The sequence below is a fragment of the Varroa destructor genome, unplaced genomic scaffold (genome assembly GCF_002443255.2).
Source record: "Varroa destructor unplaced genomic scaffold, Vdes_3.0 BEIS01000003.1, whole genome shotgun sequence".
NCBI lineage: Eukaryota > Metazoa > Arthropoda > Arachnida > Mesostigmata > Varroidae > Varroa > Varroa destructor.
This window is the reverse complement of record NW_019211456.1, coordinates 48246360-48318448: the sequence shown is the minus strand read 5'-3', so window position 1 is coordinate 48318448 and position 72089 is coordinate 48246360. Positions and strand designations below refer to the sequence as shown.

At 40.7% G+C, this 72089-nt stretch overlaps 1 protein-coding gene across 9 annotated transcripts; it reads left to right on the top strand.

Moving 5' to 3' along the window:
• The first annotated feature begins 14770 nt into the window (after positions 1–14770).
• Positions 14771–50975, top strand: LOC111246890 (uncharacterized). 9 transcript variants are annotated; one of them, XR_015323377.1, is made up of 15 exons: positions 19874–20354; positions 21601–21649; positions 22840–32523; positions 34401–34607; positions 35292–35435; positions 36005–36370; positions 38811–39073; positions 43236–43451; positions 43648–43789; positions 45105–45212; positions 46381–46566; positions 46940–47113; positions 47746–48015; positions 48438–48965; positions 50121–50975. XR_015323377.1 is itself a non-coding variant. In XM_086983092.1 (14 exons), exons 4-14 carry the CDS (start codon positions 34458–34460, stop codon positions 48912–48914), a joined length of 2496 nt encoding a protein of 831 aa, XP_086839218.1. In that variant the 5' UTR covers positions 19875–20354; positions 21601–21649; positions 22840–32523; positions 34401–34457; the 3' UTR covers positions 48915–50975. The 9 variants fall into 9 exon arrangements, 8 of the variants coding, with proteins under 8 accessions (XP_022652977.1, XP_086839224.1, XP_086839218.1 ...); XM_086983092.1 differs by having other exon boundaries at positions 19875–20354; positions 48438–50975; XM_086983098.1 differs by lacking the exon at positions 36005–36370 and having other exon boundaries at positions 19716–20354; positions 48438–50975.
• Positions 50976–72089: the final 21114 nt, after the last annotated feature.

Genomic DNA, 72089 nt, shown 5'->3' with positions numbered 1-72089 from the left:
TCAGTCGAGGCTTCGCGATATAGACTAAATCAGTTTTTATTATTTATCAGTTTTTATTTAATTTTTTTTTATCGTGTGATCAGTCGTCTCAGAAATAGCTTGATTTCGTTATGTACATGAAAACACTATCGGATATTTCCGTTGCATCAACTAGTTTGTCTATTTTCAAATGGTTTAGAAAGTGTTTGGTTCTTTGAGGAGGTCTTTTACCATTTACATATTGTTTCTATTTAGCTTTCGCAATCATTTGATCAACTCGTTTTGTGACAGGTCGATCACTACGAGAAGCATCGAAATCTCCAGAACGAAAACAAAGTTATCTTGGAGCCGTTTCTTTCCAATATGCATTCAGACCATAACAGGACAATTTTCTATGGGCCTAGCGCACATTTAAACCTGTATATTAATACGATCGTAAGATACAGCCGATTTCTGCAGACATTCGATTCAGACCGCTGTATCTTATGCCTGCAATTGTAGCAAAGCTACAACTAACAAATTTTAGCTTAAAATAACACCGGCATGAACATCCGATTCATACAACCTGAGATACGTGATCTTAACGCTATCTAGCTCGGAAAACTTTTTTGATGGGTTAGTATATACATATATATATATATATATACATAGCGCAACATATAACCCAGAAGTACGCAACGTACTAGGATAATGACTTGACTGACGTTTAATTTTTATCTTGTTATTGTTTCCAGACATATTTCGGCTGCCTATAAAAATAGCAACTTTAAAAGGAACTACCTTTAACTCTGTCAATCGATAAGTAGTATAAGGACATGCACAGATAGAACGGTCATAGATTCATCACAGCTGCTTCTTTGTTCGAACGAATAGTAAAGAACGTGCAAATAGTGGATAGTTTTGTCCTAATGCAACGTGCGAAATGAAGCAATGCCAAATAGCTTAATTACGGAACGTAAAAACGTGCAGGATTATACGTTTTTCGTTGTCTGTTATAATCCTGCCCTTCAATCAATATGAATTTCAAGAACAATATATATATGTATATGCATAGAATTATCTCGTTACCATATCTGTTGGTAAGTTTTGGGTGTGCATCTGTAACTTAGTTTTAAATTTTATTTAATATGGCTACTGCGTATCATATTGGTTAAATAGGTTCTAATAAGTTTGGCTAGCATTCTCGAATTGTAGCTTTTTTCCGTCCGCTCTCGCACATCTTTTTCTTTCATAATGTCATATTTTGATATGGGCGCCACCGCAATATAACCTATTATTAGGAATTTTACCGCATAATGACGCGTGCCTATTTCCGCTGTGTGCGTACACAAAAAAAACGCAATAAGAGTATCAGAAGAGAAAGCGAGAAGGGCAAAAGGCCTACGCCACTAATATTCATGTTGGCATCCCCTCTTGCCGTTCTCATATTTTCGTGATGGCGTTGTCCTTCAGGCGGGGTACTGGTTTACCCTACCCGTACGGTCTTCGTGTTTCGCCAACCGCTCGTCAGAAGCATTGCCGAAGTTGTCGTCCTTTAGCATTTTAATCGGTGCTACAGTGCGATGTATAAGTGTCTTTGTGTGTGTATGTGTGTATATGCTATAAGCTCGCGCTAGATAACACTAATTCGACTGTGCCGCGCGCAAAGTACATAGCCATTTTGGCCAAAATGAAGCAGTAACGGCGGCATATACTTTTAAACGAAGCTATGTTCTCTCTATCGCCGACATTCTAAACTATTCCCACATTTTCTCCGCAATTATCCCTCACTCCTGTACAATGTTCTTCGACTTTCCTACCCTGACATCAAGTTAAGTCTGGACAACCGTGGCGGCTCAGAAGGGGGAAGTTCTTCCCTTACTACTCGGGTTTCGAGTAAAGCTCCAGAACTCAAGTCCATGTTTCATGCAGTATTCCTGGCTCGTTCCTCCTTCATTGGGGTGATCGAGATGAAAGCCTGTCGGTAACGATAGCGCTGCTTCACTCACTCTGTAGTCTGGTTTAGTGAAAAGATCTGGGAGTTTAGATCCAGCAATAAAGCTATGGGCTAGCGTTAGGGTGGAAGCAATTGAGGGGGAATACTGCGAGTTCGTGACAAAGGCAGAAGTCCGAGAATCATGATCATGATGGTAACGAGAAAAGCAGCAGGGGAAAGGAAAGAAGAGTTAATCCCAGAAAATAAATCGTCGCCACTTGGTGACGCCCCTTCCTAAGGGGCCTTTCGAGCAACCGCGTTCCAAGACCATTCGAACCCCGTCTTGCTCCTTGGCTCGCGTCCATTCGCCCAGAAGATCGGCCGCCAAGCAAGCAACTCTGCTGGTCTGTTCGTCAACCTGCCTGTCTGCCCTTCTATTCGGGATTGTGCCGTTATCGCTCACTTTTCATTTCTTCACAGTGTTGCAGCTCGTGCAGGGCTGCTTATGAGACCCAAGTCGAGATACTTCACATCGGCGAGATCCAAAACAAGGACACTCTCAAATATTGCTGTACCTTGCCCTCTTCATTAGACAAACACGCATTCAGCCATAGTTGTAAATGACGGTTCATAGCCATACGACAACAGTAGACATCGAAGAGCTATGCTATCTGGCCATTGGCATGAAGTAATGAGAAGGAGACAATTCGCATATAGTGTGTTGGCCATGCACTGGTTGGGAGGATAGACAAAGACCTTTCCATGGTGCGAGCAGCTCGAAATGTTGAGTTTTAGTTATAGCAATCAAGCGTATAGTGGGTTTTGATTAAATCTATTAGGAGTATTTACTCAGAGCAATTACGGTTCTCTAAAAACATGTTTCAGTCCGACACAAACTAAACCTTTCTTCTAGTTTGGTTTATTAGGACTCTTGCGCCATTAGACATCAATTCCATTCGAAAAGCCGAGCACTTCCATTTCTTTTGAGATCGTATGCATATGGCTCAACCTGTACATGCACATACAAAATGAACCGCACAAGAAGCTAACAAATGCCCAATGAGATTCATTTTTGCACACTACTTTCGGGGTTCTTTTAGCGCTTCTTTTAGGCAATAAATACACCAATCGATCCATGTTTAAATTTAGAAGTACCGAGAAACTCGTGACACCCCGTTTCCAGAACCACGCCGATCTCGTTTCGCAAAGTGTATGTTGCTTTTTGTTAATTTGAGTGAATGTACGGTACAACGAATTTATTGGCCGCATACAGCTAAGCAATGTCCATTGCTTCGGCACGCTTTCCTGAGTGGTTCGCTTTTTTTTTTTAACAGGGAAAATTTTTCTGCGTTCGAAAATACTTCAGAGTAAACTGTTTTGTGTAATCGTTTTAGCAGATTTTTTCGAAGGTCGCAAGATGTACACTGGCAATTGCTTATATGACAAGACGTAAAGGGACGTATCCGGCGCCCGGATCATCTGGCCATCAGTTCCTGTCATTCGCTCCCCCCACTCCGTTGAATGCGAATAGGAGGTTGACAGCAGCAAGCTCCATTGCATATGTCTGCTGTTTCTGTAATCGAATAAGAAAAGGACGCTTGTTTTTCTTTCTAGTGCTCGCAATAAAATTAGATCCGATTAGCAAATGGCGTTTACCGTAGAGCGCTGTGCAGAACTCGTCTAGGTCGATGTTGAATTTCTATATTTCACATTCTGCCAATTATTTCTTATTGTTAACTTTGAAGTGTTTACAGGCTTAGTTGTGCGGCCGTACAGTTTACGTTCTACTAACTGTAACGCGAAGAACATCGACAACGTACGTGGCTAGCACTAAAGTTTTACCTTTGTTTTTTTTTTTCAAATAGTGTAGTTAAAGATGACAGTTGACAGAAACAATAAGCTTTCTCTGTCCTTAATTCACAATTGATGCTTTTGTTGGAAACTCAGACATAATGCCTATCTCTAAACACACATCTCTCTCGGTTCGGCTATAATTAGAGTTTCTGCTCAAAGACGGGTCAGTACGGCTCCTAGGGATGACGTCATCCGTTTAACTTCCTTTCTCGCTGGTCTTCCCCTTCGCTCCGGCTTGCCTTCTCGGGAAACTCCACCGCGACCTTGCCTCAACCTGAAGGCGGCAGAATTAGTCATTGCTACTGCTGCCAGCGACCGTGGAGCTCCGAAATGCCATTTGAGAGATTCGTACCATTGGCATTTGAAAAACGGCACTATACCTTCTGCATTGTACTACGCTTATCTTTCTTCCGCTCTCATGTAGTTAATCATTAATTTCAGTAAATGCAACCTTGTCTCATACGCTTGCAGCTGCACTTCCGCCGTGCTAACCGTTACTGACACAGGCCCTATTGTTCTAAATTGTACTTTTCCATTGGGCCTAGACTTCCGTTCGAAAAACAAACAGGCACGATTGGATGCTCCTTCGATGCGACCGACCTACGATCAGCGTTCACACGTGATCGGCTTGAGTGGATGTTGTTCTAATGGGCCCGGTTTTTGTTGCGATGCACTATAACAGGTGGTGACCCATGTGTGCCGCAAATAGAAGATCGATTGCTGCAGCTGGGTAGTTACGTTTTTGGCTGTTGCCTCTTTGTTACGTGGCGTGTTGCACTATCTAGACCCGATAGCATGACATTATGACTATTTCAGGAGGCTCCCGAGACAGTTTATCCGTTTCGTCCGTCAAGATGGCGTTATAGCATAGTTTATGTATATTCCGGCTATATAAAAGGTGTGTAACTGGTAGATATTTTTGCACCACATACACTAAGTGGGCTATCGGAAAAACCAGACGTAGTAAGTTAGATACTTTATAACGTACGTATAATGACATAATACACTGAAGTTCTGAAGAACAAAGTTACTTCGCGAGCACTGCAGAATGCACACATCGCTCCTATCCCAGAGATCGTGCAATGCTTGCAAACCCCTTTGTTCTTTGACGTTGAGTTATTGTTCATTATGAAGACTTAAGCAAAGATGGTTATAGATAAGATGTTTCAGATATGACTTTGACAGTCATATTGAGCAAGCAGTCACAGTTGCGATCCGTAAACTTTTTAGATAATTTGTGTATTTATTAGGCCCTCATCAGTGACTAAAGCGGGAGTTTAGCTGTATGAGCAAAAATTTATTGACCCTAATGGTTAAGTGCGGGATATGTTTGGATAGAAGAATCATCTTCTCCAATCTATATCGCGGTAAGAGGTATTGCTAGGTTCATTCAGTACTGTTCGGGTCTTAAAGCCAGTGGCTATTTGATATTCCATTTAAAGTTTCCGTTTGCTACAATCGGCAATAATCCTAAGAAGAACTCAATTTTGATTTAAAGAAAGACACTGAAGTGGGCGGTATGGATGGAGAGGCGCTAAATGCGCTGTGAACTCGTTCAAAAGGCTCATAAGCTTAAGCCTCCAGAACACGATCAACAACAATCGATTAGTAGATGGGAAGCATTAAATAAATTTGTTTATAAATAAAAATAACGAAAGCAACGTTGTGTAATTATGTAATCGATGATAGTAGGCTAAGAATGTTTGGAGTTCTTTGTCCACTATTATTAGCGTTAGGTATTCCTTTAGACTAGCAGGACAAAGTGCTCTCAGAGAGTAATTGTATCGAATTGATCTTAAATTGTATCATACTTATTTCCTTAAAACGAGGTAGCCTTTCTAAATTGAGGCATGGGCCTATGTAAGCGATACACATATAATTGATACCAATAGAACACGTTGGCGAAGAAACGCCTGCCACAGGATCGTCAAACAGACTGCAACAATTAAGGTGACCTATTCAGATAGTTGACCAATCGCGAAATGAGTATAATGAAATACAAATTGTAATTAATTAACGCTGAGTTAATTTTTCGAAGGCCTCGGCTTGGGAAGCTAGACGTTTACATCGCTTGAGTCCTGTTGGCATGTAGCGGAACTCATAGGGAACGTCGAAAAAATAACACAGCTCCGTACAAAACAGATGCCCAAAGCGGACCCACAGGCAATCATATAAACCGTGAAGAGGTTGCCATGATTAATAGATGATATGTGACCAGGACGAGTGCACACACATTTGATACTTTAATACGATGTAAAGGAAACATTTTCCAGACCGTCGACCGCGTGGTGTCTTTGACAAACAGTAACTTCGAGGCTTAAGAACTCGTAGACTGCGCAAAATAGTTGAAGTACATACAGCAATAGTATTATGATGAACTACCATATTTCCGGTTAGCGATACTCGAGATCTAGCATTTGACGAGTTAGCATTAATGATAATATTCCATATAGTGTATGAAGGCTTGTAAACGACCGTTTTCTGTTGAAAGTTATCAATGGTTGGAGATCGAATCGCTCATGAAGAACAACTCATATTACGGACATGTCAGGCACTCCACTCGTAACACTGTCAGATCGTCCAGTCTTTTATGCGCGAGCCTCTATGCCCAGGGGTTTTATACAGATATCGCAGCCGTTGATGCCTCGTGCTCTATGCTAGTTAGTTGTTGCATGTAATGGAGGAAAGGGCAAGCTAAACATATGACGTTTTTAGGTTTCAGTAGCGTATGGAACGGACTGTACTAAATGTTGAAATAATCCCAAGTGATTCTACTTGCAATCGAATTACTAAAAGCTCAAAAACATTTTGCTATATCATCATTCAACAAATCCTTATCTCTGTTAATGGATAAAAACCGTTAGCCTTATCATCTGGATGAGGTTAAGAAATGGTAACGGTAAGAGGAACGGGCAGAGCGTGCAGTTGTGACGCGAGCGCGTCCTGCCGCCTCAAGTTAAGTTTCAGGCTCACTGTGGGTGCTGAATAAGTTCTGCTTTCGAATTGTCTCTCATCTGCATAATCCAGGCAAATTTAGTTACTTTTTTATTATTAAGGTACTCGAACGGCATCGTCCGAATGAAAAAGGTAGGTGAATCTCAATTGGCTTATTATCCTAATACGCCAAACAAGTCCATTGCTTAAAATCATATTTCTATAGTTTCACAAAATAAATCTTCCGTCCCATCTAATCAGCTTAATTGCAGAGTAATTAAAAAAGACTTATTGACGTTATTGATGTTTCGTAACTAAATTTTTGTAATTAAAAAAAAAAGATTGTTATAGGTAGGAAAAAATGTGAGGATGTCAAAGATACATCGTGTTGTCTTTTTGCGTCAATATATGGTTAGAGACGATTACATTTCTCCAAAAAGAAAAGTTAGGAATTCGAAGCTTATTAATATTATCAAACTAACTGGAACTATCTATTTCTCTCAGTTGTCAAATACGACCGTTTTCACTCCAGTTTGTTGTATTTTTTCTAGTTTTGTCGCTCCTCTCCTTACCGCACCCTAGAAAATGTTCCACCAGTAGACCCCGCAGGTGGCCGTAGGTTTGTATATGTGGGCAAGTGTATTAAGCGTATAATGGTTGGGCCCTCTTGCTTCTGAGCCCACGTGTATCATTCTAATCACCGACAATCAAGTGTAACTTCCGCAGTCAAATAGCCTGAAATGCGAAGTCATCAGCTCATGCTGGCTTCGAGGTCGCCTAGCCTTAGGCAATACGAGTCGTTAACCCTTAGAAGCCCTTACAGCTACGCGCCCTAGAGACCAAGTAACGTCGAGTCATTTGGAATGTCACGGCCCCTGTGCTGACAACCAGTCTTGCACCTCGTCGGAAGGCGGCACAGGGAACAGGGGTTACTGCGGGGTATGACTGTTCGGGCTCAGCTTGTTCCCATCCGCTCGTTGGAGGAAGCATCGGTCTTTACTTCAGTGGTCGCTTTTGGTCTTTCGTGTCGTCACACTATCTGCCCACCCTTTGAGAGCAACTACCAGTCCCTTAGTGTACCTCGGCGTTTCGGGACCTGAACAGGAGCCATTACATCGTGGGTTGCGAAGGCTGCGTGGCCATATGGTGTTGGCAACTGGCTCGCTAGCTGATGTGGAATGGGGCGTCTTTGTCATATGTCTCCTTGTGAAAGGCCAATATGCATACTTTGGCTGGCGGCCGGTGTTCTACGGTACGAAGTACGCTGATTATGGGCGAAACTACCCTCCGCGTCGACTTGACCGGCCCATCTCTATGCTGCTGCTACTGCTATTGCTACTGCCTGAATGCTTTCGAAGTATTGTAGTGTTCCGGGAATATCTACACTTTCCTAAAGGCAACTCTGAGGATGATACTAGTATGGATGGAACGAAAAAAGCGGGAGACGGAAAACAACAAGCAGCCCTGTACCTCGGATGAAGAGGCCATTGCGGCAGCAGCAGCATCAGAAACCAATGCAGCTTCATCGAGGTCTTTTCAGGGGCTGTCGATTTTTCCCAATGGCTGCTAGGTTATGTTGAATAGTGCAATTTCGATTAGGGAAGCGTCATGGTCTTGCCTCTATTGATCCTGCTGCTTTCACTGCTGTGGCCAGTCATCGTCATCGCAGTGGCGGTTGTTGTCATTGTTTTTGTCGTTGCTATAGGGGTAATCCTGGAAGGAAGGACGAATAAGAAACTTTTAGCATAGTTTTCCAATGATCCTCGTGAGAGGGTATGATATGAGCAGTTACACCCCGCACCTCCGCACAGACTCGTTCCTGTCACAGTTATCAGCCATTCAGCATTATGCAACTGTGGGGTGCCAGTACGTAGCAGCCTGCAACAAATACCAGTAGAAAGATAACCAAAAAACATTCGCGTATTGAATACTACAGCCAGAAATGTGGAACCGTTGATTTTTCAGGACGTTTCTGAGCAGATTAAATAGAGCAATCTTATTTTCATAGCTGATAGCATTCCTGCTCATTTCATAAATCATGTTATGAAAAATGTCCGGCGGATGAAACTGTATTTGAGTGTGTAAGGCGCGCTAAGTGTGGATCATTATAAGTTTCCGGCTTTCGTTACCGAAATAAATTTGATCATGAGTTTTTAGCGCTCGATTCTCGTTGATGAAGCGGTCAAATTTACTTGATTCTTCACAACTTAAGTTAAAAAAGACAACACAACTTAAGAAAGGGCACATAGACAAACGTCGTTCGCAAACAAATTATAAATTACCAATGATATAGTTCTGCAATAGTGCAATAACTATCTGCCTGAATATTTCAGATGGCATTCTTTTTCTTTTTTTGATTTTGCTTCTATAATTCCCCAATGCGCTCTAATCCGCTACCTCCTTGCACTAGCTTGTTGTCATTGCCCCACGAAGTACCGACATCACTTATCAAACTTCACATCGTTGCTTACCCGGTGTCCGCCAGAACAAACAGACATCGTAAATTGTAGTAAGCATCATCGTGGTTTTATTGTTCACTAGAAGTTTTTTTTGGGTATGTAAAGAACACGTGTCGCTTCTATCTGTAATTCATTTTTTTGTCGAAACGTTTGAACTACATATACATTCCGTACGTCTGCATAGATGCGTTCGAGTGCTTTATCCGCTGTATTTTTCTAAACGAGACAAGATTAAGCTGGTTCTAGTGAAGTCAATCGCGGCCCCTTGCTTCCACTAACTATCTGGTCGAACGCCGCTCAAGAGCTTGCAGGTGTTCCCAAGCAAGGACGCACTGAAGAGCATTTGTTTTTCGTCAAGGTGCGTGCCTTCGTCTGGAGTAAAGAGGACTGCCGATGAAGTAGACGAGTGTCCCTAGTACAGCCCGAGTAGAATCCACTGAAGGATCAATAGCGGCAACATGCCAACATCAAGAAATTGCAACAAAAACTCGCATGAACGTGTTTAGGAGATGCGAGGAAGTAGAAATAGATGGTTGCATCGCAATTCTAGGTACTATGTGTCAACATGTGTTTTTCGAACATAGCATAAATTTACATTTAAGAAAACTTTCTTAGTAAACTTAACTACTGTCATAAGAGATCGCACCTGTTTCTTTGACATTTTATCCTCCGCCCGTGAGGCTGCGTCATAATAATAGATTGTTTGAAGGTTATTGATTGTTTCTCTAGTTAGATAACTTCAAAGTCACATATGTCAGGTATGATGAGGATGAGTCGCTACAACTTCACGTTGGTAGCATTTGAAAGCACTGAAAGCTCTTAGAATGATTCTCTTCAAATTTAAGAAATGCAGCGTTTTTAAAGTAAATCAAATGTTTTGCAAAATTTGACGATTTTCGTTATGGTAAAAAAAAAAACCACAAATGCTCCCCAGGTCTATGAACAAAAAAAAAAAAACAAACGGTGTACAATTTACGGTCGGAATGAGCTATCGGAGAAATCGTTTTATCGCTTTCATTTTGAAAATTTTCGTATGAAAAATACTCTTCGTACTCGTGTGCCAATTACGGAAAGAATTGCTAAAGCTCCATCAGAGATCGACGCGCGAATAGCCGCGATATTGTCAAGAAACTAAACGTTCAACGCTAAACCAACTTTAAAAGCTAGCCTAAAAAAGAAACTCGAGTTTGGCTGCCACAGGGCTTAAGGCAAAAGAACTAACCCAATCGTATCTTCATCCGCAAAACGCTACAGACACTTGACGAAATCGCGTCATTTCTAAAGCAGCTGGACACAGGTAGTGAAAGATGGGTCATATACGACAATAATGTACAGCTAAAGAGATAAAAATTGTGCTTTACAAGCTGTGACAAAGCCCAGACCGCTGCCAACAAAGAGAATGCTGTGTATTTCTTAGGGTAAATAAGGAATCGAGCATTGACGCCTGACAAAACTATTTATTCCGATCTCTACCGTCAGACACTTACAAAAATTATAGCATTAACTTGTGTAATATTATCTTTGACATGACAAATAGTTACTTTAATTTTGGCTTGAAACAGTAACAAATCAACAAAGTAACATCTGTCGACGACATCTCATTGAATCGACAATCAGCAGATCGAGCTATTGAACACAACTCAAGCTAGCATATCTGTGTGCTCACTACGCTTTTTCTTCTCTGCACCATAATGCAAATGTTTTTCATCAGCGCAGCTTGTTTTCCTTTAACACTCAGCATGCTGTAACGGCTCGTCTCGATTCACGCAGAATCACAAGATTCTACCCATTGCAAAATGCTCCTATCCTCCACCTGCGCCCCCACAGAAGGCGCCAAGCTTCAATCCAGCCAGCTTTAGACTCAAGCTAGCTGTTGCTTTCGCTTTGTACTACTCTCCTGCGCATTTTTCTGCTGCCGGCATTGCAGCTTTGATCATGGTGGTGTCCTACCTCGACAGTAAAACAGGGCCCCTATATAACTCTATCGCAACACGCTGTTGGCAGAGTCCAGCCGATTGCCAGGAACTTACTCGGAGCACGCGGTCGTTTCAAGATTGGTGCAGCTCAGGATTGCTGCTTCCTTCTACTGCTTCTGTTTTACTGACAGGAGTTGGATCGATTCCGACCCTAAGGTCGCACCCAGATCATGGCCATTCGTGCGTTGCCTCACCTCACGCATTGCTTAGTCTTTAGTGCCAGCCCAGTTCGCTCTAAGGGACTAAAGCTAGTGACTCATCGCTCAGAATCACCATACATTTGACGAGGGAAAGATCAGGGGGATAACCGCACAGAACGCCAGATAAACTAGATGGAGCAAATAAAGAGAAAAAAAAAAAGCCTCTGAGAACGGTAGATTTCATTAGCGATACACGAGGAGCCACCAAAAGGTGGAGGGGGAGCGCTGCACAGGATGGACCGAGAAATAAAATAGGGGTACCATGGAGTGTAACGGAATGACAGAACTACATCAGTCAGCTTTGAACAAAGGTTTTCGTAGAAGCCACCTTACGAAGTCAGTCGAAGTTAGGATACGTTTGGCCAGCGACCGTGGACTCGCATAGGAGATTATCTATTCTATATATATATATGTATATATCTAGTGACAGCAGCTGCACTGCCCGACACCGAACAGAAAAAAAAAAAACGTTATCGAACGATTGTTTTGTCAACTATGTCTTTGTTCCATGGCGGCATTCGACGGCCCTGATGAAAGTCTAAATAAATTGATAGTAACAGTTGTTAGGCAAGGTTTTACTACTATGCCTTGAGCACTGCAAGAACAAAAGGTATAAAGGGGCAAATAGCGGATCTGTAAATTTTAGTTCGGATGGACAAGAAATGCGTTTTATTTGAAATTTTATAGTCTTTAATTGATCTACACAAGCTATTTAATGATGATAGGGATATTTATGCTCTTCTCAAAAAAAAAAAAAAAAATAGTAAAAGATAAGATACCTTACGTGTGACAAAATTGTTTTCCATGTTCTATATTAATCAGCTAGCACTTAGCAACATAACGACGTACCGCCACATGAGTCCCTTAAAGCCATCACGATATAGGAATTCTACTTAAACTGGCCATTTAGCTCAACCTCAGAAATGATTCATAGCAATTGCTATTTGTATGAACAAATCACATACATAGAAATTAGAAGAGGCAAAATGTATTGTTTCAATATTACATAGCATAAGTCATCTTCTATTATTTCCATTTACTATGGAAGAACAATTTAGAAATTTTATAAGATTCATCATTTAAACTTGTATTTATGCCGTGTTAAAACTCTCTGCTAGCTTTCGAAGTGAATTTCGAAAAACACTGATTATCAGCTAAACGTTTATAGTAGATAATTACATACCTTCGCGTCCCCTGGTCAACCTAATTAGACTAACGAGTTTGCAAGGAAGCCGTCTGCCCCCATACAATATCTTGTTTTCAAGCCCTTGTGCATACACTGCCCCCTCTTTCTCTCGCCTCCTTACCCCCCCCCCCCCAGCATGTCCGCCTAGCTAATGCGGATCTATGTATTATATAGCTGGCAATTAAAGGCTCCTTAATTTGTGGGGCTATCCGATACGGTCTCTGAGATCATTTGAGGTCCTCTCGTCCTCGTGCACCGATGAGGCCTGTGCCGTTTGTGGCGGCGACGGCGGCGGTCAGATCTTTGGCGACTCGGCCATCGATAATGGCTACTCATCTTCGACCAACTATTATAGACGAGATGAGTACAACGAAATACAAGCCATGCCATAGTCTCTTACCACTGTTCAAAGGGAGGTTGGAACGAGTCAACAGAAGAGCAGGCAAGTGCCGAACGAACGGTTGAACCACGCTGAACGTCGGACGGCCGACACAACAACGGCGAGCACAACGCCGGATACCAGTGTACGAGCAGAAAAAGGATCCATTTATCCTTCGCAGGAACTTCAGCTTCCATCAACATTAACTGGCCGTTCCGCTGACTATGAATGGGTGGCCGTATTGAAGACCACCATCAAAGCAGCGGTCAGGATCACCTCGGCGAAGACGGTCTCGACCATCGATGGTAAATTTGGCTATACAAGCCCTTGTGCTATTGGCAGGACCGTGCTTCTGGAAAGGGGTTCAGATTGAAAATGGCAACGGGTGGGGGCAGTTATAATAGGAACGCTGGTGCGGGAAATCTAAAGCTAACGCGAGGAGCCGAAAGGAGCGGCGATAGCCGATAACCATCATCGTCGCCTTTCTTAGGTTCTGCGGGCGAGGATCTAATTTGAACTCACGTGTGCCCGGTTACTAGTTTCAATGTGCGCCCACCAAGTGGCTGCTGGTTGAACGGCTTTCTTGTTCATAGAGAAGCAGCTCAGTTCTTGCTCGTTCAGACAAAGCTCCTGCTCGCAGCGTGCTCACCGCTTACTGTTGTGGACGATGCCTCCGAAATCATAAAGATATGATATTCTTGAATATTTGCCTCTCCGGACTTAAGGCAAGCCGCCTGCGCTCTTGTGCGATGATGTTAATGGGTGACTCCAACAACGCTCTTTTGTTGAATGTCTCTTCGGTACCGAAGACTTTTGTTCGCTTCGTTGAAACGAATGGCATGCTTTATCCGCTGTGTTTAATTATCTGTCAACATGTGCCGGCTGTTAAAACTGCAAATACGCGTTAATATATAGCAACTAAAAATTTCGTTGCATCAACGGGGGCACTACGAGAGGTCGGTTATTTTTAGAAAGCGGACCTTTTGAATACACTTTTAGTAAGTCTACGTATATTCGTAGAAGAACGTACGTGAGCCAATAAGGCACACATTTTATAAGGACAGCAAAAATATTTAAATAATGCTGAAAGTTTCTATCTTTACTGCGTTAAATTTTGTTTAGAAGTTTTTTTATTTCGCGGTTTACAACTGCTATCGGTTGAGTCCAGTTAGAAAAAAGCTGATACGCCCTTTCCTAGTTGTATGCTTTTTTTGGTGAGCCCTCTGTCCCTTTCCATTGAAGTCATGAAGCGCTTACACGTATGTCTGCTTCAGTGTATATTTGTTGGTTGAGGTCTTCCTTCAGCCCGAACTGTGTGGTACAGTCTCGGACAGCCTGGTCTGTGGTGTGGATAGGAGCTCTCTTTGGCTATCCCCGCGACCACCCGTGCGACTCCCCAGAGTTGTGTTCAGAGTTGCCTCGCTTTCTCTCTCTCTCTTTGTATTTCTTTCGCCAGTCCTGAGAGGGGTTACTCCTCCATTCGCCACCTTCGTTTCTCTCTCTCCTCGTTTCCTAATGCACGCGAGTACCGTTGGCACGCGCATGCGCCCATCGTGTTGTGCATGATGTGCCTGTTTCTCATGTGGAGAAGTTAGACTAACCTTTGCCACTGGCCTATGTGCGTTGTCTACGCTGGCAAGGCTAGAACTCGAAAGAGTGGACGTTAGCTAGGAGCTTTCCCGCGGCCCCATTGCTTCCCGGTTATTCCCTCTGCTCCTTGAACCTCTGTTTTTCCCTGAGCATAGCTTGGGGGTTGGATGAGGTTTGGACGACTCTCCTCCACTTGTCGACGAGAGAGAGGACCCTCTCGCTCGCAACACCCCCATCTTCGTCGCCGGTGCTTGCTTCTAGCGGCGGCTGTGCTGGTCCTGCCTAGCGCTGCTGCTTATGGTAGCGGCAGCGGACGCGGGACATCAACACTGCGAGTGGTGAGGGAGATTCCAACACTGAGAAAGCTAGTAGCAGGATTCGGTTAATGCCCCTTCTGGGTGAACGCAGTAGTGGAAGCGGCAGCTATCTAGCCTAACTTGGCCTTTGACGGCAGCTACCACTGTGATGGCTGTGTGACGACCGTGTGCTGGCGGCTAAAACTGCAAATATTCACTATCTGCCTGTAACCGTTTTTTTCTGTGCGCGTATATCTACCTATCTGTGATTGGATAGATCGTGCGTTATCTTCGTGTTGTGGTACAATCGTACAATCGCAGCGTCAACGTATCGTTGCTGCATCGGTGCCGTCTTTGCGGTTCAATTATCTATATTGTTGTATCTGGTAGTCAACGAGTATCGCTGCTCACCAAGGCCGTGAAGCTTAGTTGAGCACGTCAAGCAGACAACAGTAACGATAATCAATGAAAAACAGTTGCAGATATCATGACGACGGCGCTGATGATTATATGTTATGATGATGCTGCTATTGTTACCGGAAGCGGAGCAACTTAAGTGAGACTTCCTGGTGAGAAACTAAAAGGGTATCAACCTTCGTAGGATAGCGGTAGTCGTAACTGGCTCGCACAACGTTAAAGATAACGAACAGAAGAAGCCAACAAGCGTGTTTGGTCACAAAAGTGTCAAGTGAGGACCGCACTGAGTATGAAATTAGAGCGTAATCCCATCGGCGTCGTTGCATTCATCGTGATACACAGTCGCGTTTCAGAAATTGTGACAGCGAAGTAACGAGCTTCAACCCTCGCTCTCGCATTTGCACGATAATAAAGGTGAGAACAAAAAGCAGATCCGTAGCATTGACTAGGTAGAGTTAACCGGCGCTTAGTTAGTCGTAAACATCACCGTACTCGTAGCGTGCTCCGGGGAAGACGGCGAATCAGCGTAACGTGTGCATTGTATAACAGCTAGTGAGGAATGGAAGAAGGACGCTATCAGGACATAACTGCACTAAATCACACGTTTGTTCTGTTCCCTTTCAATCAACGAGGAGACCTTACACGAATAGGACTGTCAGACAAAATCCGTTGGGTTGTGGGAAATCAAATGGTGTTTGCATTAGATAAGAAATGGCGACGAAAAAAGTCTGCTGCGAATTCTTAGCAAGAACTATCTTCGAAAACAGTGTAAAAATAATGTATTTCTTTTTTTGTATTTAGCCCTTTTTATGCAATATAAAAACAGAGGAGAAATGAACACGAGGACTAAACGGCACAAATCTAATGTTTGGATAAGTAATAATCCGAAAACGAAGTGCTACCACTCTGTGTCTGAATATACACTCTTATATAAGTGTATCATTGTGAGAGTACGGACAGATACGAGCTAATTCGGAAGTCACCACGGATATAACACTGGAGAGGTAACAGTAACGGTTATCTTTTCTCACGACTTCCGGCACACTACTCATTTGTCCCCTGCGTTTCGGGGCAACACGAACGATGGAACTGGCAGGGGCAAGTATCCATTTGAACGCTCTGCAGGGTTTACTATATATGTTTACACATGTCTGCCTTTCTATCTGTTCGAATTTTTTTGCCCCAAGTTCATATCGCAAAAGAACACAGAACATTATGTTATTTCTTCAATTCGCACAAAACGCATGAGTGCAAAACGCCTGTGCCTATGCGTATGGCTAGAAAAATAGACCCAATATCTATGTCCCGATCAGTATTTCAGCTGGGCTAGACTGCGAACATTTTTCTTGCGTTGCAAGCTCATCGACCTAGCCTTCATTCCCTCAATACGTCTTTCGAAGCAATTCTAAAGTGAAACAGCTTCAGTTCTACTAATGACGCCTGCTGAATGTTATCGTGAAGAAGATGAAAACTAAGTAGGCTTGGGCTGACTAGTTTGTGTCATGCAAGAGAAAACTAATATGATAAAAGTCTGTAGGCAAGACACAACGTATGGTCCAACTCGGGCGCGAGCAACTTCATATCTCAAACACACACACACATACACACACAAAAAAGAGATGCAAAATGAAAAACAAGTTATAGCGCCAAGAAGAACTTGTAGCTGGCCTTTCAAATATGGAGAAATTCCAACCCTGTCTGATATTCTGACTTATGCGGCGGTAGACCCTTTAACTTTGAACCTACCTCGCCCCTACTTGGCCCAACTAACCAGCGAATATGCAATGTAATTTACGAGCTTCATTTTTCGCCTCGGATTCTCGCCACTGCCTATGAGCCGAAAGCCGAGGTTCAACTTCGTGCCAGATAAGGACCCGTTGTAGAGTGCTGTTGACGTCAGTAATAGAAACCTCTGAAAGCAAACGCAGTTGTCGGAGGTAAGTCAAGGAGAAGATAAGTGATGATGTATAGAAACAAATAACTATTATGTGGTTCAACGACATTGAATTTCAGCCAGATAGAAAAACGATATAGGAAAAAGAAAGGGTCGTAGAGAGAACAGCTTGGTCTTTTTCGACCAACAACCCAAGCTGTCAGTATATGGGGTAATATTGTGTGCGTATGATGCTCCTTAGAAGGGACTAGGGCTGATCTTCGTACAGATGAGTGTGTATACATTAACTAAGCAGTACGCATCATCAGTGAAGGTGCGCAACCGCTTTGGAAGCCGAAGGCGGAATCTTCCAACAGGTTACTGCTATTATAAATATTAGCATACATTTAGCTATCAGAAGAGGCGCTGCTTGGCTACCGCGGCTCACCTATCGCAAATATTTGTTTACGTGAAGATTTTAAGCCAGCGATTAATTGGGTTATTAGCGGTTTATTTTTGTACTCCTTTTTCGAAGTTGTGCGGACGGTTCCGTTTCCCGCTGCCACTGGATAATTAACGGCTAAGTATAGTTCATTAAGTCACTGGTGCAGTAAGCCGCTGGATGAAACTTTTAATCAGAGTGAATAATCCTTAGAAAAAATGTCAGGCAGTCCTAGTTAACGCAATATGTACCGCGTGTACTTTTGCGACGCCCTACGAGGCACGGTATATTCTCTAATCATAACAAAAGAAAACAGATCTTCAGTCTTAATCTATGTAAATCTTGTTTTTTTTTCTATCTGTCAGTAGGGCATTGTAAATATTCGGTATCTGCGAGCACACGCAAAAATTCTGGGACTTGTTATAACCAACTCCTGCAAAATAGGATTGCAACGAGTCGGCTACAGGGCGCACAAATTCCTATGAATAATATATGTGGATTGGTTATCGCTGTGAGACAGTTGAGGCTATTGGAATCAGAGTTGCCGTGCTTTACGATGCCACCGTTTCTGAGCGTAGTGAACGGCCGCAGAAAGCGTGACAGCATCGCGTCGAGTCCATCTCACGGTAACAGGCTGACGTGTCTTAGCGACTGGGCGATGGGTACAAAACAGACACCGCTGCGGTTGCTGCTGCTAAATTACCCTTCGAGCCGGCATAGACAAAGTTAGAGGTGACAGAGCTCTGCGCATGTATAAATGCCGTATGACGTGTTCATCGAAAATCTATATTGCTTATTGTCGTGTAATGTGTTTGGTGCTGATTTAACGATATGACGATATTTTTCTATGGAAGTGTTATCTGAAAGCCCATTATTATCGAATTAGCTTCCTGAATCCTGGCTAATGCCGTGCCATGGGCTCGACCGATCAGTCGGTTCAGGCGACTCGACCGTGTCGTCTTGACCCACTTATAGCTAATAGTATTGAACTGGTATATCAGATCTTGTTCGTACACCGAGATATACCAACAATGAAACTAAATTCTAAGCATACTAGCCCATGAACGAATCATTTGTTGCGACCAAATGACTGACAGACACCGTTTGCATAATGGTGCTCATCGCGCACCGTCACTCTTCTACGTATGATCCATAAATCTGATTTGCCATCGGTGATGGTACTTTTTTTGGTACTACTATTATTATTATTGCTCTATTCGATGTTGATAGTTCGTGACAAAACTGGCACATTAACCTATAGTGTTTTACGAAGCTGAAGCTTACACGGTGCTTGATTTGATACTGCCGTACCATACCGTTCCTTTTTGGACATCTGGTACCGCGTGACCGATGATATTTTTTCTTACGGTTACGATTTTCTAGCCTGGGCGTCAAAGATGGACCCATCTTCCTTGTCAAATCTGAGAATTTAGTCAATGACCAACAGCTGGCTTAAACCTTAGGAAACGCAGGAGTTTCTTATTGCTTGAATGTGATCACGTCGAAAAATCAGAGTGGATATGGTTGAACTAGTGAATTGGACGTCCTATATTTAACGAATAAGGCTACGCAACAAAATTCAGTACTGTGAAATGGTCAGTTTATGTCAGAAATGATAAGTTTGAAATCTAATTTTGTGTGTCCTAGTCATGAAGGATATCGATTTGGTCTGTAGCCAGTTAGCTATAAGTTCATTCCGAGCGTTTATTTCTAATCAGAAAAATACTGCTCAATGGAAGTGAACGTTTGAATTAAGTAGTTACAGCTATCGTCTGCCTCGGCGCTGAACGAGAAAAATAATAAAGGATCGTACTCAAAACACTATAAATATGAGATTTACCCACGCCAGCCGGTAAACCTCTTGAAGAAATCCTCAACACAAGTCGCTTGTTAAGTAAAAAGTAATTTTACTAAAGTATTTACTTTGAAATAACGAATCATTTGATTGTGTGCGTGTGTCATACGATAATGCTCTGAGCTAGAACGAATATAGCAAGTGCTTGATGACTCCGAGTCGGTTTCCGTCGTTCAAGCTGGCCTATGCATATGTTCACCGTGTTGTTCTGTCATCTCCGTTTGGGTGTGCCAGTGGCATTACAGCGTACCGTATACGCTAAAGGGTCTTTGCCTTCACAGAAGAACTAAGCCAGATCCAGCTTGATGCCGAGCTCGGTCTTGAGGGGATCATTTTGTGGATTATCTACTTACTGTGACAGTCACATCTGCTCTCCGGCAGTCTTTGAAATTGCGTCACCCGATTCTGGATCGTATTGTTGGCTAGCCGTGGCTAGGAACGGGTGACGTTTTAGCCACTCACAACACTGAATCGTTAATTACTAGATTGGAAAACATCGGATCCTTTGTTACTTTTAGCGCGCCTTAGTCATCAATAAGCATGACGTTAGTCGGTCAGGTCCAAGGGTTAGCAAGTGTCACAGTTGTGCAATTCAATTGGTAGACATTCAGACGTATGCGGAGAAGTCATTTGTGTGGTTACCTTTATCGAAGATGACGTCCCTCACGTTACGTTTAAGCGGCAAGCAAGGCCATCGGTGGATGGTTGAACAGTCGTCTAATTTACGTACTCTGCTCGGCGGATCAGTCCGTGTCTGGGCCACGGAATGCAGTCAGGCTCATAAGAAACGTTATGGAGCGAGTTGTATTCGGTCGCGATATTTGGGGTTTCCTTCTTAGACGACTGGCTTGCGAAGAATCGCCGATATCAGTCGAGACAGGCAAGTGGCTCTGCGTATTTGATGCAGAAATTGTCTACAAAGCTCTATATATGAAAGTTAACGACGCAAGATGCACAGTCCTGAAACACGTCGCTTTCGAAACACGAAGTCTATCAGCAGTAAGTACCGTGCTATTTAACCTGTCTTATCGCTAGCGAATGATTCAGTTTGTGTCCATTTAGCATGATTCCCTGATACAGTGTCCTAGTAAGGCTTCGGGCGGCCCTTATCGCAGTGAGAACTTTTGCTCTCAGCAGTGAATAAATTCAGGAAACAATTGCTAATTGCTATATCTGTCGAATCGACGGTGCTCTGCGTGGCAACGCCCATAAACGTGCTATCAAATGTGGCTGACCGGAATTCCTTTTGCTGAGACACTGGTTATAACACCCTGGATGAACTGTTATACATGGCTCTGAAACTATGTTTCCCGTGGAAGAAAAGACAAACACGCGCGGTATGTTCCTGCACAAGGAAATAAGTTGCGCCGTTTACCGTGAGCATCCTATGGGAAAATGTGTACTTAGGCTTAGATTGAATTCGTTTGGTAGTAACAGAAAACATACTGGTGAGCATGATCTCTAATGTCGCATATCGTCGCGTGCACTGGCCTTTGAAATCACGATCGGTCAAATAGTTCGGTGAGCAGGTGTTGATGTCAATTATGATAATAAAAAGGCCATTATGGCCTTTATCATCACCTCAACAAACGCATTATTCGAAGTTTTTCGATAGTCAGATTCACGCGCATCAAGGCGCGACGATTGGATGTAACAGCGAAAACTTCCATGTACGATCTGCTGCGTATGTTTGTGTAAAACTTGTTTTTTATTTTTATTTGGAACTTGTTGGAAGCATTCAACGAAGGCTTACGAGAAAGCTGATGTGAGTGTGTAGGTAATCTGTTATTAACATCTGTAAGCGTAAAGTAATTATTGATAAAAATAACCACTATTCCAAACGAAATACGCTTTGAAGGCACGTTATATACATATACATTGCACGCTTAATGCGCCTTTTACATTAAAAAATAAAGATAACTTCAAGTTGCACAAGTGCCTTTGCCATCTTCAGAGTTCATTTTGAGACAATTTTGTTAGACAGGACTTTGAGCTGAACATTTCCATAAGAAATGTATATGAGTAATACATATTGCGACATCACTTCATATAGCGACGGCTGGATGTGACTTACATATATAGAAATCAGGATCAACATGTACTAATCACTCCAACCTTTGTTTCTATAATTTTCGAATATCCTCGTACCTTCGTTCATGAAGTACTTCTGCCATAAGACCGATTGCGACCACGCGTAATCAAAGTAGCGAAGTATGAATGATAATTTTTTCACACTGTTTTGTAGCTTACGCCGTCCCCAGAGTCCTTACGATTAGCAGGAGCAACTCATTGAGGTATGTATTTTTCCATGACAACTTCTAAGGTGAAATATCCAGACCTTTAAGTACAATTGCCAACTTCTCTATTTACCAATTCCAAGATACAATAATAATGCAATTATTATTATATCTTGGCATTATCAAACCACACTGGCAAATATAACCTCAACAGTAAACATGTCCGAGAATACATAATCGCTAAATAGAAATTGTTGTAATCTCAGAAGACCAAGTAGGAAAACGAAAACATGCCACTGGCTATGCTTGCCAGGTGAAGATTTAACTAACGATCACAAATTCAACGACCTATATAAGCCGTCCCCTATTAAAAAAGTGTTGCAAGCGGATTCGAAATTTGTGCGAAATGTCTTTTCAATACGAACTGCAAAAACTGTTAGACATCTTTTTCTGAACAAGATAGCACCACGACCGCCACGACCCGAAGTAGGGTTCAGGTTCGAAATTATTAACCCAGTTTCTAATGATCCCTCAGTTGATTGTATCGGAATCCTCTCGAGATGTGGTTAGGCTAGGTTAGGTTAAGTTAGGTTAGAACTCCAAACTGGCGTGCATATAAGATCATTGCTAAACCTCGCGTTGTTGTAACAACGCTTTGTTTTTACCAATCAGCATAGAGGACTAGTAGATGCTGCGTAAGGGCGCAAGTATTTTTGGTTGGTATTTCTTAAAAATCTGTTAATTATTGTGAGGCAGTTATTTTCCCATACACCCATACTTTGTTTTCAACGATAGTTCTTACTTAAACGACCTACTTTTCTTTGCACACACAACTTACACACACATATTTATGTGGTGAAAGATCAGGGCAAAAATTAGTTAGCATGTATTTGTTTAAAGGCCTATTTCTGGTAGATCAGTATTCGTTATTTCAGTCATGACAAACGAGTGCAAACGTTTTGTACAAGAATGTATGAATATTAGAATAAACTTCATCTGGCTCGAACAACTTATACTTTACCGTGTACAGGCAACAACTATAATAATAATATAATTAATTATAATAATAATATGAATTTTTGGAAGCGCTAAAAAAGTGCAGTACTGTTTTTTTCACCGATTTTTATTGCAATGTCATATTTGGCCAAACAAAAGAACGGTTTCTCCTTCTTACTTCCGTTTACAACAAAAAATAGTATCTTTTTTTATCTGATTTGACTTGTTTTTTCGATATCATTTATCTACAGAACTGTTTCCCTACGCATAGACGTAACCACCTTGAAGTACGCGAACGGATTCGAGTACCCGGAGATGGTTTTGTCCTTGAACGGCCAAAACTTTTGCAGAGTACCTCATAAATAGAGTACGGCGAGCGACAGTTGCAAACACGATTAGGATATTCTTTGTAGAACACAATAGCCCTGTTCGAAATAGAAATGCCTCTAGTTAAGAAGATCCTATGAAATCCAAGTTATCTGGGGACATTTACTACCAACGTAACTCGAAAAATACAATTAACTCAAGCCCGCGTACTTGGAGTGCACCATGGGGCTGCATTGCTTGTCGTTGAAAAGGTTTCTGTAGCGTTGAAGTAACACACGGCTGTTTGTAGACGACCCAAAACACAGATCTTAGGTCTCTGTTGTCGCTGCCCATTTGGAGCCCAGTAGCACATGAAAAAGAATAATATTAAAGATCCATTCCGATTGTGATGATACAGAGGAAAAGCCAGGAAAGAGGAGGGCCGAACGATTTACCATATTCTTTATGCGAATGCACTTTGTCACTGGTTTGGTACTAGGTGCAACATATGGTGTACGAAGTATGGTACACTATGCTACAAATACACCACGGCGTCATACAGAGCAGTATTTTTGCTGGCCAATCTTTCTGATCGGACGCACCGATCGTAGGATCTTGAAATAGTGAAGTGCACTTTTATAGACACAAATAAACGAGAGGGTGCTGTTATTACAGAATCGCTAGTTTTAACTGTGTTTGGCTGCAACTGTAGCTGAACGTCAACGTTATGCAATGAGTTGACTTGCTAAAACTATGTAAAGGCCGTTTGAAGGATAGCAAATTACCAAAGAGATTACCCTACGAGCAGAGAAGCCCTATCTTGCACGATGCAGAGAATCAAAATTGTATAACAGATTCTTATTAGTGCTATAGAGGACGGATACGTAAAATCTATATACGCAATAGAGCTATTCTTCACTCGATGACGCTCGGATCTGAAGAATCAGATTAGATAAAACTGTTTAGTTCAACCCCCCCCCCCCCCCTGTATTGCTCGTGGTACTTGATCTGGATTAAATAGGCCTTTTTCTATCAGTAAATTCCAGCTTTTGTCTAAGTATGTTACCCTATACGATTGAATATATGAAAATCGAAGACCACAGTTATCAACTAGGGACCCCATGTGCAGCAATACAATTCCGCCTTGCAAACGACTGTTTGTGTATATATATATAGGGGAAATGTTGGGAAGTCATGCTATTCTTGAGCTACGTTCTCGTTTCTTATCGCTTCAGCCCATCAACACAACGCCTCCTGGCGGTTGTCGGTTCAAGTGGGGCCTCAGGTGAAATGAAGAAATGTCGTATGCGGTGTAATTGATCCTAGAAAATGGGGCTGCAGTAAAACAACCTAATTCGTTGACCTCTGGAGTGTATCTGGGTAGCATAATAAATTTGTCTAACTGTTGTATCAACATACTGACGGCGACTAAAGGGGTTCTAGATGAAAAAGTTGATATGGCTATATTGATCCCATTTCGGTCATGGTGAGATGAATCTTCTGTTGAATGAATAAAGTATAGGTCGTCATCGTAAGTAGAAGCGCTCACTATATAGTTCCTACACAGATTTTTTTTCCATGAGATTGTTTGTTAACACTGAGTGCACTTAATAATAAGTGACAGCTTTAGAGCCTCTTGTTGGGAAAATGAAATTACATAGAGTAGACAAATGATTATTGTAGAACCTAAATAAACAGCACGGAGGGTAACAGAAACGCTACTACATCTGTACCGCTGACCCGCTTCTATGATGAATTCTCATCGTGATTTTTGACATTCTGCCCCTGAGATGCGGAGTCTTTTAGTTGTGTTTAGCTGCGCTATCCGTATAAGTACGAACCGCGGCAGTGGGAAATAGAATCTCGGGTTTGGTCATTATTTCTGTTATATTTGGTATCAATCATCCTTGATAATATATATATATATCAACCGTGTCACTATACGAGTAAAAGAAAAAAGATGCCATATGTGCAGTTAAACGCCTAAGAAAGATGTTCGTTGCAAACTACATTTTCCAAACCTTCAGTCGTGTACGGTACTTGAGTGCGGTAAAGGTCGATTCTATATATCTCACGTAAATATATATATAGTAGTAGCTTTTTGCAATATATATGAATTCTGCGCATTATATCTTTCGCTTGCTAGCGTTGCGCTTCGTAAGCCTGTGAAAAGTTTCTGGAGAGAAACTTCAAATTCTGTGCAGCTTAGATATTAAACTTTCGGAATTTTAATTTTCGGCATTCACAACGTATAAAGGTCATAGTCACTTTTACAAACAAAAAAAAAAAGCAGTAAGGCGACTCTATCTATGCTGCAGGTTAGTGTTGAACGCTGCACTTTCCAATACCATGCAGCCGCGATAAACATCTAAGATTGCTTTTACTAGTAGTCGAAACACCCGATGCGATGTCGCCTGAAACCTTAGTATTCCTTAGGCAGCTTACGTGTAGAAAGTCTGGGCCTAGATCCTGGCTTGTTTGTTTTCTTCGACAACGTTTCTTGTTCCACCTGCGTTCAATGCAAATATAACGCTGTACATCGGTATTGCCACCAGGCAGGCAGCAGGAACATGTTTTGATACTCGGCTAATAATTGTATCACAAGTACTCTTGATTTTGCTTTGTTGGCGTCTCTTATCCAAAGGCCAACCATACAAAGGGGCATCACTAGCACCGGCAGATCGTGCCTTCACCGTTCCAAGCTACGAACAATAAATTACAGACTCTCAGTCGTTATCCGGAACCCAGTAAAGTTAAAATTTTCGATAGTTCAAGTCAGCCCTGAAGCCGCAATAGTGATAGCAGTTTGCAACTGTTGACTATTTTTGGACTGCTTAGATATGACAGACACGAACATATGGCCAACATTTGCAAATAGTTACTGCGGCATATTGTTACCCTGCCGTTTCATGGGTCTATCGGAGAAAAAGCCAGACAATGGCCAGCCAAATTCGTCTCGCATAATGAATGTCTAACGGCTCAGGTACCGGAGATGAAAAACAAGAGGAGGCTATCAGCTTGGCGGGGCTTGTTTCGTCGTCATTTTATTGTTATCATTATTAGTACGTGCTGTGGAGCAATTCGCAGCGTCCACCCTTGCCATCTAGCTCGAACATTCTCTCTGTCGGCTAGACAACGCGAGACAGCAGGCGACAAATGTGTTTCCAAACACCAGCACCTTTATCAGAGCCATATAGTGTCACTCTTCGCGTCAGTGCTGAAATCTCATCACGCAGAAATCACTCACTTGTGCTAAAGTATGCCTCTTTTTTCTGGAAATACCGAATTAAGTTAATATATTCACAGGCGACGGAGACAGAGCGTCGTTCAGCGAAAGCTCGTTGCTACTGTTGTAGCTAAGGAGTTGGTGCACACGTCTGGTACGTCTTCTTCCTACGACTATTGGTGCTTGAACGACAGCGGTTCACCTATAAGTTACGAGATGCAGTTATTTAGATATCGGTCTATTTCAAGCTTATTCAACGTTGCCATCGTTTATTGGGTTGTGTTTTACGTAGTGCCAGAGTGCGCGTGCTTTGACAGCAGTGAATCGCTTTTATTTCGATTCGGGTCAAGCATCGAAAATCGCGCAAATTCTGACCCCTCGTATCGTCAGCCGGGAAGTCAGACGAAATGTACGGATTACTATTGTGAGGGAGATTTAGCCAATACTCAGGTGATTGCTATCATACAGAGGAATATGCACAAACTCAGCCTCTTCAACCAACGCAGAAGAGGACCTCCGCGCTTCGGGGGCCGCTCCTATAGACCTGCTCAAGATGAGGAACCAGACGACGGAATTCACACCCGCAAAGTCGCCCATACACCAAGTGGGGAAGCGTGCACATCCAGGACTCGCCTTATTCAACCGACGTCCGCTAAAAGGGCCAGTGACCTAAAATTTCAGGCTATTTTAAACACGAACGATTTCGTACAATATGAATTTATTGAGGTGTGCACGAGCGCAAACGGCAACTGTTCAAATGTTCACACGGATCAGGGCCTCCGTGCCTATTGTCGACAGGCCTATTCGTATCGGAAACTCATATCGTACAATGCAGATGGAGAGCCTGAAGTGGAGACATTTTTACTGGAATCTGGCTGCTCGTGTTTCGTCGGCAGAGTCTAGCGACTAGCATCTGCATCGAGACGCCGATACTTAGAAACGCCGGATCTAAACCTTAACTGAATAACAGTAGCTAATCAAAGATATACTAAATAGTAGAATTTTCCTGTACATAATATGTATAATAGTACCAGGGTTGCTGTTATATGATCGTGTGATTAAAAATGTAACTATAAGCAATTATTTATTTTTTGGAAAATATCGTTCATTAAGAGATAATTACAGTTACTACTCTGTAGTCGTATCCGTGCCTCAATATCTCGTACATCTAGAACGATATAACTTACGCTAACATATCAACAACCGTTTATTAATTAAAGCGAGCGATGCTAAAAGTGTCCACATTTACATCTGCACGCTAACAAGTAACTTTTGTGCTTCGATATAAGCTTTGCTGTCGCTCATTATTAAAAATTATAGCAATGGCTGTAATGTTTTTATTGTACGGCTAACTCAGCTTGAAAAAACGTTTCAACAACCCTGTTTTAATCGCAAAAGGATTGTTGTTACTGAAGTTTATTTCTGTAACTCTTTATTTATGTAAATAATCATTGAAATTAATTTTTAGTAACATTTAACTTGTGCCTATTGATTACGAACAAGCACGATTGCATAGTGGTAGGTTGAGCTTAAAAGTACGATCATACGTATTTTGAATTTATTAGGTGTTATGTACGCTTCGGGGGGTGCGTCCGAAGTAAAAATCGTTTTTTTTTCCTATTCAGTAGCCCCCCTCTATCCGGTGCGAACTATGTCATGATTGTCATATGATTGCTGGCTGTTAACAACTAGGAAACTTTGTCCGCTATTTTGAGCGTTCTAGTATATAGACACTTATCTTGTGGGCGACCCTGACGATATTTTTAGTTGTCACTGAAAAAAACAATTTATTATGTAACACAAAATATAACTGACAAACGTATACGGCTCGAATCGCCAGTTGATGCTTTCAGTTGAGATGACTTCATCTCTTCAAACTGTTCAAACATTTTTACAAAAGCTTATCGTTCTATTAGATCTGGTGGGCATCGCCATACGTTGGCGGCACCTTGTGTTAGCGCCGTTGAGCTAACGCTATATCTACATTTTGTCGCCAAATAAGATAATGGCTTGAAAGCATAGTGGCGTTCTTCCTTCACGCTTCCGAGCTGCTCTCATCAGCCCCGTGACTAGATCTTATTTAGCTGCACAATGACAATGGGTCTCTGAGCGCTTATATAATGATATCATCCCATAAACCCAGATAGATACATTCTAATTAATGCATCAGCCAATACGAAATGTCTCCTTACCGTATCTTCGCTTGGAAACAAAGTATACTGACGCCAACAAGGCGTGCCTGATGGTGCTGAAAATATTGCTCGCTCTAAATGATCACATTGATGATGTCATCTTGACTAGCGTCTTTTCTGGGTCTGGCAGGCTTCAGCTGGCGATTCTCTAGCGTTGGTACGTGTACTCAGCAAAACAGCAGAACTGATGCTGTTTCCGCCCTCACGTAATAAGCGTCTTTTATATACTAACATCGGTTCACAGTTGACTCAACTTAGATGGTATTGTAGATGAATCAATTAGTGACAGAAGAGTTAGGTATTTTTTCTGCGAAACCAGATAGCAAACTACTTCTAGCAAAAGACTTCGGAGCCGGTCATCTTTAGGCCAGGAGCATATTTTAAATGGTGCCAATTAGATGTATTTACATAAATCTTTCCCTATTACAAATTTTATACATTTGAAATTCTACTAAATACAATATTAATGAGGCGGGCTCCTTTGATTTACTTCATGATAGTTATTCGCTCCTTTATCACGTTTTCCTATACAGCTGGCCCTATCTTTATGCTGGTGGCCCGAGTATATTACTTAAATACATCCACCGTCCGTGGTATACCTTTCTTTTTAGACCGACCTATAAAAATAAGCCGAGACAATGTTACATGATCTGGGGAGCCATTTGCTTCGCGTTGCCCCGCTGGCAGATTAGCGGTTAACCGAAGTGATCCTTATTTTTTAATCACGCGCCTACTTCAGTAGTTACGTGCTGGACCACCCACCCTGCTGAAGCCACGTGTCCCGAAAACGTTTTTCAAGGCTGTTTGGTCACAGGAAAGTCTATGATCATTTCCTGGCGGCGAACTGATTTTACAGTCTACAAAAAAGCGGGCCAATCGTGTTGCAACAGAAAGTGCTTTTTTTTTTTTCTTAGATGAGAGCTTTTTTCGGGGGCATTCCGTGCTTTTCCTGTCTACGACAAAAATCCGCGGACGATAGACAAGTAAAATATCTAAAAAAAGAATGCTACCGTTGCAGACGTAAGTAGAGCTATATGCGATTTCAAAAGGGACCAAAATCTGAAAGTGCCATGAAAAATTCGAAGTAGCCCACCTGATTAGTGTTATATTTAAATAGAATCTTAAATGTAGAGAGTTTGTAATAAAAATAGACTCACGTAAGTAATAGTCGGTTGGTTTTTTGTCGGCGTCACTTGGGACCAGATGGCCATCTTTGTTTTACCGAAGTTGTGTACTAGGCCACGGTCGTTTGTCAGAATAATATATGATGACACAAGAAGACAACTGCTACTGCTACATTGCTTGTCGTTATCAGGAAGGCGTAAAGTTTAATATACAACACATGATAAAATATAGATTCGCATATCCTTTGATAGAGCGAGCTAATAAGCAGGAAAATTGGTTGGAACTATACGAATTCACTAAGTTAATATTAACTGCGAAGAGCCAGATATGACACTGTATGGTCAGTGATTTGTTACTTAACGTTTTTTTGAGATGGGATTTGTTGGAAGAGTTCGGGGATATTTATACTGCTACAGCCCAATAAACGAAGGAAGAGGAACGAATTTCCATTTCAGTGAAGGTTGTCTGACGGTTTATACTATGATTCGAATATATAAGGGCAACATCTTTGCCTTGGTGAAATAAGGGAAATTTCCTATCAGCCTTAATTCATTGGTTACTAAAGAGGACAACACACCTATTGTTGCTTAGGTGCCTCGGTCCTAACATTATGTAATCAGAGGATTATCATGACGGGTGCATACGTACCTAGAAGAAACGAGACGTTTGTTTACTGGTCATTTGCGTTCCATGTATAGTGGAAGCGCGGTCAAGACAGTAACGAGACGTCCACCATGTTTGTTTATGTACAAACACTCTGGCGTCTAGCTAAATGCTAATACACAAATATTACTTCCAGCCGAAGTCAGGCTATAAAGATAGCCCTACTGGCGATGTGCCAGCAGACGTTTCCTGGAAGTCGTCCATAGGTTTCGGTAAAAACGATAGCCGAGAAGATAACCATTGTAGAGGATCAAAGGTGTCATGTGCGTTGAGGTCGGCTAGCCGATTCTTGCCGGCGCTTGAGTTTCGTGCGCGTAAAGCATAGACCTTAAGAAAGTTGAGTAGCCCGCCGCTCCCTTGTTCACCCAATGAAAAATAAAACTGATAATAAACAGCAGACAGAGAGCCAGTTTGTGGCGGTCGTCGCGCTAAATCTTAAACATGGACTAACACTCATAACACCATTCAGCCACAAGTACCCATACGGAAATCGCCCGACGCGCCAATAGCGATGGCATATCGTTCGTGTACCGGCTGTCGACGTTCGACCGAAACGTCAAGCTAGCGCACGATACGAACTTATAAGTGTACAAGTATTTCGATAAAAGTCAATACATTGAAATTGCCTTGCTCTACAAATAAGTATACGTGATATATAGTATTGCTATATAGATTCGCTATATGTAACGTGCCGTAACGGAATATTTGAGCTCGATCTCTCTAACTAACATTACTGATATATCTGTCATACGCAAACCTGTCGCTCGCACAGTCCCGTCTTCCGTCTCGAATCATTTGCCGTCACGTTCTTATCTGTCCAACTCGTCGTTGAGTAGAATAACAGAATAGCTAGATCGTATTGTCCAACCTCCACCTTAGCACACGGCGACATCTATTTATATCAAAGAAAGCATGGCAATGTTTTAGACCCTTTCTCTCTTCAAGTAGGCCTCGCCGTTCGAATCATCACTAAACACTTCTGACACAGTTGATTCGGCGAAGCCGTGCATGTGACCATATTGTGCTCCCGTAAAACTGACAAATACAAACATTTGTCAACTGATGGGTACAACCAGATTCTTTGAAAGAAATTCTTACTTGTCCTACATGGCTGCGCAAGCAGTATAGATTCAGCATCGTGTTTCGTTGAGAATTATCGCAAGAGCTAATCACGAACGTTGCCACAGTACAATGAATCGGACAACTGAGCAATTTTATAGGAAGTCGGCCTTTGATTCGGTTAGTCCTAGGCAAGGGCAGCGATTCCATGACGCTAACGGTTCCGTCGATTCACCGTTTTAATGCTAGAATAAAATTTAAGAAAACTTTAAGCTATGCGCCGATATACACTATCACAATGGAGTAGTTGAGATAGATGTACGATTCACGAGGAACCATGATTTGAGTTGTTTTTTTGGTGTTGTTTGGTATTTTATTGGTAACAATATTGACTTTGCCATTTATAGTCGGTAGTAATAATAATCAGCCTGTAATAATGTATTGATTTTAAATGAAGACAGCTCCAAGGATCATCACTCATAGATGAATCAGCCATTGTGTCCCAGGCAGTAATAATGGTATCTCTCGATCGATTGTAGATTTTGTCAGAGCGTTTTTGTACATGCGGGCTTCGGAATGTTTGCTTTTTTCTTTCTTGTCACGCTGTAATCAAGTCGAACTACTGAGTGGACCAAGAATAACATTTGATCGAACAACGGTTATTTTTACATGCTACTGAAGGTATGAAAGCGTAGCAGAAATAAAAAGACAATATCACTGGTTTTAACAGACAGTCCTGCCTAGGCGATCTGTAGCCAATCTGATAAAAGAGGGGCTTGAAACGCGTAGAACTGATAAGGATGTTCCTAGGTAACGTTTCGGAAAACTAGAACATTGACGAGCGTGCCCAGCAAAAAAACAGAACTGGCAAGTTCTAGCAAAATATTCTAGGGCTCTGTACGACAATCCAGTAGCAAGCTTAGCATCAGCGAGTGGAAAGGCCGCCGCGTTTTGATACGCTCCTAATTAAGAAGTTACGCTTAAACAATGGCAAATGTTATGAGTAAGAATGATCCGGGCCGAAGGGAATTTGCTATATGAAAATCTGTGATCAGACACATTGTTCCTTGGGTAGCTTGTTCAAATTACATACTCTATTACATACATGCACCTATGCCGAGCAGCTGTATATGCACATGCTACACAGAAATAGTATGTACCCGCGTTACCCTATAACTCCTTATAAATATAAGGAGTTATAGGGTAACGCAACATTTCAAACGTGAAAAAATAGCTTTACCACCATTGTTCGACATTAGAGTGACTGTTCCCAGTTGTCTGAGTTTAAATCAGCTTTAGCAGATATTTAGCAGGACTCGATCGAATCAGCCGGACGGGCGGAAGGATGGAACCATCATCATGATGTAAGCGCATATTTTGATATGGTTTAAAAGCTGCAAAAATACACCGCACACCGAACGAGAGGCTCGTTAATGCCATCGGTATCAGAAGTCTATCGATAGGAATAGTAGTCACTTCAATCATCTGCGCCAGAATGAAAAGTTATTCAGTTTGTGTAGATTTTTTATAATATCACTATTAATTATGTGTATATAAAAACTGAAACTATAATTATTCAAAGTGTGTATACATACCTTTAGTATATACATATATATATATATATCTCGAAAATGGCAGATTTTATCCCAAATCATAAGCTTACTGATTTTGTCTGTAACTGAGCTCTCTATTCGATCAATTAATAAGTCAGTAAAACAAAAAAGGTTACCGTGGCAACAAACTGAATTTGTGTAGGCCAGCAGATGCTATACGAACATGGCTGCCGTGCGTTTATATGGAGACGAGCAACTCCATCTGCTTTGGCTAATAGAAAAACTCTTTGGGTAGATAGAAACAATGGATTTTACAGCCACAAAACCGGTCTACAACAATCGGGTATCTTCATCCGAGATTAACCCACTATACGAAGCTAGGTAATGAAGTTTTAGGCGATTAAACCCTTTAGCTATTGAAGTGTCCTACCTGTATACGACTTAACCTAAGTAATCAGTCGACACTGCTTCTATGAAAAGGAATCGAGTCAAATTGTCGCCTTGTCACGGGTTCTTCGTTTGTTGAGATTCAAACCTTAAAGAATGTGTTGAAGCCCTCTCAAGCTTAACGCTAGCGTCGGGCCAAGCTCAAGTCAGCCGTGCGCTGGCGGCGAAGACTCTTTCCCATTGCACGGAAAACATCGAGTGCTAGGCTACGGCTGAATGAAGCCATGCTTATAAATTAACGCGTCCTTTTTCACGACTCATTTGAATGCTGAGCATTTACCGCTAACAAGGGTCGTAGACGATGACGGTAAAATTTGAATGCCATTTCCCCTAGTTTGCCTTTGTCCGCGGATACCGCCTGGCGGACGTATACATATATATATATATACGTTCGTTGTTTAGCGGTGCCAGGAAAATTGGCGGTGGGCGCCGGGGAGTTCCGTTTGCGAGGAGATTCGGGTCCTCAATATAGTTGTACATGTTGAACGGGTCTCGCCTGGCAAGAAAGATTACTACTTGGTACATTGAAGCAAACCATTAAAAGAATAACGTACACTTGTGTAGCATCAAGTCTTTTTAAAATGGTCTAAATGATCGTATATTGAGAGTTAGGCAACTTATTATATCGATTAAATTCAACAGGTGCATTCAGTCGTTTGCTTCAATGAACCAACGTGGAGCATACGCTCATGTCCTTGTTAGGCTTTGCAGTTTTATTTCCGGCGCACAGTTGTTACTAGAATAAAAAAAAAGTTTTTGTAACGTTATCCGCATACTAAGAGACTAGAATTTCCAGTGGGAAAGCAGGCGGAGATTCGAGTGTAGAACTTGATAAAGGAACCTCAGATACTGATACCCCCCCCCCCCCCCAACAGTAAACAGTAGTTTATTTTGTAAGTGGATGAAAAAGTGTCCAGCGAGTTAGTCGTTTAATCCGCGTGTGTCTTTTATTTACATTCCTTTTTCTTTCTTTTTAATTAACGAAAGCAGATGAGACAACTAACACATTGATTAGCTTTTATAGTGTGTTCTTGCAAACCTGGTGCCAGCATACGAAATGCCTGCCCCGCATGGATGTATGCAAGACTCTGAAAAACGCTAGTTTACATTATAGTACAGTAGAGTAGGTATAGTTTACTTTATGTCTCGAATAATTTGAGCTTTGTGTCTGCAAAACGATTGATGTAGCAGCATAATATAGATCTCTGACATAAATGTTTGACTTGAAATATTTATTGCAGACAAATAACGGGCAAACGGATAATTCTTAGGCAAATGCCCGCATCAAACTGATCACTATGAAGCTGATGCGCTGGGTCGAACAACACATCCGTGTGGGTCGCAAGAAAGATAAGGATAACCAAAACAGCCAACGGGGCTCCAGGGGGAGCAAGCAAAAGGGGCCTCGTAGTGCTAGCGTAGAATCAGGCTCGATTCTGAAATTGCAGGTCAGTATGGGAGTATTTTATGACAATCTATTCGACAGCTTATTGTATTGTACAAACTATTGTATGCTTTGTACAATTAACTTGGCTTCCCATGTAACAAAGGTTTAGTAGCATAGGCGATATTATGTGGGTCGAAAGTATTATCGTATGCAGCCGTCGATAAATATATTATGCAAAAACAGCACGCGACCTGAAGATAACCAGCAGATAGATGTTAAGTAGGAGGAAAGTAGGCTCTTCCTAATATAGGTCGTACCTGATAGTGAATATATATACATATATAAAATTAGCGTATTTTCATGAAAACTAATTAGACAGTACCTTATCGCTTGACAAGAAATATAACTGCAATTGAATCATTTTAACTTTTGGTTTTGCTGAAGATAATTTTCCCTTTCCCATATGAGCTAAATGATGGTTAATGTCAGTCCTACATATTTATGACTTCACAACAAAGGTTCCTCATGGCGTCAGATTTGTTCACTTTAGTCTAGTTTAAAAAAAACAGTAGACGACATAACATTAATTTTTTTTTATAAAATTATGTTGAGATTGACGAGAACATGATAGTTACCATTACTTTTCCAGTGATAATCTATCTCCTTTTGGAACAGTCAGGTAGAAGCAGGGATGAATATAGATTCAATAAAGGTTATGTCTCATTTTATTGCTCCTATTTTGCAGGAGTGTGACCTTGCAAATACCATACGAGAGCAGACGTCATCGACTGTGGACTCATTGCTTGGTCCACTGTATAATCCGTCAGGAACAGGCGCTGAGACAGGACGACAATTATTTAACAAAACTCCAGAATCATTGTGTTGCAAAGTAAGTTCTGCTATCTGTATCTTTTCTACTCATATAAACAATGTGTTTTTATCCTAAACTATGAAGGTGGAATTTGTTTAAATGACGGTAAAACAAACGCATTCATCTGGTTACTGAAGGCCTATTCACTTTTCGAATATACATTTTGAGGTACCTGTTGCTTTTTAACAAAAAAAAAAAACGATTGTCTAAAAATATTACGAACTATTATCGCTACTTTAAGTAACTTTGAACAGCTGGCTCGTAACCGATACATGTCCTATGGCCATTACGCGGTTATCTCAAGTCACCCTAGAGCTGTTAATCTTTTAATGCGCGTTGAACCAAACACAGTGTTAGGGAGAGCCAGTTGGTCGCTCATAATGGCGCGATGGCAGCAGAGTACTTGCCTGCCTAACTTCGAGTCATATGAATCGATTCAGGTTCGAAACGGGTGTTGACATAGTTCGCCTTCAGCTGCGAGTCAGCCATTCGAAGCAATGCTTAACCACAGCACTACCAACACAACTCGAAATAGTTATTTGTAAATAGCTAACGAGCTTCACTCCGCTTCTAACTACTATCGACAGGGCTCAAGCGTTGGAGGCTCTTCAGAGATTCTTAACGCAGGCGAGCATTATGGAGATTCCCTGCCATATGTTGATCAAGGGCTGGAATCGTTTCATCGGCGATTGCACCAGTCGACAGATCTCGACAAAAAATTCGAATTACCGCCGAATCATTCGAAGGTTCTTGACTCGGACTCATTAGCTGGCAGCGCAAGTGTCTATGCCGAAATACCTGACACCCCACCTCCTCCAGCTCCCCCCTCTATTGCCAATCGTATACCCCTTCAACATATTCGGCATATAGGACAGAAGCAGCAGCAACAGCAGCAACAGCAAATAATAACAGGGGCAGATATACACTCTACGGCAGCTTCGTCGAGCAGCACCGTGAGTAGACCCTAAATAATGATGAACTTCTCTAACTAAAAATACATATTTAAACCGATCACATCTTTTGCTATAACCGTATAGGCACACACTAGGGTAGGACACGCCCTGTATAACCTGTGCGAATAAAGAAAATTGTAAGCGTACTAAATATGCACTAAAAGTCAGATTAGATGTACTGTTAGTTCGAGTCCTTAAGACTCGTTCAGAATAATTTAGGTCTTTTTTAAAAAGACGACTGCCACTGCCGGTGTTTTTTCTGAAGTCATCCGACTGATCGCCTTCGATAAAAATGTTATTGAAGGCAAATATAATTAGCATACTATGCATGTAGGTGGGGCTGGTGTGATATAGCTAAAGAGGATGGTTAAGGTCGACGCATTGATTAATACAGTTTACCGGAGCTTGGCCTAATTTTCTACACTTTCGCATAGCTCGTTTCCTAGTATGTTTTTTTGATTTCATTGCGTTCATCAACAAACCCGTGAAACGTTGTTAATTGATTAGGGATTAGTCCCCTCAGTCAGAGTTGGATGGCCACTAGTTCTCTTGCGTTAGACCTTTTCGGTCACGCACCGCATCCTTTCTGTGGAGTGGTTCTGCAATGCACTATAGCTCCAACAAACACTAGCTACCATGGCTTCATCCTTCTTGGTGACCCACTAGTATTTTTCAGGTCTATCAACTAGTACCTTTATGGGTTGTAGTTAAAACAACGATGCCGCTGGCACTGCAAAGCCAGTGTTGGGCTTCATCTGTTACTTCGGGTCACCCATACGCGCCGCACCTTGCTTCTGGGTCTTACGGCAGGCTTTCGGTCGTTCCTCTTCTTTTGCGATACTTCACCTTAGCTCGTTAAACTAGCTATGCAGCAGTAGCAAACGAGTGACTACTTTAGATCTGTGCTGCCTAACATTCATTGGCTAGTTGGGTGACGCCCAGGTTGGGCGATGGTGGCGGTCGAATGAACGAAATTAGATTGGCAAATTTTACCAATTGGATCACCAGCATTTCGTCTTTCATTTTCGCTTCATCCGCTCCTGCTGGACTATTTCGACTGTAACAAAAGCGCTCAGCATAGGAGCCGCAAACGTCCATGCTAGTGGCTTCAGGCCTCCCTACTGTGCTACGCGTTTTGGCTGTCTACCTTTACTGTTTATCGGCGTTAGAAGCCCATCAGGGTGCAGGACAAAACTTACAGATAGTCTGCTAACAGTACCGTCAGGTGTATTGGGCTTCGGGCTGGCCAAATAAAGCGCTACAGATCAAAGTCAAGTTGATCCGAAGCGATTTACCTTTCACCGCCGCTTTTGTAGGACCAATATAGGGGGCGCATGTATAATATGTAGCTGTGGACTCCCCTTTCCTGTGCGCTGGCAGCTTCGTCGTGTTCGAGCGCTTGGCGGTTGATGATGATGCGTAAGAGGAAAAAAAAATGCAGAACTTCACGACACATTCGTCGATTCAGAACAAAAGTCCTGTATGATTTCTATCGAAATCGCCTGTGGGCTTGTGTACGTTTCTCGGCTCAACTGTTTCAATTGAAGCTTGTTGACTGAAGATTCGATTAAGTAGACCGATGGGGACTGACGTGAAGGTTCGTACTACTTCAAACTCTTCGATGACTTTTTGAGAAGGAGGGCAAGAACGCACGCAAATGAAAATGTCGTACGTTACTACTAGAGCTGTAAAAGTTTATTTGTTTAAGTAAGCGAAACCATATTCCCTTTGATTTGACGAGGTTATGTGGAAATGCCTTACAATTTATTAGGTCAGAGCAATTTTCTCGTAAATGAAAATACGGTAAAGCATTTAACATTAATTCCAGTAAGAAAACGAGAGATATTGCCGCATTGAACCTTTCTATTAACAGAAAACATTAACTATGTGAGGGTTGACGCCCTAAAACGTTTTGCTTTCACGCAGTATTTAAGTTCCGTTTTGTCGACAAGAAGTTTTCCGCTACAAAATATTCTGATCGGTTGAACCCATTAGCCGATTAGCCCAAATAAGAACACGAATTGCCCACGGCAATAATGGTAACCACACATGATGGAAGTCTATTACGGAAGGGCAGGTATGCGCAAAACATCATTAGCGACCTATCGCACTTGTGCCGCTGTACGACCACAGAACTAACCTGTAAATAAAGATGAAGTAAAGAAATTTTCGAATTTTTCCAGTTGACTCCCTTTTCGGTTGCAAGGGTTCGACTACTTCATTTCGATATAATGCGTACAGAGTCGAAGTTGGTTCGTGAAACGATTGAAGTTTGTTTTAAAGTTTGTGTAAAACAAAACTCCAGTGTGAAAAGTAAGCTGTTTCAGTAGAGACTCATCCATAGTATTTCGAATCAGAAAACTAATGTATAGAAGTAACATAAAATGTAAATAGATATGGATTGAAATAACACTGAGCTCCATTTTTGTGTTATCTTTAGGAGGTTCAGGCTGCACGTGAACGAAGCCGTATCAAGACCAACCCTTGGTTATTGACTTCACTTGGCTCCCCCATCCGCAGTCCCTGCTGCTCTTCTTCGGCGTCGGCAGATTCTGGTGCGTGGACGGCGACCTCAAGCGATCGTTCAGGAGCATCAGCCCGCAGCGGACAGAGCAGTGCTCTTGGCGTATCCAAGGATCATGCAGGAGGACATGTACAAATTACTACGCACATCGGATCCCCTGATACCGTAGCTCATGATTGGTAGGATTTATTAAGATTCTACCTATTTAAATGATACTTAAGCTGATACCTATGCACGCTTATACGTACCACTCAATACCGTCGAGATCGTCTAAACAGTAACCCTTGATCGAAAATGAAGTTTGATTTTAAGAAGTAGGAATATAATCGGCCTTAATGTGTAAAAATATCGAAACATAGTAACCGAACATAGGACTTACAGTTAGAATACGGAGAAGCTGCCAATATAGATTACAGAGTTAAAAATACGGAAACCTATATCAACGTATCGGCGTCATTTATAAATAGTATATTTCATAATGCGGTACTGTCCCAGAGAAAACAACTGGCCTATTTGAGGAAGGAGCGCTTAACCTAAAATCAGAGTGGCTGGAACCCTCAGCAGGTCGCAGGAAAAGCTTTGTTCTGAACTCTTTGTTCTCAAGACTGCTTATTGTCTACATCTAGACCTTGTCTACAGGGAGTTTATTAAAATGCTTCCATTAGCTAGCTAAATACTTTCTACGTTATATGTAAATAAATATTTTGAGTCATCGAAAAGTGTTATGGAAAGCTCTGAATACTTCTAATGTTTTTCTGGGTAACAAAAACAATATTCCTAAAATTATAGTGGTTCTATTTGTCATTCAATTTATGCAACCAGTTTAATTCTATCTTGAGCATAACTAACAAACTTGTTTTTATTAGCGAGCTTTTCCCTAGTAACACTCGATGTGAACTTAACTAAATGAAGTGAAGGTTAAGTTGCCTATCCAATATTCATGTGCTGACATCGCAGCTCATTTTGAATAAACGTTTTGCTACTGTGAAGACACTGATGCTCACAAGTCGCACTTACCTTTAGGTTATCGAGGAAACATAGGGTATGAAAAGACTCTTCACTCAGTTAGAAGATTCGTCGTTGTGTATTAAACTAATTGAAAGTCTTCATATCCTGGGGATGTCGGTGTAAAGACTTTTTCGTGAGATCGTTTTAAGTTGACTGGCGGCTCAGGCAGTTGGAGCAATAGTGTGGAGCAAAACTGTCGCAGGAATTCATCTCAGGAGAAGGCCCTACTTCTTTCCGGTCCAGGCTGTTTCCTTTTTAAGATGTCAAACGTCCTAGAGGTTAGCCTTCTTCCCGGTTCCCGTACTGCTGCTGCCACAAAAAATTGGTAGGTTTCGCTGTTCTTTGTTCACTAGCACCAGCCACAGCCGAGAGGAGACCAAATCGCTGTAGTTGCTTATATCGTGTGTATGGAATGAGAAAGTTCTTGAAAAAAACAAATTATAGTTTAATGACGTGACCCACTTGCTATAACTCGTGCTTGACAGCGTATTGTTCTCAATTTCTAAGGAAAAACAGTTTTTTTTAATAGTGAATCGCTTTGGTGCGTCAGCTTCAACAATATAGAACTCAAAAATGAACTTCACGATTTAATACTGTAAATAAAAGCGTAGAAATCTGGTTCCAACCATACCAAAAAATTAGATAAAATGACTTTGTTTGGTAAGGTACCCAGGCGCTGTATCTCAATAATGGTAGTCATCACAATAAGCAAGAGCTATCACAAAAGCTGGGTGTGCATCTATTTCCTTTAACGGGTTGTTGTGCTTTCAGAGCTCAATATTGAATGGGACCATTATAAATGTTTTCGAGCGAATCTGCTCAAGCTCTTGAAAAAATTATAGCTACCTTTGGAGCTTGACTCTTTCAACGTGAGCTCTTCGGCCAAATGCTCACAACTTTAAAAAAATAAAAATGTCTGAAACCGGTCCTAACTTTTTCTTAAGAATAAGTCAAAAAGATTCAAATCTATCACATAGTCCTCTATAAGCGTTTGCAGGTATTCTACTACGCTTGGCTCTCAGCTACCCAAACAGTCACACACGTCAAAATCTAACAAATGGGCCGCCACATAGGATAGGACCGATAGTCTTCAAAGCTCCTGCATCTTCCTTTCGGGTTCAGGTGCCCTGTTGCTTTACAAAAAGCCCAAAGCGTTCTTGTCTTTATCCTGCGGAAGACAAAAGGCTACAAGATCAACTGTGCCAGCTATGTCAGCATATTTCTGGAAATGGACGATGCCTCTACGGCTCGTCTGATAGTAGTTTTTACAAGCTGGTGAGGATAGCCTGCTGGGCGGTGCAATTTCTGGACTGCGGAAGAAACGCTTCCTTAGTCCCTTTCTGGCCAGTCTTGGAAAAAAACTGTGTCGAGGTTTGCTACAGGTTTGCTTTAGGTGTATGCGCCATAACCTTCCTAAGTAGCTAGATCTACCATAAGCCCCAACTAACACAGTGAATCGAACTTGATATATGGTAAATATATCTATCTGTCAGAATAAACTCCGTTTTCTTTGTCCTTAACAATACGATATTACATTTTCAACGGGCGTTCAGCGATTCATTGATTGATTTCGTCACTAATATCTACGTAAAGTATAATTCTTTCTAATATTTCGATTTCGAAGTAAGATAAGACGTTTTGCCTTTGCCTAAATGCCTATATCAGATGTGTGTATGTATCTGTTATTAATTTAGAATAATAAGGGATTATTCCTATGGCTTGGTAGTTTATTTGCTTTCCGATTAGATGTAAAAAATTCGATCATTTTTTGTTTCAACATTTTATACAGGAGAAATCGGCTAGATCTTTATCATACACCTCATAATTTTTGTCATTTTCAGTACAGCTATTTCGTATTATTGCAGGTTCGGAAGATCTGTTTTTGAATGAACGCCAGATGATATTCCAATTATGGCGTTGTGGCATTTTCGATGAACGGTGGTTAGTTAGTTTGTTCCTATGAAGTATAGCTGCACAACACATTCGGTCCTGTCATTGTCCTTGATTGAAAGGGACCTATCACTGCGAGAAACGAAGTATATCAAAAGCAACAAAGTAGCGACAAGGATAAATCTACCCAAACTTGCCCAGAAAGATCGATAAAATAAATATCCACACGCTTTACAACACGTTGCTATTCACAAGCGACTAATTTGAATTAAGTGACCGTAAAGGAAGACGTTGTTGCTAAGCATGCAAAATGAAAAAGTATGCAGGCAGCGAAAGCTACGCTGGCATTGTTGAGACCAAGGCGACTCCAATGGGCTCTTGAAGTCTCGCCACGGTACAACTTTAGTCCGTATGCATTCCTTCCGTTTTGTAAGCGGCTATTTTTGTCCAAGGCAGCGCAAGACAAGGCCACTGGACGCGAGGGTTCCGAAGCTTGGTGTCCTCACAGAGGAATACCGTTCACATATGGCAGGCCAACCCGGCACCACCAAAGTGAGCCTGAAGAAAAGGCTTGAATAACGCTTGAAGGTTCGATACTGTCTCATCTCGTTGGGGTGCTTTTCCAGTGAATCGCAGATAATTTTACATAAAATTCTCTTTTTTTAAAAAAGACAGCCCTGAAAAGAACTTACGGTCAGTGAAAAGTACACGCTTTTCTCTCTGTTTACTGATCTGGCGCAACTGTTACATTGGTAGCCTAAAAGCCAACAGAACAATATTTGGCAAATCACCGTTCACTTATTATATACTAAAATATTAATCTTCCTAGTTTAAGCACAGACCTGTGATTTGTTATGTGCTGAGACTGGCTGTATCCGTATGTAATCAGGTGAATTTCAGCCGTTCTTTTTTGTTCTACACACATTGCACACCGCGTAACTATATTTCCCACAGTAGCTGAGAAGATCTCTGAAGAAATTCCTTTTTTAGATTAGGATGGAGGTGTACAATGTGCTGTCACAGACTGCCAGGGTCAGCGGCAAACTTTTTCTGTGCGCTGCTATCAAGCCTGGAACACTAACTGAAAACCGATGATGTTAAATATCAAAGTTATAGAAGGGAAGTGGAGTAGACCTTCGTTTGAAGGTTCGATTACGATCAATGTAAAGAATAACGGTTTCTCGCTTACCATTCCTCCTGCGTACATGCCATCAAAGAAGGACGTAATGAAGATACGCTATAGTATCCCTTTGAAATGCGTTGGTAGGTTTTGAACATAACTCGACTACTAGGAAACACTGGTAGTAGGCCAGTAATAAGCGCATGTCATAAGAACTATTGTATTAACAGTATACCGTATCTTATATTGTAAGTGTTACTAGATGATGAGTTCCTTTGAGACAGTGAAGTACTTTTAATTAACTGTATTTGAATTTCTTACAGGTACTACGCAGGATCTGGGTCCTCGACGGCTTCTTTAGCCAAACGTTCTTCAGCGTCATCAGCTTCGTGCTCCAACTCCGGGACCTCAGGTCTCGTTGGCGGCCGATCGCATATAGGTGCAACAGCCTTTGCTCTATATCAGAACGTTCTTACCGAGGATCAACTACTTGGACTAGCTGGAACGTCGAACGGTGACTGCAGGCCGGCTCTATTTAGGTACGCTGCGATACGCGTATGCATATCGCCAAATGTGCCTTTCGTAGTTTATCGATGTTTTTCGATACCGCGCTATCTTTAGGTTAATTGCATCCTACACACTGCATGGAGCGTAGTAGCAGAAATTTCCTCTCTTGATTTATAGCCATTTTGACCTTAAATTTTGGCTCTGCTGTGCCTTTTTCGTGGGTGGCAGGTACCCATCAGGAACACGTCTGACATCCGTTGGATCGAGGAGCGTCCGAGCGTCTGGCCGACCTGAGAGCGCACGTACACATAGAAAGAGTTATTTCAGCCCCGGCTATAATCTTGACCCCGCGGAGCTCACGTCATCTGAGGTAAGCAATTTTTCCAAGTAACTCAAATAATCACACTTGCCGCCATTAGTGCTGAATACGTTTTTAGGCATTCACACATTTTGCAGATACACTTTTTGCACACACATATAAATTGCCTTACCATGGGATCCTTGTAATAAAACATATTGATGATTCCAAGGATTAAACGCATGAATTATTGTGAATGAATATAGAATAATTACAAATGAAGCTAAGTACCCGTTCCCCTTTACAGGGGATGGTAAAGGTTCGCATTTCTTTATTAGTTCAGTGATCGATACTGAAATATCACACAATGTCCCCAAAACAAAGATATCTATTAGCGTATCTTAAAACTAAGCAGCTTATAGAAAGTAACTATATTCAAATATTTTCTCTTCATTGTTGCTGCTTTTGACTGTGATTGATTTGTTTTGGATATATCTGTTCTGTTGTATGTCGTCCGCTTTGTTAATAAAGGAGCTATTGTTGTCACTGCTATGGAGCAGACGGTCTCAGTTTTTTTTCTACATGTCGTCAGCGTGCACATGTCTTTCGATTCTCCGGGACCCTTTCGGATCCAGTTTGTGGATGGGGAGAGCTTCTTAAATTTTTTACAGCCTTTCCTTTCTTTGCTACTCGAGCGATGATAGCAGACGAACAATGCCCTGACGAAAGTACTGGAGGTTTCCTGTAATGCATCTCACTAATGTGTTCACTGATAGAACTCGACTAGGTCCTTGTATAAATATATACTGCAATAAGATGATCCCTTGCTTGGGATCAGATGCTGAACTTCCTGTCGTCTTCACTAGCTGATGTCCCGCAGATTTTTTTTTGACCCGAATAGGGTAAAGTAGGCATAGACATAGGTAGGCGGTGCTAACTCAGGAAATAGCCGATAAGGAGACAAACGTGTTATTATACAACACACTCAAAATTCGTTTTGGAACAGATGATGTAGAATTCTTATTGGGTAAACATTGCTTAACTGAAAAATTACTTATGGGTAACTTTCATCGATTAAATATAATGGCGATTTATGTTCCCTACGTGCTATGTTCGTCTGTAATATAAGATACTGCAGCACAAATAATAACTGGCATTCTTCCAATTCTCCAACTCTATTATATGGTATTAATCGCAAAACTTCGAATATGACCCCTTATTATGGCTGCCTTACGGACCATTTCACAATACTTTATATTTACTTATGCAGTGTAAACTACAATGGGTACAACAAAAACTTCAATTAGGCTAAAACTGAGCCTGAAAAATTCGTGTTTCTGAGCCAAGTCAATGACCATGCTGCTGTATCATTCACGTTCGTGTTTAGGATGAGGCCTACTCGGACGGCTACCAAACGGAGAGCGGCGGAAGTGATGTCATCACCGTGCGAAGAATGTTACGTGAAGATGCATCCCTTCTTAGCCAGTTCAGTCAGGTATCATTAGTCTTCGCTCTATCGTAGGTATCGATCCCGTCTGTTCGAACAAATTGAATTTGAGTCATCATCGCGTCGGTGGTCACCTTCTAATGGATGGATGCCCAATGCGTACCAGGGTTACGCCTCGCCGTACGGTACTCTACCCTTGTGAATTTTCGCCTTTACCACTTATTGTAGATTTTAATTTGAAAGATTGCATTTTGGCGTACTTTGAAGCATTTATGTTATTATAAATTCCTTTTTTATTTATATATTAGAGGTTTAGAAGCCTTTTGCTGTCTTATGTGATACTTCAATAGCCCCCGGATATTCAGTTACCTGACATCATAGATGTTTGAAGGAGGCTAGTGCTGTTTGGGTTTTCTGTCTGTTAGCAGGGCCTGTTTTTTTTGTCGTAAGGATTTTCTTCGTAAGTTTGCTATTTTTATTTGGTAAAATATACTGAATATGTTGAAACGCCAAGTTAAGTTGCAGTAGAAATACGAAACTACTCCCATTAAATCTGCTAAGAGAAACTTGTCCTTTACGGAGTGGAAGGGACATGTCCTAGCTATTAAACCATGTTAGGAGCAAAAACCAGTAGTTTTTACATATACGATGGATAGAATAGGTAGGTAAAAAGTGGAGGGTAAATTGCGAGTGCACGTTACTGAAGACTGAAGGGCTGATCATGACTTCTGTGTCTAAAAAAAAGCTTTCTTGCGTATAGCTGTTCTGAGGTTTAAATGCTGTCTACATAGAAAACAATGTTAACAAAACGGCAAGCTTCCAGTATTTATTTTATAACTTCAAGGATCTAGTGGGCTGTATTCTCGGTACGTAGATGCCACACACACTTTAACGATACGTACCAGTACGAAAACCGATGAATGAAAAGTGACACGGTCATGGTGGTGTGATATTGTTTGGCCGATGACCCAAAATGATTCCGGCAGCAACTGTTAGTACTCTGAAACGTAAACATAAAATATGTGGCTACAAACCTTTATTTATTACCTTTTATTTTACCCGTGTCATGATGCTATAAATAATAACTCTAATCACAGTTCATGGTTTCGAATTAACAACAGGGAGCCAACTATTTGAAAACCTATCGGCGAGCGACCTCCAATAATGCGTGTATCAAGTAGTTCTGTTATTACTTAACCGTTGTGTTTGTTTTTAGGGCGAATCAGGGTTTGAATCGCAGCTTACGACACCGGTATCTTTGGATGAAGAATCCAATTCAAGTCATTCTACACAGGCTCAGGGGAGCCAATCTGTGGCTAAAGGACAACTACGATCTGCTCGTGAAAAAAGTCAGACGCATACACCAGTCAGAGGCCGAAGGGGAACCTCTCAACAGCATCAGGTGCGAGCTCTAGAAACAAACAGTAAAATATTTGTCCAGTGGTTCTTTTTTTCTTCATTGCTAAAGGAACAAAGTCTTAGCTTTATCAAACAGGATACTAAATAAATGCTTTATGATATGAGAATCCTAAGATGTCAAATGCAAAAACTTTATCATATAGCATTATCTTAAAACACTTAAGAGCAACAAATGTGAATCCTAGCTAAGTGTCGAAGGACATTTTTCTACTTTTTTGTTATAGTGCCTATTTTGGTATAGTATGTATGTATATGTAAGATTGTGTGTCAATTGTCCCATATGGAACCGACTCAGACTGAGCCAGAGTAGCCAAATCAAAGTGTGCTGTACCTATTTATTTTTTTCTGTGAAACAGGCTTGTGGAAGCCCTCTGCGTGGGCTATCGGGCGCAGGAAACATCCTCGGTCCTGATCGCGTTGACGTCTGCTCGCTTTCTTTAGCTAAGAAAATGCAGCGTCTACGTAATGAACGGGAGGCCCTGTGCGCTAAGATTCGCGATGTTCGTTCGGAGGAGCATATCAGTAGACAGGTGAGCGATATTATTTGCTCACCAGCTCACTCACGCTACAGACCGTGTTCCATTTATACAATATCCGAAACAGATAATGCAATCTACGAACCTAATTAAGAAGATTTTCTACGATTTTATACGAACGGTATTTTTCGTTTTGTACACAGAGTATAATTTAGTTAATTTCTAGAAGACTTTATATAATTCGTGTTTATTATATTTACTGTTGACATAGATTCACGTATGTATGTATATGTATTATTATCAGTGGTGTTTAGGCCACCATTTGAAGAAGTGATGAAACAGAAACACGTAAGCCCCCGAGAGATAGATTAGGTTACTAGTACTTGGTTTATATTTATTTGATACCCGTCCTGGGAATTTGTACAAAAATGTACGTCATGATAATTCTTTGTGTGATATTAGTCTATTTTGATAAATAGCTCCGTCAGTAGTTAGCTAATTGGCGATCTGTAGGCGTACCCGTATCGAGAGGCTTTGCAAGCCTTCTATGTTTAGTGAAACAAATTATATACTAATCATTTGATTACTAGTACCGTTCGCATTGGATATTGTTGGCTTAAACGTCTTAGCTGATTCAACAACTAAAAAATAACCATCAGATTGCTGTTGGATAACCTTTCTTACAGGAAAAATTATTGCTACATCGTGAATTGCTACAGTTTAAGCAGTTCCTTTTGATGCGTACATTGGAAAACATCGGGTCAGAATTGAATCTGAGCAGGGGTCCGTGTCAGATGGGGAGCCCTCGTCCGTCACGCGGAGAGGCTGGTGGTCTGGGGGGAGCGGCCGTCCGAGGGGTCAGTCCAGCATTGACTCATAGCCCACCATCTCAAAGAAGAGCTAGCACTTCAAATGCTCCCCTCCAGATGAGTCCACAAATCGCCAGACAGCAACCGGTAACGACTAGTCTTATACACCTTGACATGGAACTCATGCATGTCTGATGTGCCTTTAAGAGCTCTTACAGAAACTTTACAGAACCTTTAAGAAACTTACAGGGACAGAGGCCGAACCATATGCCCTGTTCAGAACGCGTTGAACCTAAACCTAACGTTTAGCACATCGTATAAAATTTCGAGTAATATTCAAAAGGACGCGAACTAATATAAGACACAGCTACAGGGTGTATGCACTGCATGATAGGCTCCGATACATGTTTTATCTCCGTTTATTTATACGTAGTGTACGAATACAACATTATTAATAATCATTAAAAAACACCAATTTGAACGAAGCGTGCATGTTTCTACCATATCGGTCGTGAACATTAGGCCTCGAAATTTTGCATTCACACAAGCTCTTCTTGTTTCTCTCTTAGGCACCGCGGGTACCTCCTCATCAAAGTCCCCGTCTGATGCAAAGTTCTCTTTGTTCACCACTACGACGAGGGACGTGTCCTACAAACGTTGCCGCGGCGATGCCTTTAAACGGACATAGCCATGTTCCGGTTAGTCCTATGGTAGGACTCGGTAATCCACGGAGTCCTCGCACACCTCGAATGGGCCGTCAAAGGTGTCTTACTACAGGACAGGTACATAATCAAGGTCATTTGATAGGTCCGTCAACGATTGCAACCAACTTGGGTCACTCGGGGTTACCTAGTCCCTCCAAAGGTGCGTGCTCCCAGCTGTTGAAAAGCCCTCAGTTAAGATCAAGTCCACAGGGGAGTCCTCACACACCACGCATGGGACCTCCACTTTACGCCAAACCTCGCGGAGTGCCCCGCACAACGACCATAGATTTCAAGGCATTTTCAACCCAACCCAACGCACGAAGGCTGTCGGAAGGAGCCTAAACACCTACCGCAGAACGTTGGCTAGAAATTTATTCCACTGACAATAACTTTGTAAGTATAATTAGCTGGTAGAAATAGGAAATTATAATTTCTGGTGAGCATATATATATATATATACCAATGTATGTATAACTTCAGGGATTTGTGAAAGCTTCTGCTAATTAGATAAGCTGGTACGCTGCCTGTGCGGATCACTTCTCGAATACTAAAGGATTCTAGTTTTCCGATAAGATTCGATGAATATTGCAGTGGTTCAGGAATAATTACTTCAACAGTATTGTCCCTTCTCCGTTTCCGATACCAAGTGAAAAGCTTAAATTATACCGCTCAATATTACAGAAAGAACGCAATGGCTGTAAATATTCGCATGCACCAGTTAATGAATAGCTATTATCGTAAGCCAATTCATGCATTTGCCTAAGGGCAAAATTTCATAAAAAACAGAACAAGCTTTCAACGACGATCTGGCGAAGTAATCTATTCCAAAGGTAACAAATATACAAGAACGCCTATAAAATGTACAACCTCATATGCGCAAAAGACCCCCTAATGTACAAAAAGAAAGAAAAAAAAACTGTCTGCAAATTCAACCAAATAACTCGAATGCGTTCTGTTTTTACTTGGCCTTTAGTTCCCTAATTGACTAGAGACTATAGGGTGCTACGTAGATCTACTACCTCTTGTGCTTACAGTTGGTACCGTGTACATGATTGGTGCCAGGACAATAACAGGCAGATAATAACATTCATAAAATTAACCCTATTATATCTAAGTTGATTCTGAGACGATCTTGTTAATTACTCCGACATGACGAGATCAGCACATATCTATTTCGCAGCTACCATACACGGCTCATCTGAAACAACAAACACATCCATATACAGACATTTACTGATTACATAGATACGTAATACATTTTACGTTTTGGTCGGCGGTTGAAATTTAACCGCACCTTAGCGTCGCCATTGAAACATAATTATCACAATTTACATAGACGTCATTTATCCAGCGGGAATAAATTTAATCGTTGAGATCATCATTTTCAATGAACTCGAACGCACGCGTTACAGTATGTCGACCTGTATTCAGTGTGAACATGATCATGTGTACATAACAGCCATATATATACATTAAATATATATATATATATATATGCCATTACGAGACGAACCGATAAGTTACACATATGTGCAATATTTGATGTAGCAAAGAAGAACCTAGATAAAGGAACGCTAACGTGAGCAGGCCGATGATAACTGAAGACTACGATCAGATTCAAAGGCCGGCGAGACGCTCAGAGAACCGACCCAGGGAAAAATACAGACAATATATATATATATATATATGAGCCATACTCTAATTGATCATCGACCGTCGATATAAACGTTGGTGTGAGTCTATTTGGGCATCTGTCAAGAAATTATATGATAATTGAGCTTTAAAAATTAAGTTTCTCAAAACACCTCATTGAATGCAGTTATGGTCTCTATGAAGGCAGTATAATGACCTAACCGCAATGAGTAGAGATACATAACATATATTAGCTCCTCCCTCGAGTCGGTTTTACCTAGATGGATGATGGACTCCTTTCGGAGACGTGTGTAGACGGCCGACCTGCCGGTGACATTGCACGTTTTCCGTGCACCGATGCCCGGTTTACCTTAGGATGATGTCTCAGGTGAGGTCTTATTCCGAGACACTGTAACGTACATCGTTCAAAATCGAATCTCACTGCCGAACGAACGACGAAGAGAAACAACCAGCCATAACGCATATATTAGGAATAATTATAGCTAAGAGGTGGATGATATTTGTGCAATGTAAAACAGTCACACATCCTGCAGTGATTGGTGACCGTGCAATATATACAAACTCGATGGCTATGAAAAAAGATCAATCTCATCCGAATTCAGACATAATACACATGTCAACAACAGGAAAAATACAAGCACTATATATATATATATATATATATATATATATATATACTATTATAATCGTGGCGAGAAGAGAAATTTTGGTACTACACTGTGGAATAAATAAAAAGTGTTTAAAGAATTATAGATGTATTTTTGCTTCTGTTTATACAACGACTAATAGTAACTGCGTACCTATTTCCGAAAAGGTTGTTCCCACTAAAATTCGAATAAACTATAATTCAATTCAACTTATTATACATCAGAGTGGTACCCGGCACATCTTGTACCAAGGCTCCATTGTTACACGAATTTTCCTGAGTTCCCAGATCGATATAGTTATGTATGGGTATTCAAATTTTTGTACCAGTCAAAATTACGGTTTAACGTTCCAGCACACGGACATTAAACTAGTCTACATGAAAAAAATGCTGTGTTTGTTTAGCCGAAAAACATGCGCCTGTAGTCGCCACTTATTCAGGTAGCTGCACACTGCAGCCAGTTCTCTGTTTACTAATACGAAAAACTTACCATATTGGAACTTTAGGCTTCTCTATTTAATCTCGACTAATTCGAGTATATTTTGGTTGGCCAGATTACGGAAAAACTGCAGTTCCAAACCATTCGCTTCCATATTCATATATTCATTTCGAATAAAATAACTTAATATTATTAACTGTCGTGTACTCAATGGTACACGATCGATGTACAAACACTTGGAAATTGCAGTTTCTTTGAACGTGCCTGAATGCGAAGCAGATGAGCAACAAGAGTCTGGGATAGCTCGTCTTAGATGCTACGAATAGCAATATATTTATGTCGAGATAAGTATTACGAGAAGATAACAAAAAAAAAAAAAATATTTAAGTCATATGAACGAAAACTTTGAGCATTTAAGTTTGATAAAAAATAATTGGAATGCGATAACGTCACCATGCAATAGTAAACACACTCAGCAATGATACTGGCCCATGTATATTTTTGCGTCAAAGTTATTATTAGCGCGCTTTTTTTTTCCCATATCCGATTTAATTGCCTTTAAACTTACTGCCTCACAAGCGCAACTCTACTTGTTCCAACAATCGGTGAACTTATCATATTTAAAAGCACACACTTGACTCTTGAGTTTTTCCTTTGTGCGAGCGCTCAGATTCGGCCAAGGTCAGAAAGTTTTGTCGCAGTTTCAAACAGCTTTGTTATTGGCTGCTGTGCATCTATTACGTGTGTCTGTCTATACACGCAAACACTGTATAGTCTGCATTAGAACTTCTCATAGATTGTGGTAGAAGACTTAGACGAGTCGTGTTTGTGGTAAGGGACGCTAGCGGTGAATGCAATGGCCATATATCGGAATTTGTCGTCAACTTCGTTAGCAAACAGTTCGGTCTGCTCGGTTTCGAATCTCGACTCGACAGCTGAGGAGTCTGAGGGATATCGATGTTTTTTTGCACACGCGGGAGCTCATAACACTTACTATAATTATGACCGGTCAATGCACAGGTTAAACTTAAAGTTGTAGGATTTTATGGTTTACATAGGTTGTACGAGAACGTATACCTAAAAGTGTTAGATAAACTATATTGCACACAGAAAGCACACGGGAGATGGGTACAATCAAGTTCAGTAATGGGAGTTTTTTCGCACTAAGTCACTCTAGAGTCTTCTAGCAGATGTTCCAGCTCGTTGCGTCAATTTTCTTGTACTCTAGAGACTAAATCCTCATCATGCTGTCATTAGCCTAGTCCGCCACCGGTCTTCTAAGAGTAAGAAAGAGTAATCTAATTTGATGTACGATACATTAAAATTTCACAAAAAAGGCTCAGCAATAGCTACGCAAGACGAGCGCGGTAACTTGTTGATCGGTCATATTTTACGATTCAGCACATCCTGTAATATTTTTAAGGGTAGATTGAAATTCTCTGGAGGGAACTTCAGACGCAGCTTTCATGGAATATACTGAAAACGATATTAATATCATATAGGATAAGGCTGGTGAAAAGTATACGCGACGTACACTATTTTATGAATAAACTTTGTTGCCTTTTTGTTGAGAAGAGCGTATTGTTTATGTATTGTGTATGCATTGTGGAAACAAACAATTATCCAAATTGGAGCCTCTATATTAACGGTTTCACGTGAACTTTAGACAATATCAGTAAGTTGTTTTTTTTTTTTTTTTTTTTTTATGAAACGATTATGTTCCACATCATTTACGCCTACATATGTAGTAAGAAGACATAGAACTGTAGCGCGCAATATTCAGATGTATCCTTCCCGCATGGCTAGCGTATTGGTAGAATTATGCAATAGCTATTATTTCTGTTACACCTGTTTGCTACCAACAAATAGGGATAAAACAAAGCCTTTCGTATCTTGTTTATGCTCGGAAGGGCATATAGGTAATGCAATTTAACCAGTCGATTCAGGATCACTCTTTTCAATGGAACCGCGGGACGCTGGTACCCATTCTACAACTAAAGACACTGAGATGACGTTTCGATCTTTTCTATTGACCCACATACTTTAGACACACGTATAATTGGGATAACAGCTGCTGGTTTCACTAGAAAGTCTAAGACATGCTCTGTAAAGGAGTCTCTGTGCTGTCAGTCGATATCCATTCAGATTCCATTTAAGAATACAAAAAGAAAAAAAAAAAAACCGTATTTATCCAGTTCGCTTTCTCAGCTTTAATATTGGATCGCTGAAAACATTTTCCGTAAGGGCCAGCTACATAAAAGGGTTCGAAGGCAAGATTTCTCATTTACTGAGCTCCAGTCCACGCAAAGAATAGTAATAAGCCGTTATTTTCACGTATAGTAGCTCTAAGCTGGTGTCCTTCTTAAATTGAAAGGGTGCCTGCCTAAGGGCCAATCTTAAGCGTAAGACGTTGCATTGAAAAAACTCGAAGCCGCGACAAATTTGACACTCACAAAGATTCAGGCGGAGTATGTGTGAAAGTTGCTTTCGGATATTTCCGCAAACAAGTTCGCGCAAAGAGAAACTTCAGAGATTTGATTTGAGTTTGTTCATAAACGCTGGAGCGTTTCATGGATGCTGAAAAAGCAATTATCCGTAAAATAGATGATGCCATGCACTATAATGCATTTGTCCTTAAAGGGGGAAATCTCCTAATGGACGGCGCACGCATCGACAGCTTTACGACACTGGATTTGATTGTTACCGATCAAGAACTAAAGATATTTCCCATTTAGGAGCTTAGCTGCTGGTGGAAGTGATTTGCAATGAAGGTACAGGCCATGCGGCAGAAGAACTCCATTGCAAGTTTTTAGAATAGAGCCCCACCAGCCAAACTTTCCCGAATATACCCTTTATCCGTAATGTGCACTGGTTGAGGCTTTAAAACTGAGGCCTGGCCAGGACATAATTTGAATTCTACACGCGGAGTAAACGGTGAAGGAAACGGCCTTAGTCCGGAGGGACTCAGCAGACTGATGTGGGAACCACGTAAAAGAAGGAGGAAGCTGCTTGCCTTGGTGCCAGATCCTGTCATTCTCCATGCGGCTCCGGTCTGGACAAAAGCTATGGAATCGAAGAGAAACAACAGCTCACTACTTAAGGCAAGATGCTCGCTTTGTGGACAAGCAGGGCATTCTGAGCCATCTCCGCCCTTATCATAATGGTCGTAAGTACAACGCTACAATGAAAAGTCATGCTTAAGGAGCGGGAAGGAGTATATAGCTATCAAGGCTTATCCTTGGGGGAAGCTCCGACAAAGAGTTAGATCAACGGTAAGCATAAAGCAACTCGTACATTACTGCAAAGCTCGTGCATGCGACAATGTGACCTACACACAAGACTACTGCTCGTTCCTTGAGGAATAAAGAGCAGATTAGTTGTATTGTAAATATCGGAGGCCTCTAAGTTACGGTTTTGTTATTTATTCTGGGGTAGAAAGAAAAGGCGGAAGAATCATGACGAAGTAAAAACACATTTAAAAAATGCATATTGCCGCTTCTTCTATTCGTTTTATGCTGTTCGGCTAACCCAAAGTTAGCCGTATTTTAAAGACACTAGGACCGAATGGCAAAAATGTCGCTCCATTTAAGGAATGTGTACCAAATACGTCGAGAAAACAATAGAATGAATGTTATGTTTATACCATTAAATTACTTACCCTTTAAAGAATCCTTTATATATATGTATATATATATATATACACATACATAATGTAAATATTATGGATATTGACTATAAAAGCAATATCGAAATTTAGAAGAATCTTGTTATTACCCTACGCCGCGAGGATATAGCTAAAAATCGATAGGCAACATCCGACTCTTAAACATCTCCTTTCTCTTGTTAAATGGGCGAAGAAGGCACAGTTCTAAAAGGTGGAACTTTTTGAGAGAGGTAGAACTTGCCACAGTTAGCCATGTGGCTAGACGACATGAAACAGTTCACGAGGCCCGATAACTTCTTCTTTTTTCGAGTTAAAATTTATGTGAGTTGAAAAAATTACATCCATGTATATATATGTATCTAATCGGCTAAATGTCTTCATATCCACATATAGTGTACAATTACGGTACAGAAATGTTACCACAAAATATCTCGGTCCTATAGGCATCTAGTATAATTCCTTGGGGAGTGCTGTTGACCTTATACAGGACAAATAGCTTCAGAAAGATGTAAATTTTAATTTTGTTTAATTAACAATAATTTTGTAAAATTAACAGCATCATAACTCTGGCCAACGAAAGCCTGACACAAGACGATGAACCAAGGCCAAATTTACCTGAAGCACATCCATCATGACATCCTATATTGCAAGCTTACTCAGAATCTATAATCACAGTATATCACAGCAAGCAAATTTTGCTACCTATGATATTTATACACTCTGAAAAATCGGCTGATATTCAACTTAGGTATAAAAAGACGCAGTATGAAGAGCTACTCGTTGTAATTGGGGGTAGTAGTTGCAACAGCACGTCCAGCCGACCGCCCCCCGTAGATGCATTGGGATGGGTTTATTTATTATAGGTCGTGGTGGAGGAGCATCAATTGTTCGAAGAAGCCGTACAATAAACGCTGTAGTTTTTATCCATTTACGCGCAATCAGCCCAGCAGATTTTTATCAAGTGTTTTCGGTTGCCTCTCTTCTTTTAGTTTTTTTTTTTTTTGAAACATTACGCGAGTAAACTGAGCAGTAAATCAGACATTTTTCAGGAACGCTGCATACCCTTTGATTCCTATACTACAGCGACCTTACTGGCCATGCTTCCGCTTAATTAAAAAATTTTTACGTCTAGAAATAACGACATTTTTTCATCTCTAACGTTCCCGTAATGGGTAAATTGGCCACTAAAAGTCCTGTAAAGAACTGCGTATATGACCTCTCGGACGGAGTAGAATTCAGCCACTCACTAATATAGAGCACATGATATGTGGACAGCAATCTATGATGCTTGAAGTTATTTTTTTCAACAGGAGAGCTGAATAAGTGAACTTGTAGGATTACTGTTTTATAAAAAGTTCGCTCCTTCAGGAAAATAGACCTGAAAACAAGAGTGTCGGCTTATTTGCCTCCTCATTCATATCGTGTGTGGATGTTTGATTTTTAGAAAATAGAGGAACAGGCGTAAGCGTGCAGTGAGTGAAACTTTTTTTTCCTACTGACCCACAAAACATAAAATCTTATCTAGTTTTTAAATATACACAAGGCACATTAGCAGAATTTAAAGCAAACCGTAATCAGCTCGAAAATGATTTATCTCACAGAAAATAGTGGTAATGTAATGTTACCGTTTTAATGATTGGAACTATTAAAATTATTTAATTATTTTGCTAAATTATTCACACTTACTTGACTATTCAGCGAATTGTAAGTTAGATCACTTATAAATGCAGTTGCTTGCGCGGGTTATTAATGCGGGTCTCGTTGTCAAGACCTCATTTCTGAAATTTTCTAACGATGTTTGAACAGAAACGTTCGGTGGTACACTAGTAGCGTGTGCGAGATCTTCCGCACCTTCTGACAACAATGGTAGACACATATCTTTTTATCGTTTGACAGACTGTTCGGTGGGGCAATCTTATCAAATATGCGCACAACTTTCATCAAGTCAACGGCCTTATCTATGCGAATAGATGGCGTAGCCTAATTCGTAAATGTAGCCCTGTTCCTACGATATGAATAGGTGGTCGATCCAACCTGTGTCACCCGATATTAATCCGTTAGAAGGACTAAAATAAGTATGACTAACTCAATATACCTGCGCAAGGCTCTGCAAGGTAGGACAATGGTAGTTCACTTGTAGATCGCTTACTATATATACACCAAAGCAGCAGTACCGCATATGGCAACCTGGGACGGTTCTCTGAGTTTCGACCACCCAAAAATAACCAAGTAGATGCTTTTTTTTTTTTTTTTTTGTTTCTTATAGTTTTATTGGAGGCTCAATTACTGGTATCAATATACTCTGCTTAGATATTAGTTGCATTATAACACTGCAGCCTGTAACATGCTTACTGCAACCAAAATACGTTATCTCTTTTATGTATCTTCAATGTTGATTACTGCGATAGCATTTATTGCTATGAGAATATAAGGTTAATTATTTATTGTACTGTGCTGAAATGTGTATTTTTTATATAATGCATTTTTTATCTACTTTTTTTTATATATATATATTTATTCTCGTTCCATTCTTATTCCTACATTTTTACAACCGCTGTTCATATACGACATGAAAATAATTATGTTAGGGTAAATTGAGATGAGCAGAAACGAGAGCAGGAATGCCAGTGTGTGACCGCCGTGAAGATTGCCAAGTATTTTCAGGTATTCATATTAGACTAAATATACTTACGACAATTGGACAATATCACAAAGATGGCTGAACCAGGACAAGCAGTATAAACTAATTAAACTGAAGGATGACTTGGCCAGTGCAGAACAATTGCCTACAAAATCAAGTTGAAATAGCCACTGGATTCTCATGCGAGAGATGTTTACGATACTGCGAGGGAAAAAACTATTTAACGGGATGCGTGGTTGCGATAACTATATATGCTATTAATAAGTTGTGTATTAAAAGGCTGTATGTGTTTTTTTGTATCTCGAAAAATGTTAAATTGGTTTGTTTTGGGCTTGAGTAGGCCAAGTGGTGTTCAATGTCTGTCGAACGATCACACGGTAAAGCACCTTTAGTGGTTAGATAAATCTACGCGTTTGAGACAGGCGCACCTTGTTCGTGCTTGTTATTTCTTGTCAATTACTATCTTTTTGCAAAACACTATGTAAAAATAGTAGCAGAATATCCATGATCGCCAGCGTAATTACTTCGATTGATGCTACTTTCTGCCCCTCCGATTTGTCGAAACATTTAAACCCAAATTACCGTTTACCTTCATGTAGCAATCTACCTGGTAATACCTACCTAATAGAGGTGAGTGCTCACCTTTATTGAAGGTACATGATGTTGTTTAGATGGACTCGTCCAAACGAAGATGCGCCATTCTTAACAGCCGTGAAGGATCTCAAGTTGATGACCTATAATCCGAGTAGTTTTCAATAATCCGCGTCAATACTTTAATCAATTTCCATACGTTAGTTGAATACGAGGGAACGGTCGCTCTTTGGCACTACATTGTTTGTCTCTAAATGGGTCAGGAAATCAAATTCGATCAGCAGCTAATAAATTAATTGTCTGACATAAATAGGCCCTAATGCTTCGTATTCCGTTTGTGATACTAATAAGCTTTTATGGACCAGCAGCTTTCCATTGGAAATGCACACGTTCCGCCTCGTTTCGGTGCGTCGTATTCCTGCCTTTCTTCTCGCATCTCAATCTTCTTATGTGCGCCATTACCTTCCTTAACTTTTAACACAAATAGCCAGAAGCGCAGTTAGAACGGCTTCGTATAAAAATAGCGTGGTTCCGCCATATTGACGCAGTAAACTGGCGAATACGTTTATTCAATATTATTTATTCGGTAAGCATGTCTTTTTATCTCTTTGTAAGGCTCTAAAGGAAAAGCGATCAACTGAAAATTCTAGTTACACTCTAGATGATTGACAGTATATTTCAATATACGTATTCCTCAAAAATGTTTTTCACAGGGCTCTATGACTCTTTAGACGGTAAAAAAAAAACACCTGTGCACTGTGTAAGTGCAGTCGAACATGCCCAAGTCGGATACCTTTACCGTCTATTGTGCATAATAATATTTATGTAAAAAACCTGAACTCAAACTTATTTTAACATTAACAATTTATAGTTTTCCTTAATTAGTCAAACCGTATCGTTATGGAATCGTTTTCGCACTAAAACAGTTGCAAACTGTAGGTACCGTCAAGGATTATGCTAACGTGCTGGAAAATCTATAGGAGAATGAATAGTTCAGTGAATGAAGGTTCAAAGATTTCTCAAAGTGTAGCGCGGTTGATGAGATAGTTTCTTCAGACAGACAGGCTATCGATCTATAGAAAAGCACACTTTTCTATAGATTGCCTGTGATTTTCAGTAGTGCAAATAGAAAAACATTTGATTCCAGAATGGTAATAGCGATCGGTTTAGTGCTTAATTAAGAGACAGCTCAATTCTTTGTCGGGCTTATGAACCGTGCATATTTTATAAAAATCATATTTTTATAGAGCTAGTCGATGATAGGGTAGTCGCAAGCTATCAGATAGATATTTGCAGTTTTCTCGAAGCCCCTTACTAAGAACTAATAAACCCTGTTCTTGGTTTAACGTATATCTGAAGTTTGCATCAAACATATGAAGTGAAACGTTGAACTGACGACTTCGGCGGTGGACCATAATAATTACGGCTTGTTCTAACCGATACAAAGTGAATCAACAAATCTGAGTACTATGAGCGAGGGTACCGACACTACGTGAACAAATCCTGTTCTGAACGCAATTCAGACTATTCTGAGGAATTACGGTGACATTTTGAGTGCGCGCTTTTTGGATACATTTTTTCATGCATCCTGAATCGGAGAACTCACGAACTTGTTGAAGCTGCCGACAAAGGTGAGGCAGTATCAGTCAAGACACCGACGACCCGAAATCGATTAGAGCCTGAAGGCATTTTTTTACCCCCCTAAAAGTAATTTTCATGAAAGTACATGCACGTTCTATACTTTCCCTTTTCGAAAAACGAGAGCACATTTACAATGCCTATAGGGGTAAGCCTTAAAATTATGACTGTTAGGCATTAGTTTCCAAATAAACAATTTAATGTTTCGTGATATGTACCTTACCCGACCTAGGTCGCAACCCTATCAATTCCTAGCTGAATTAAACAGGTACGTAGCTTCTACAAGGAGAAACTAAGTTGGTATAGTTAGAAGCATATTGTGGAAACTAATAAATTTATCGGGCCGGATACATTAAAGTCAAAGCAACCTAAGGAGTACGCATTTAATCAAACATCTCAGAATACGCCTAATTAAACAAACTAGTATATGACTTTCTATCGCGCAATGGCACCCTCACCTCAGTCGAGAATAACAGCCACTTTATCGGCTACTTTCTTTTTATTTAGTAAAAAAGAAAAGGCTAGCCCACAACTCAAAATCTCAGGAAATCCAAAAAAAAAAACTCAAATTACGGGTCAGGCTCCTATTATTGAACTGAAATGAATGTGTTAAGATCGAGGTAGATGTAAACAAAGCAATGCTAAAGGATCAAACTAGAATTCGTCATTTTTGTGCCATTTGTTTTTGAATTCACGCAGAGACATTGTGTAAAGTATGCAGCAACGTAGGCCTAAATAAGGAAGCCATAGCCAAGAACCTTCTAACCGCAGAGCCATAGGCGGGTCTCCTCCTAACCTCTTTTTTCGATCCACAGCAACTAAGTGAGTGCCGGCCAGACCGTCACTCACTACTGCAGCGGATCATCAAATTATACCTGTAGACAGCAATAGATATATCAGCTGGGTTCATGCCTTTTCGGCACCACTCGCATTTTTATAGCATTATTGCTGAATTCTGAAAGCGTCTATTTTCAAAACTATTTTCACGCCCAGAAAACCCACCCAGTTTACTGTACGCTGCACGGTTATAATCATATATATTAATAAATGCCGCTTCAAATGATAGAAGCAGTAGGTTATACTAAAACAAAAAGAAAAAGTCTCGTTTGACTAGGTTGGCCTCGAAACGCTCGTAATTGCTTGGAAATACATTTTTCTTCAATTATAGCGTATCCTTTGAGACGAATTAAAGGAAAACAATTTTTCATCTATTGTGTTGGCGTAGATCTGACATGCATCTTCAATCTTCGATAGTCGTTAATATTGCTTAAGAAAGGACACGCATATTAAAGAGAAGCGTGAGGTCTTATTATGATGGGGACGTAGGATTGCACAGTCATTCGAGGTCACCAGTTCCATCTGATACCCGTTTACTCAAAACGGAGCTTCTCAACGACACACAATGATCTACTTTAACCTACGCGGATTGCCTTACGTATAAGCATCGACCTAGGTTAAAGTATACAAATAAAAATATATATAATCATACAGGGTGCAACAAAAGTAAGCTTACAGTGGCCGGAGGCCGAAGTGTACAATTTAAAAGAGGTTCAGCATGTTCACAATTAGAGCAGAATCGACTACTGCTATTCCCTAATCGCACGTTTGGCCATTGTAAGCCTTTGGCTTGTCCAATCTTTATCTCTGTGGTACTCGTCGCGATGTCGGCTCTTCTTTCTGCCTAATAAGATTCATGCTCACTTTGTTGCAATGTCGAATTTGCAAATCCATTGGTCGCGTTGGTTACGTGGGTTTCACTCGACAAGCTGGCCTACATGCATTCGTATATGCTCCTGCCCAAATACCTCTGTTCGGAAAACATTGTGCAAACAGTGTGAAACCGAATACGTTTATGCACATGCATGAGCCTGATAGCGGTAAAAAAACGCCAACGTCTCGGATGCCCGTAGAAGTATGGGTCGTTACTTCCGTAAGCTAGGGCGATCGAGCATGCCTTGTCCGAGTAAGAAGCCTGCCATAAGGCAATCACGGCTACTTACCGATGGCTTACCTGTTGATTCGTTGCGAGATTGGCATCGTTGTGAAATTCGAAAGCGACCGAGTCAGTGGACTAGCTCGTCGTCGAGAACGGTCGTGCTTATATAATGCGGAACTAGTGCATATGCATTGGGGTTGCATCCACCAGAAATCGCTAGACTCTTTCGGCATATCGCCTGAAACTACCTGGGTTAAGTCAGTACGGTAAATCGCTCTCACTGTAGGGAGAAGACTCGTGAAAGGTGCTGATCTTGACGTTCTTCGAATGCTGTCCAGAAAATTAGTTTCATACTCAGCTCCATTGTCAGAAACCGCCTGGCACTCAGGAATGCAGCCGTCCGCAGAACCGTGAAGATCTTGCCAGCTTCCTTGTAGCGGTAGAAGATTTTCGCTGTAAGCCTGCTTCCTTCGGAAGAAAGCGTCCCTACGTTTTAGCCTTCCCACGTCATACTTTTATTGGTCTTGAAACTGAACCAAACCAGGCTGGCCCTTGTAAATGTCTATGCGTCCATCCTAAGGTTTGGCCCGATGGCTACTTCCATTCCATCGCAAGTCCCCCGTACTTCTCAGTCTTTCGGCTGGGCTTCCTTTCGGTAAACACTAACGGGTGTCACTTCCAGTCAACCAGCCTACTGGGCAGAAAATTTGGCCATTTTTGGAGCAACTATCTGTTTACAAATGTGCCTGCAGACTAATTCGTAATCCATATAAACTTTTTTTGTACTGTCGTCATTTACCTAAGAAATTACGTTTGTTTATAAGCTGGGCTCCTGTACCCTCTCCGCGAGTTCTTATCAAAAATTTTTCAATACATAAATATTGTTAGGAATAGAAAATGAAAACATGCATATCTAAAGCGACAGAGAACATAAGATAGGTCTGTCTTAAGCTGTTATGATGTGAACAGCTTCGATCGACCAAACGTTGCGTTGTATTACGAAAAATTAGAGACTCCAAAATTTGACGAAAATTTTAGCTTGTATGGGGCTTAGTATAACAAACGTTATAAACGACGATAACCCCGTGATTTTCAAGTCCGAGAGGTTTTAAAAAATGGCAATTATTAGCTGATTACGCCATGTGAATTTCGGCGAACAGATGTTTAACTTAGGCGAGTTATGATCGTGAGTTCTCACATTTCCCGCTTACAAATAGTAGAAAGAGTTAACGTAAGTGGAAGTTAAGAAAAGTTCGCGTTCTAAGCGTTTTTCTAGCAAATTGTGATGCTGAACCCCAATTCTGTGTAGTGAATATCGACGGCCCGAGGGTTTGTCGATCTGTCGGCAACACTAACGCGAATCTGTGAAGCAGATAGGTCTCCACAAGAGCGCTATGCTATCGATAGCATTGTTAGGTTGTATGTAACCCGATGAGGTTGTTAAAAACAATGCATCATTGAGGAAATACAAATGTAGGCAACTCTAGTCGTACATGATCTGAAAACAGTTTATATAGGACGGGAACTAAGTGCTTTGTTTTCTAATCATCAGTTGAAGTTATTACATTGATCAGAAACGGTGTCTAAATTTGCTACTGACAACTGCTGGGAAGGGACGAGCAGGTTTTACATCAGCTACATAAGGGCTAAATCGTGAATAATGGTTAATAAATCGAAAGCCGCGGTTGAGTATCTGTATTACATACGTAATCACACGTCATACTGTAAATGAACTGTACTATATATATATACCATCAACTCAATATTACTTAAATTCGTAGTCACGCTTGGCGGTCACCCCAGACTCGTTTAAACAACCAACAACATATATATATATATATATATATATATAGTGCTTATGTGAAAACATGCAAACAATAGGATAGCTAGGTCTAAGATGGGTGGAAGTGAGGCCTGTTTCAACGATGAATTTGTGCACTAATCAGGCCGTTAACTTGAATTCATGTCGTTTAAGAAAGATAGAACTCTATTTTAACGAACATATATTTTCATCGTACAAGACCGTTGTAAAAGAGCTTAGAACCTTCCAAAATACAATGCGTCGTGTCATGTTTAGTAGAGGCTAGAGAGTACTTCAAACGACTGTAGATTGACGTTCGGGCACTTCCAGAACGAGAATAACATCGAAATTTGAGGACTTCATAATCACTATGTGAAGGAAACGACGATTCATTTATCCAATAAGTTCACTCGCCGATCAAAATGCTTCGTTAGCAGATGATTATGTGCGTCTTTGCAGAGTTTCTCGCCCTATGTGCTGTTGTATCATCTTGTTAAAAATACTGTTTGTTAAGGTTCGGGCTCCGAATGTGGGCATCTGTTGCGAAAAAAATCCGCATCTTTCGAAGTCGTTGATGGTTATTTACCAAAACAAAGCAATGTAACAAAGCACGTTTCGTAAATGAGTTTACTCAAAAGTGGGTTGTTCGGTTCAGGGGAAACCTTTTTCAAACTAAGGGAACCTACTCCACCTATCTTTAACAAAAATCGCTTAGAGCTAGCTTTGAACGATGGTCATCGTTAGATGATCTGACATTTTTTGGTAAAACCCTTGCCGAATGCTACTGATGAATTTGCTAGGTTTTCTCCACAGCTTTTTGGCGTCGATAAATAGTTGATGTTGTAGGTTTACGCTTTTGCGGTCCGTGGCACACCGTTGGGATTTGACCTTTTTTGACATTTTGTGATTCGAACAAGATGATGACGAGTGCTTGCAGCGTAAAGCGCTTTGCAAACTATGTATAGCATTTAATTGTCATCATAGGAAATATTAAAAAAAAAATTAGCAAAAACCCGTCATTACGTTGCTAATAACCCAAGACAAAAATGTAAAATAATAAGCACAGATAATAGAAGGCTTAGGTTATACAATGAAAATGTATTTCAACATTTTCGATATTATATACTTTCGATATATAGACTGGTCAAAAAATGGGCTCGTCGATGTCTTACGTTTTTATTACTAACACTATAAACAAGTACGGTTAGTATTTAACAAATAATGAACAGCCTTTGGAGGAATGTTGTGCCGAGATTAAACCTATAAGCGGATGTAGCTGATGTCCATTGCGAGTACTACTCTAATCTTACGTCTGAACCTACTCGATGCTTAATTTTTTTTAACGTGGCGCCTTTCTTTCGCCTGGTCTCTTTCCGTCCATGAATAAGGATTTCGAAAAAAGAGAAAAAAGACCGTTCGTAACTCCAAACCGGTATTGTGTCCACTGAAGTTTCGGGGTGTGTTACATGCGTTTCCAATTGTCCTGGAGATATTCAGGTTCAGCAGTTACAGTGTTTGTATTGAAATTTTTAGACACGTTACATGTGAGTGCCAGTTTAGGCCGACAGAGCTCTTAGATTTCAGACTCTGCTTTTGTATAAAGCGTTTTCGATTCTTTTTGTTTTTCATTTTACAGCATTTGGTGATCTTTTCGACTAGTCTTCAATACTCTAATCACTGTTTTTGAAGCCTCTGTACCGCTCTTCGACGAATTTCCGTAGCACGGTGGCCTCCGACTAACAAAAAGGTTTACCCTTTAAAACTAAGAGATGTTTTACTTCTGAACTATTTTTAAATAAACTTGACTGGTTTTTAAAAGACTGGAGAAGACTTTACAAACCAGACCTCATCTGCTAACGGCGTGTAGTTCGAAGCTACCAAATTTAGGAATATACCGTATTCACTTGTACCGGTTTAATATTTATTTATAGAGGACATTTTTCCTGAATCGTTTTTGAAACCGCTATGGCTCTTTTCATAAGCGGAAATAACGCATACGGTAAAATGATTCAGACTGCGTTGTATCTTTTAATTTTAGATAGCGGCGCTTCTAATAGTTATGTATGAGCTGACCATAATTTTAGCCATAATTTATATATACATAGAACAAATATAGTTTAAATATTTTCAATAGAAATGATAGTAAATAACCATACCTGTTTTTATAGCTGTTGGCAGGTTTTCCTGAATTATAGAGACGATTGTTTGTTGTACTACCCGAAACCTTTGCCTTACATCGTCCGCATAAAAAATGCTTGTACCATTATTGAGCTATAGGCCATATCGACCGATCGTTATTAGTTATACACTTCACGCTCATCGTCAAAAACTAACCCGTGAAATGTATTATAATAACCAAAGCCTCAGCCCTCCTCGTTGTTAGGATCTCTAAAAATCAGGTATGCACATTTATAAAACGGTCCAGCCTTTCTATCTAAGCAATAGAATAATAAATACACCATAGGAACATTCCCTCTGTTGGCTGGCCAGTAGGAAATCGATGTTTTTGATGAGTACCTATAAATATTTGTGTAGACTTTTGCTTTGCCTTCTCCTATCATGCTGCAGTAACGACCGCTTGTAGATTACTAACATTGGTCCTTTTTGGCCTGTTTCGGAAATCTTTCTGTCGTCCCACGTGCTTCACGCAGACTAAAGAACGATGATGACGATGGTGGTGATGATGAGGTGTTAGTGAGATTACCAAGAGTGTGTTCTAGCAAAAATAAAAAATAAGACCCTTGATGCACATCCGTTGAAAACAGAACTATGCTGATGAGGTTCAGCATCGCTGTAAGTTCATTGCAGATGTTACAGTTCTCACGTACGCCTGCTTTGTCATGAATAATAGCTAAGTTATTCTCGGCTTTACAAGTATAAAATAGAAATCTACTTTGAAACATACTACGTTGTCAATAAGATACTGTAGTCAATGCTTTCACTCGATTTTTTATGAAGCGATTGTTATTTTATTACGGGTTTGAAATGGGAAAACAAATATTTGGCAAATGGTGTGGCCTGTATTTTATGTCTTTACACGATTATTTTTTTTAGTTGATATTTATTGAAGCGTAAACGATAATAGTTATCGTACGAACCTCACCATTATTTGAATTTGCTTCTCACCCTGCCCCCGCTGCACGTCAGGACTTGACGATCTGAAATGTTGCTTCTCTCATAGTAAGGTGTTAGCTATGACTCCGAATTTTAAAAAATAGGTTTGCTTGGTGCAAACCTTTTTAAAATAATCTAATGCTGCATGTAGCAGGAAGAAATAGACTTAAACAATTATACCCTATTTGTTTTGTATAGCATTCGGTGGTCCCATTGCTAAGTTGAAAACGTTCTGTCCGACAAATGCATGACCCCTTGTTTCCTCCGTGCTCACAAATATTCCATTACAGTATTGTTCTGAGTGAAGGGGAACCAAGTATTCAATTTCGAACTGTTGTGATGGGGTAGGCAATACTCGACATCGAGGGGTCAGGTAATTATTTTTTCATTTTTTCAAAGCCCCATAAAGAGATTCGGACTATCGCAAACTAGTAGCCTTAACATGCTTTTCTTTTGCGGTGAAAGAGAAGTTATGGCCCTCTATCTAGTCCCTTAGCAATATCTTTCCGTCCCCGTGAGCATCATGGTCGATTAACCCACTTGAAATGTACGTTGGCCGAAATTATGTATACCCAGAATAAAATAGATCTTATTTTAATAAGAACTTTTTGCGTGTGTTCACTGAATCCAACCTATTTCGGGCTTATAGCTTATTTGCTGTGTGGCCACCGCAAGAATGGATAACGTTTCTTTTCTATCCATTTCCTATAGAAGGAGACAGTGAAGATTTTATCAAATTAATAAGGACAGTGTATTGACATTAGGCACTTGTTGAAAGCATAGTGCCTATCGGTACCTTGTCTTGTATATAGAGGATCGAGCGCGTCACTTCGTTTCGTTCGTGGAGTTTAAATGTCTTCTTGTAGAATGTATACTACGACAAGATAGCACAGCAGAGTCGTCTCCCTCTTTGCCCATCTATCTAGATTGACCTCTAAGTATCTCTAATTAAGATGACGATCGTGGTCCTTTGAGAACACAATGCTGTTTATTACAGAGTGTCGTCGTCGTCGTGATGATGCCACCTTTACTAGTTCACACTATAGGCAATCAGATCCAAGCTCAGACGGAAACCTCTTTGAGCCAGCAAACAGATCGGCCAGTCGTTTCATCGATTCAATCTTGCGTGAACCGTGAAGATTATTTCGTAGACGAATTATCAGCCAGATGCTTCATGTTTAGAAACTAATTAAATCAATAATGTCACAAAGAGGTTTCTGTTACTGCCGTGTTATGTCACAGGCGTATCCTCAGAAAATATATGCTAAATTTCTATCCGAACTCAGACGATGCCCACTTATGCCTGTCTGTGTTCTTACACGTTTTGGATCCTTAAAGTATACTTATTATTAGATCCTTACAATTAGATCCTCATGTAATTTGTTTATTCCGCAAGTATGAAAACGTGAAAGTTTTCCTCGGACTTTTCGCAAGCCAACTTCAGAGAATAGATGTTACCAACCGTCAAGTGCGGAAACGTTAGCAAGTTATTCAAAAAGTGATACTAGACCGCAGTGCTGCTCAACTTATTTTTTTACTCTACACTTGATATAATAACTAAGACAAGAGTCGAATATTCAAACATGTATGTATATATATATATATAAAAAAAAAAAAAAAAAAAACTATGGCAATTCAATGTTTACGAACCTAAATGTACTATATGCGATTAATCATAGAGGGGCAAGGTTTCGTATCTACCTTACCGCTGCTTGCATCCTTATGAGTGAGTTTATATCAATAAGGGACCTTTTTCAAGCTAACTAGGGCAAAGCTAGAGATTTGTCACTGCGATATCGCACAAAATCCGCATAGAAGTTAGATACTTCAAGCTTGCAGCAGGTATATAGTCAGTCTTTCTTAAAATCGCGAACACTTGAATATGAGTTAGCCAATGTTATTTCTATTATGCGTCTGTTTGAAATCAATTCCGCTCGTTTATTTCTTCTAAATTAGATTTTTAGCTTAACAGATTTTTACATGCTGGCTCTGAGTAATATGTAGAGCCAAAAATATGAAGAGTTAAAAACGTTACTAATAAACTCTTACAATTGCCTTCTCACTGTAATGTATCATATCTCACAAACTGCCGGTGGGCTAAAATTTTTGTTTTAACAATTACTTATTCATGCATATCTTAGATAGTTAGTCAGAATAGTTCCAATCCAAATAACTCTGATGACTAATTGTCCATTCCTGCTGCCCTCATAATTTTCTTCTTATAATAACAAGTCCCTATCAATAAGGCAGTTATGTGCCCTGCGGTATGTAACCCTGTTGCCCCTGTAGTTATCTCTAGCCGCCTTCGCCACTCGAACTGAGTTGACCTGAGACCAATCGGTTAATCAACAACGGCCAGGTGTTATAAATGAGCTAGTATACCTAGTTAGGCGGACCGAACTTGCGTGAGCACGAGTTTCCGCTAGCCTAAAGGCCTGAGTAGTGCTGCCTGTACATCGTGGCTATGTTTCCATTTGCTCCTAGCTATCATCCGTATACGAAATATCGTCTTTATTCTACACACCTCTAGAGCTTATGGTCTATCTAAAACGTCTAACCTTTGTGTTAGGTAGTAAGTTTATGTACCCTCGTCGAGCAAACAGTAGACATCTCAAAGCGAATAATCAGCTTCTCATTAAAATTAAAGATCTTTAATGAAATAATGCAGTTTGAACAATGGATATGGACAGGCGGAATCGCTGGATAATTTTACTTTATCTAAACAGTTCCTCCTAGGTAAACAAAAATGCGATACCTCTCGTACGTCATAGGAATTCAGTGGCGATGTCAGCTATGCTTTCGTTAAATTAGTATTATTAGTCGACAGGTACTACTAATCGGACTGCTAGGTGTCAGTACTAGCATACCGGAGATTAGAGCTACACATGATGTACGACGAAGTTACTTGCATATAGGACGCACCAATATTGTCCTTGACAGGCATCGTGGATATAACCCTTCCAATAGGAGGAGACATTTTTCCTTTCACTGTAAATTTTTTCAGATTACGACCGTCGTTATTGTCGGCGTTATGCAGATTCATATCTTCGTTTGTATCTGTATTAGTTCAAGCTTTTAATGGGCGCACATTTGCCCTCCGCTCTCGAAGGCCCATTTCAGACTATAAGCTTCTTCTGCGTGAAAATGTCTTCTCCTAACGAGTTCCTTCTCCGTAAAAGTATACTGGGCCGAACCGTTAATTCGAACATACCACTAATGCAATATATATTTAAGATTCTAGCTTTACTGCCGTCGCCTGTACGGCAGGAGCGGCAGTATTACCAATAATAACAAGATCTATGTAAATGTTACGTGTACGAATGAGCTTCAACAGTGCTCTATTTTATTTATTACACTAAGTCATCCTGCACGCAGCATCTAAATAAAAGTCGAGAGTCCCCTTTTTTGAAATGTCTTTCATATTTTGCCTCAATAAACGTACTTACCGTATTGAATCAAGCACTGCATGAAACGTGTTCTAGCTCTAGCGTAATCGTAAAATATATTTTTCGGCCATAGACATCGGGAACGGGACGTCATATTTTTGCGCTCTTAGAATGGGCACAAAGATACGTGTTTATTACGTAAAAACACTAATTGTAAGGAGCGCATTAGACAAATTCCATTTCGTGTTTCGCTGCTTTGTGAGAACATCCGTTGAGCACGCTGGCTATTTCGTTAAACGAATGCTTCGTTAACGAAAATCCTATTTAGCGACCTTCCGCTGTTGAATCAACAATAGTCTGTGGGTGGATCTCCATAACAATCATCATTAAATATTATCCATAGAAGGTATTTTTTTTAAGGCCATCTATTGATTAGCTTATTGTACTGCTCGTTGCGCAGGAGGGGAGAAACGCGCTATATGATCGTCAAGTTCGAATAGTATAAAAGACGCAGGGGCACTACCAGCTGTATGTCTTTATGTTTGTGCTAGTGTGGGATATGTGTGTCACAAGATTTCTGTTTAATTTCAGTAGATGCCCATGAAATGTAACTTTTCTTAGTGACCAGCAACGTCGAAGCTTGCTACGCATAAAAGTCTAAAACTATAGGGCTGAAAGGCGCGAATAACATGAGCTGCCCATTCTCCGCTATTCAGGTGCCCGCCCTTTTAGTTAGGAAACCCCATGTGAGACTTCACGTCACGTTACGTCTCGAGTATGCCTTGAAGTATCAATGAAGGATGAATAATTTGTGTTTATGCTGTAACAAATTGATTAGGCGAGCGAACCAGGCTGGCCTTTTTTCTGCAATCAATGAAGATCCTTCGTGAGCCGAAAATGGAGAAGTAAACCTTATCGTGCAATTGTCAAGATCAAAGAGATATTTAGCTTAGACCATCTTTGTGCAAACTAACTAGTTGTTTGTTACGTAGTTATTACGTGGGCATGTAATTATTTTATGTGTCGTGAGCAGAATCGGATTTAGCAAGTACTTTAGTGCTTCATACATATAGCAGGTTCGATAGCTGTTTATACTCAAAATCTTATTTGTGTATTAGTGCATACATCTGTAGAAGGCAACCAAATGGGCACAGTAGGTATAACTACGTACATAGAGCAGCGAACGTTCGTATATAAATCTGCCGTGTTGAATAGGGCATTGTAAACATGGGACATGGAGACCAACATATGAAGAATACGATGACCGTGTATAACAAGAAAGCACTTCGCAATCACAGTCTGCCTAATTACGACATGCGTTATACTCCACTGAAGGTCCTTTACTTATATACTATAGCCCAGGTATAAGAATATCTCTGGATGTAAAGTAATGTAATGTGTACGAAAATCGTGGGTCGTATAGAAATCTGGGACATGTAACAGTTCAAGGACATATAGTGGAACTATAGTGAATATTTGATTAAATTTATAATTTCCTGCGGTCAATTGTACAATTGCATACAAAAACCGCTTTGATAAAACCCTTCTTATTTGAATGGCTACGTTTCCGAGACATTTTGATCCAGGGATTTTTTTAAACAAATCAGCTTGTTGCTGTAGATGGCACTAAATAGAATTTGTAATAAAATTTCGAAGAAGTCTGTTGTCTCGCAAGATTTATCAGACCTGTAAATGCATGTGGTCAGAGATGTTACGAAAATTTCGACGCAGAGCGCACGCTAGCTGTATCATAGGCAGTAGGAGCATTCAATAAACTCATAGACTTATCTTTATATATACTTTTTTAAATAAGAATATATACAAATATACACAAAATTTTTAAACCCTAAACAGATATGGTCACTTGTAACTTACGCTTGGCGAATTTTCCGCAGGGAAACGATTGCAAGCGATTCGCACACCAACAATTATTGTACTGTATTTCCTGACTGGGCTGGACATGAGAATGACCCACTTGATCATGTGCCTACTTTTTGGGGTGGGCTAT

What these genes read in the sequence shown, in the direction of transcription:
- LOC111246890 (XM_022797242.2), top strand. Translation starts at nt 34,458, where the DNA reads ATGAAGCTGATGCGCTGGGTCGAACAACACATCCGTGTGGGTCGCAAG. An exon ending in CGGAGCTCACGTCATCTGAG is followed by an intron (nt 43,790 to 45,104) that starts GTAAGCAATTTT and finishes GTTCGTGTTTAG; the next exon opens with GATGAGGCCTACTCGGACGG. An exon ending in AAATCGCCAGACAGCAACCG is followed by an intron (nt 48,016 to 48,437) that starts GTAACGACTAGT and finishes TTTCTCTCTTAG; the next exon opens with GCACCGCGGGTACCTCCTCA.